This window comes from Nyctereutes procyonoides, unplaced genomic scaffold, assembly GCF_905146905.1.
Source record: "Nyctereutes procyonoides isolate TBG_1078 unplaced genomic scaffold, NYPRO_anot_genome, whole genome shotgun sequence".
NCBI classification, from domain to species: domain Eukaryota; kingdom Metazoa; phylum Chordata; class Mammalia; order Carnivora; family Canidae; genus Nyctereutes; species Nyctereutes procyonoides.
The window spans coordinates 6776578-6847732 of record NW_026575040.1 but is presented as its reverse complement, the minus strand read 5'-3'; the positions used below and the strand labels follow the sequence as shown (position 1 = coordinate 6847732).

The window sequence follows — 71155 nt, the reverse complement described above, 5'->3', positions numbered from 1 at the left end:
CACAGATGATGATTTCATGCATGGGCTGCTGGATTCATTCCTGGGCAGTGCCCTTCTCCAGGGGCAGGGATTCTGACTTTGAGTTCCCCGAGGACTGCCTGGCCCACATGTGACACTCTGGGCTCCCCAGATGCTCACCGGATGAGTCAGTCTTGGGGGAGATTTCACTTAGCTCGTGAGCCCCCTCTTTTACACACAGGTCAGGTCCCCTCTCAAGAACATGTCTTGGAGGCAGCTTCTGGGTGAGGTGGGGTGAGGGGGATTATGCAGAACCTTTGGGCCCCTGCGGCTCTGAAGATCTCAGAAGAGGGCGTTGGTGGTGTGATTCTCTGGAGCGGCCGCCCCCAGTGTGCCGTGACTCCAAATCGCCACCAACCTCTGTGACTCTCCTTTGGCCTCAGGTTCACAGAAGAGAGAATGTGATCAGCCCAGCTTAGGACAGGTGTCCATCCCTGGTCCAATGTGCTTTAGTCAGGGCTGCAGGACGCCCCACTGGGGGAATCTTGGGAGGATGGCAGAGAAAGAGAAGCCCCAGTACCATGGCAGCATTATGAATGTCTAGGACATCTCACCTCCCCCATTATTTGGTCCATTCTTGGGAGTTAAAAGCCTTGGCTGATATCTTCTACATTTAAATGCCTCTCCCAGAGCAGAGCAAACTGTTCAGACCCCAAAACACAGAGACGGGGCTTTAGAGATGTGGTTAGGGGATATGAGAACATTTCTTCCTCTGTTTCCACAGCTGCAAAAGCCTACAACCTAAAGTATGATTCGGGCAAAGCAATTTCATCCATTCTACAGATAGACCAGTCAAAATAGACATCTCACTGGTCCTGGGAGTGAGCGCAAAAGATCTGAGGGTGCCCCTGAGGAGGCAAGGTGTCCACAGAACCCACAAACACACCGAGCAGGCCCCAACAAAGGGACTTACACTTACTATTTGGAAGAATGCCGCTTTAGGGCCTCCCGGGTGGCTCAGTTGGTTAAGCATCTGCCTTCGGCTCAGGCCATGATCCCAGGTCCAGGCATGGAGCCCCACATCGGGCTCCCTGCTCAGTGGGGAGCCCGCTTCTCCCTCTCCCTCTTGCCCCTCCACCTACTTGTGCTCTCTCCCTCTCTGTCAAATAAATAAATAAATAAAATCTTTTTTAAAAAGTATGCCACTTTAAATGTTTATTATTAATAGTAATAAATAAATGGTTCAGAGAGTTCTAATTTTCTCTTGCTATCAAAAATTAGCATATTTTTTTTCAGTTTCCCTAAATTGCTACCTTTTTGATAATGTGTATATAATTACCAAATGCTCCCTAATTCCACCCAAACTCACTCTTTGTTAGGCTGGCTGACTTTGCCTGCCTGCTGTCAGATGCCAGTGAGATTTTTTTTCGAAAACTGCTATGATTGATGTAATTAAGCCGAGACAAAGCTTACATTTTGCCTTTTCTCCTGTTTGCCTTTCTTCCTCCTTCCCCATCACAGCAGACTTGAGAGAGAGAGAGAGGGTATTAGTTGTCTTTGATTTGTTAGAACTGCTTTACCAGAATGCACAGTGTCTGCATTTTGCTCAAAGAACTTAATAAAACACCCAGAGCAAACTTCAGGCTGAATTGTTCTCCTCAATTACTGGTGTGGCCTCGGGTTTCTCCTCGTTAATTGCTGGGAGCGGGGAAGCTTTACTCAGTGCGCAGTGTACCCAAGCATGTATGGAGTTTAATGAATCATACTAACTCTGCACTCCAAGCAATTAGGTAAATCTAGCTGTTAGTTAGTGAGGCATAAAATAAATTTAATCTCTCTTCTAAAAAATCAATTATAGTGCTGTAATGTATAATTCAATTTGGGTCATGCTACATAAATTTTCTGTTTTTAGTATGTTTTTAAACTGGTTGTTATTAGATTTTGCAAGCTGTGTGTGTGTGTGCACGTGTGTGTGTGTGTGTGTGTGTGTGCATGTGCGCGTGGACTGAAGGATTAGAGAAAGGGACACTCAGTGAGAGACTGGACTTCTTAAGGTCATGGTGTGTCGCAGGGGCCCTGTCCGCCTGATTCCGTGCCTCACCTGAGCACCTGCTATGGGGCACGTCTGATGGAAGACAGAGAGAGGGTGTAATAGATGTTGCCCTCAAGGAGCATGGAGTCTCATTGACAGTGCAAGACCAAACCAAATAGAAACTTATATGAAGCAAAATCATAGATAGACACACATAAGGGGTATTGGGAAAGGAGCCGGGGATTTCTAACCAGGAAAATCTGGATATTTTATTCCCATTTTTATTGATCTTTAAGATTTTGTTTATTTATTCATGAGAGATGCAGAGAGAGGCAGAGACCCAGGCAGAGGGAGAAGCAGGCTCCACGCAGGGACCCCAATCAGGACTCGATTCCAGGACCCCCAGGATCACGAGCTGAGCCAAAGGCAGATGCTCAACTGCTGAGGCACCCAAGTGGCCCTTATTTCCACTGTTACCTCTACTGCTAACTAGCTGTGTGGCCTAAGGTAAGTGACAGTCCATCTAAGGCTCACTTTGCTCCTCTGCAGAATGGGCACGGTGGCCCCTTTCTCCCAAGGTTTTGGAGGTGGATCCGTGTGATACTGGCCCCCCAGGTTTGTAGTACCCTGAGGCTACTGCCGGGCTGGAGAGCAGCAGATGCAAGTGTCTGGCCTCCTCAACTGCCTGGAAAGCACTGGACGGCAGGGACCAGGTCTTGCCCACCTCTGGCACTGCCCTGGGTGCCCAGCCCTGGCCCAGCATGCGACGAACAGTCCAGACATAGACCTGGAGCATGAGAGGTGACAGTACAGACCCGGGTGAGTCAGACAGTGGACACGCCAGGCATTCGTCCAGGGTGCTTTGCCTCCGCTGCCCTGCTCATCACCTCTGCCCCTCACACTAACACCGCCTGGCTGGCCCTCATCACAGACCGGGACGCTGAGGCTCAGAAAGGTTAAGACACCAACCTAAAGCCGCGCAGGGAGAAAGTAGCAGGACAGATTTGAATGCAGTGTCCCCATTCTCCGTGTGGGTGACAAGCAGAAGTAGGAAAGATGGGAGAAGACCCAAGGGAAACTGGAACTCACAGCCCCGAGCTTTTGCCCAGTTGCTGAGCCTAGAAACCCCCTCCCCAGGACCCCCCAGAAAGCTCTCCAACACCACCCGCAGCTGACTCCCACCTCCGTCTGCCCATTTGATTTTGTTAATGGAATTCTTAGGAAAAATTACTCACCGTTACATTTCCCTGCTAATCTCCCGGCAGCAGCCATGCTACCAAACATTATTAAAATAGTTAAGGCTCTATCCCAGCTGTCTCTTTCCAATTTTCTTGCTTCCAGGGGGTGCTCAGCAAAGCGGTGAGCAGGCCGCCTCCCAAGCCCCCCTCCATCGGGTGGCAAGCCCCGCAATCGACTCCAGGGCTCCCAAGGCAGCCAGGCCAGGTGGGCACGTGCAATGGGGTGGCAGGGGTGGGGGTACAAAGGGAGAGCGGATGTAGCTTTGGGGCCTGGCAAGAAATGGGGTTCCCAAACCCGGCTCTGTCAGTCTGCTGGGGTGCCCGGGGTGGGTCCCTGGCTCTCTTGGCCTCAGTTACCTCAAAGGCCTGCTGCGTACCCTTCATTCTCTGGGGCGCCGCGCATGTTCCTCGGGCTCTGAGAGCACACTGGGCGCTGGCTGCATTTGCAAACGGGGGCTCTGGGTGCACGCGGTGTTGCCGTCTAATAAGCCGTGAGCTGCTCAGCGCCATCGGTTGACTCACTTTGCAGAGCCTATGGGTCATTAAAAAAAAAAAATCTAAACTGGTGCGTGTGAAGTAGCTTCCACAAAATGATTCCCATCACAAAATAAGCCTTTAATTAGCAGAACATCTCAGCCAGCTGAAGCACAACCCTCACAGACGTATACCCAGTGATGTTAATTATGAAATGAATTTGCACATGCATGATTTATGGGTCTTTGACTTTAAAGAGAAAAAAAGAATCGGCTGCCTCCTTTATTTATGCTTTCTGCCCTCTGAGAGAATTCACCAGAGAGAGATTCCATGGAAGGTTCCAGTGTTTCTTGGAAGCTTAACGTCCCTTTCGGTGACTTTTATGCTTTGCTTACATCAATCAGCTAAATATGTATTGAATTCTCAATTGCCCAGCACAGAGTCAGAGGCTTGCAGGGGTGAAGAGGGACAGGGATTCAGGATGTCACGGTTCTGGTGCTATGTTTAGATGAATTATGTACTCTGGAGGGAACTTGCAGACAGAGGGTCTACCTTCCTAATTTTGCAGACTAGGAAACTGGCCAGAAAGGGGACTAAGTCCCCCAGAATTGCACAGTGAGTCAGGGTTGGCGCCCCGGGCCTGGCCTGATCTGTCTGGGTGCATCCATTAGAGTCCAATCAACACTGGCGGCAATCTGCTGGCACTGAAGCAGTTAGAAGGTATTGCACCCGCAGTTCTGTGGGATAAAGAAGATGTGTGCATGCATGCACAGGCACAGACACACACGCGCTTCAGACCCCTTGGTGCACTAACCAGATAACTGGACCACAGAGTGGCACCTGTTGGGGGCACCAGGATTCTAGGAACTTTGAAGAGGGGTCCTCAGAGCCGTCAGGAGTACCTGGGGGAGGTAGCCCTTGGTCTGGCCATCGGGGAGAGGAGCGGGGCACTCCTGCAGGGCCCCAGCAGGGATCAGGAGCATTGTGCAGGCTGCGGGAAGGTCCATCTATGTGTTTCCTGCTCCTCCTTCTGCCCGTGCGCCCCGTCTTCCTCTGGGCAGCTGGACCTTTGCTGTGGGCTCATGGCTTCAGAGCCAGTGAGTGGCAGGCACAGGCTCTTGGTTTTTGAGCTTCAAAAACTGTAAACAGTAGGTTTGGAGGGGATGCTTGCTGAGCTATTTGGATCTCTCTACCTGAGAGCAACAGGGGACTCCAGTTATGGGGCTGGGTGGGGAGTCAGGAGTGTGGAGCAGAAGACAATGAGAGAGGCAGTTGAGTGTTGGTTCTCAGAGGAGGAGGAGCCCTGTGGCCTACGTCTCTAAGGGACCCTGCACCAAGGGGGGCTGGTGGCGGTGGACTTGACCGCTCAGATAGGTGTGGGTGACTGCACCTTCTCCCCTCTACGGCCACCCTGCATTCACAGAGGCACTGGGCAGTGGGCAGAGGAGTAGGTGGTTGGGTACAGCATGTAGACAGGGACGACCGGGCCCTCTATGTCATTTCCCAGCAGAAGGGACATTACCCACGCCTCACAGACTGCAGCCCGGTGGTGAGGAGAGGGCCCAGCAGAGAGCAGCTGCACTTGGGTTATAACCCACCAGCACAGCCTCCACCTTCATCCATCTTAAATCAACCCCTGGGAGAGGCGGTGTGGGGAGGGCTGGGTGAACCCCCACATGGCTGACAAAACACCAGGATGATTGAGAAGACTCCAAAAGGACCAGCTAATATTTCTGCCAAAGTAGATTCCAAATTGATTTAAGGGTATTGATTTAAGGGAAATCAGGTTGAGATACAAGCACCTAAGTCTGTGGCCTAAAAGCTCCATCCCCAGGTTTTGCCTGGTGGGGAGTGAGCTAGAAAAACGACAGGGAGAAACACTGCAGATGACCGCCATGCTGCAGGGTCCCCAGATGGAAGGACACAGAGCCCTGGACACTCCAGGGGACGAAGCCCCTGGCTTGTTGCACTGGCCGTGTGACCGGGGGCAAGTGGCTCAGCCTCCCTGTGCCTCAGTGTTCCTATTTTAAAATTAAGAGGATGAGCTTTATAATCTCTAGGCCATTTTTTTTCTCTCAAGCTTCAGAGTGCCTGACATTCCTATGGGAATTTGGTTAAAATGTAGGTTCCGGGGCCGGCCCCTCAGAGATTTGGACGTGAGGGCCTGGAGTTCCCAGGAGAATTGCTATGGCCAGGACCTGTCACGATGGTCGTTGTATCGAAGGGTCAGGTGGTCTCTAAAATCCTCAGCCTAGCCTGCACCCTGCTCCCCCTACCCCTGCCAGATTCCCACCGTGCCCTTCCTGGGTCTTCCCTTTTCTGTTCCAGGCCTCTGTGCTGGGAATGTCTTCTGCATTGTAAAACTCTGAGCTTTGGGACATCCCTCCTGGTCCTGATTCTTCCTCCATGTGGGGACCATCTCCCTTCCCCCTTCCCCTTCTACCTCCTGCTGTGAAGCCAGCTCCACCTCCCCCTGCACCCACCTCCGTGAGCACCTTGGAGAGAAGTGCCAAGGAGCCCGAGGGAGGCAGCTTCTTCAAGGTATTGTTCTGGGGGACCCGAGACCCCAGACTTGTCTCTCCTTACACCCCCAGCCTTTACCATGCTCTTCCTCCTCTTACAATCCTTTCTCCCGCTGTTTACACAGAGCCTACCCTTCTTTTAAAATTCATGATTTATTTATTAACCGTATTTTTCTTCTGCTTACAAATACAAAAGAAGGGGCTGCTTCCCCAGCCCTCTTGCTGGGGAAGACCTTGGGCAAAGTATGGTAAAAATTTTCAAACATAGCAGCATGGAAAGAAGAAAAGCCCTTATGCCAATGACCCTCCCTCAAAATAACAAAAGGTAATAATACCCTGATGCGCTTAAGTTTGGGTTTTTGAAATCGGTCTATAAATAAATTTTAAAAATATATATTTTGAAACAAAAATATAGTTAGTTGATCCATATATTTTTTGTCACGTCCCCACCACCCCTACCCCTCTACTCCTCACCCTCCCACCCCCGTGAACAGTTCTGTGCCTGAACCTACGTGGGCCCTGTCGTACGCCGTGATTTGGAGACATACCATAGTCTTTGTCATTATGGTATTTTGCTGCATTGAATTCATTTAATGGATTCCTCACAGGTCAGTGTTCAGGGATTGTCTAATTTTTCAGTTGCCAACATCACTGCAGTTACCATCTTTGCACAGACATCCCAGTGCATTTGAATGGCTATAGGATATGTCCTAAAAGCAGGGATGCTGGACACAGTATGAGCACTTTCCGTTTTGCCCATATTGCCAATGTGACCCTCAAAATGGGTTACAAATGAACTCTGCCACCAATATCTTGTGAGTGGCTGTCTCTCCATACTCACTGCCACCCCTCTCCTGCAGCCTCGCCACCTCTGGGCTTTACCTTTTAACGCTTTGCCAAACAGATCGGTAAAAGCATCTTTGTAGCATTTCTGTCTCCTTAATGATCAGCGAGGTTAATCAGTTTAGGACCGTTCTTCCAAGGGCCACATCATGACCTTTGACCATTTTTCCTTTTTTTCTCCTACTAAGTACTTAAAAACAACAACAACAACAAAAACCCTATAAGTAAGGCATCAGCATGACTTGAAAATGCAGCAGTGTGGAAGGGTGTGAAATAGCAGTATCCCAGGATGGGCACGGCGCTCCCGAGGCTCTAACTGTGGCCTGAGCTGGGAGCGCACCTGTCCCTGCGGGGAGTGCACAGCCAGGCCCCATGGGCAGCGCTCTAAGTCAGCTGTGATGAGTCCCAACGTCACAGCTAACTCTTGGTGACACTCTGTGTAAGTAGCTGCGGCTCTTGGTTTTACGTAGTTGAAAGAGGAGAGAATGGTGCCAACCTCAGGGGTCCCTTGTGTGGCCCAAACGAGACTGTGTACAAATAAAACGAGGCTTCTATAAACTGTGAGTCCTGAACATTGATGCCCCAAATCCCACCCATGGGTGATAGCCCTCCTGGCCTGCAGACACTAAATGCAGGACCCCACCCCCCATACACAGGGGGGCACGCTTTTGTGAATTGTTCCGTGTGCAATACAGCGGTTGAGAGCAGGGTCCCTGGAACTGGAAAGAAGAGCCGGGTTCAGAGTGCTCAGTGGCTGTGTGACTCTAGGCAGATGCTTTAACCCCTCTGAGCCACAGTGTCCTTCTAGAGGACCATCACTGCAAGTCGCGTCACTGCTTCTCAGTTAATTGTGAGGAGTTAGTGAGCTGTGTGAAAGGCTGCTGCAGGGTTGGCCCATCGGTGTTGGTTACGTTATCATCCTGATAAATTATTAGCAACACTGGCTTTTTTTTTTTTTATGATAGGCACATAGTGAGAGAGAGAGAGAGAGGCAGAGACACAGGCAGAGGGTGAAGCAGGCTCCATGCACCGGGAGTCCGACGTGGGATTCGATCCCGGGTCTCCAGGATCGCGCCCTGGGCCAAAGGCAGGCGCCAAACCGCTGCGCCACCCGGGGATCCTAGCAACACTGGCTTTAACCGCGATGGCATCCTCTCTGTGCCCCCCATCCAGAGCTTGTTGAGAGCCGGCTTACAGAGAACTGGTCCCCGGCAGCCCCCTCCCCACCTTCCCTTCCCTCTCCCTCTGTCTGTGTCGAACGGAGTCAGTGTCTCCTGTTCCACCAACCCCATAGTCCTTCGGGTGTTCATCCTGCTTCCTTGTTCTGACCCCAAACACCTGTGGGCTGTGAAGGAGGCATGATTTGGAGAGTTCTGTTGTCTTTTCATGGGTGTCTGCAGCGATGGCAGGAATCCCACCTTCAAAAAATAAATAAATAAATAAATAAATAAAAGGAATCCCACCTTCGTGGAAAGCCTTCCATTGGGGTTGACGTTTGGTTTTCGTGTGATGAACGGCTCTGGGCACTCAGCTATGAGATACGGCACGTGGTGCCCCCTCTGCCCTCTTGCTGGGGAAGACCTTGGGCAAAGTATTCAGTGGCTCTGTGTCTCATCTGGGAAATGGGGCATAATGGTACTGACCACATAGGGGTCGGGTCAGTGAGATAGAGGAGCCAGCCCAGCCCGGCAACAGCGAGGGTGCACTATGCACCAGCAATAAGGAGTCTTGCCTCGCAGGGGAGCAGTCTCCACCTCCCTAGTAGATGCTCCTTCCATAGCAGTTCCTTCCTTTGCCTTCTGATGCCTCAGAGCCACCCTCCACCCTTGACCTCTTGGGTGGATCAGATGATCTTATCAGTGCAGGAATAGGCGGAGAGGAGGGTGGGGGGCGGTGCTCACGTTGGACCCCCGGGATCCCCCTTGGAGGATCCATCTGGCAGCAGCTCTTCAGCAGGCAGGGCAGCTCCGGAGGCAGAGGAGCCAAAGGCACTCAGGCCTTCAGAGAAGAATATTGGAGTTGGTGCAGGGTGGGGGACGGTGGTGAGGTGTTCTGGAAGGAAATGAAGGAAAGGGAAGGGGAGGGGAGACGGCTGGAGAAGTGTGGCCACGGAATCACAGAATGGTTTGTCACCTGGCTTTCCTGATAGGCCTTTGGGCTCATCATCTTCTGGACTCTGGTGTCCCAGTGTGTAGAATGGGAGTGCAAACATTAGGGGGCAAGGAGATCCGAAAGAGGGTGCTGGGGCCATCGTGCAGGATTGCTGCTGAGGAGGGAGCTGCTCCTACAGGCAAGCTGGCCGCTCCTCAGACGATGGACTCAGGGCCTTTGCACTGGCTGTTCCCTCTCCTCCCAACTCCCCTCTTCCAGATAGGAGCATTTTTTTTTTTTGCTTCCTTGGGTCTTCGCTCATGCGTCATGCTCACAGTGAGTGCTTCCCCGGGGTACACTAATGCTGTGGACACACGTCCCTCATGCCCCTCCTCTACTTTATTTTCCTCTCTAGCCTGTGCCCCACCGTGTACACTCATTACTTGCTTGTGTGTTGTGCTGTCTCCCCCACCATCATATTGTTATCTATTGCCATATGACACATTTCCTAGAAACTTAGTTTAAAACGACACACCTTTAACTATACCTCACAGTTGTGTGAGTGAGGGGTGCTCAGGCTTGGCTCAGCAGCTAGCTTTTTTGGTTTCATTTACTGACGATGGAGGTCGCTCTGTGGTCCTCAGCTTGGGGGCTGGGAGGGGACATCCTGATGGCTTTGCTCACCTGTCTGCTGCCCTATCGCGGAGAGAGGAAGGCCAGGCTCTGCGGGCCTGGAGCTCCGACCCCGGGCTCTCCAGCATGGCTGGGGTCAGACTTTTTCCAGGAAGGCCCAGGGCTCCTGGACTGAGGGCTGTACGAAGCACAAGTGGAAGCTGCACGACTTCTTTTGATGTAGACTCAGAATATCACCTCTGCCTCCTTCTACTAATCAAACAAGTCGTGTGGCCAGCCTGGACTCATGGGAAGGGGATAGATGGCCCCCTCTCCGTGGCAGGACTGTCCAGGAACTTGTAGCCTTCTTAACGGGCCTCTATAAGGGTAGGGTCTTTGGAGTGGTTTGTTCACTGCCATAGTCCAAGTGCATGGCACATACTAGGTGCTCAATAAATGCACACTGACTGCGTGAGTAATCTTTAAATGTAATCTTTATAGTCTATGCCAAGCCCACCTCTGCCAGAAAGCCCTCCAAGTCCTCCCCAGGCTATGGGATCCTCTCCTACCTCAGCCTCCACCTGCCACCTGCCACCTGCCCTTCCTTCTCTCTGGGCCTCGGGCTCCCTCCTCCTCAGTAGACGACTCTGGAAACCAGGCCTTGAGCTCTCTGAGCATAAGCCTAGGCTCTTTCATGCAGGGAGGATTCAGTTAGGAGTTGCCAACTGTATGCAGGGTATGGTCACACTTTATATATGTATTGGGTCGTGAATCAGAACCGCTGCCGAGGTAAGGGTTGCTACCCCATTTTACAGATGAGGATGCTGAGGCCCAGGGAAGCTGAATCACTTGCCTCAGGGCACACAGCCAGTCCTGCCTGAGTCTAGCCTGGAGTCTCCACAGAAGTGGGCGCTCAGTGTCTCGCTACGTATATGGAAAATGAGGCGCCCGCGGCTTCCCCTTGCACAGTTCGGGGGACCACGCAAGGTGGGGACTGGGGCTCTCGCTTCTCTCTCCCCTGGAGGCCACGGTTACCACCGCTGAGATGCTCTGACAAGGGAGCTGGGTTTAATATTCATGAACCAGCCAGGCATGAGTGATTAGCCCACTGTGTGTAGGAGGAGGAGGAGGAATAATTGAATAAGGTATTTACATAACAAGTTAATGCTGTGTCTGCGGGGCTCCTTCGCAGGACCTCCCCACCCCCAGCCCTGTTCTCACCCACCCTGGGCTTTTTCTTGCCTTGGCCGTCTGAGGGGGCTATGCCCTGTCTCCGCACCCCTTGGTAACCGGTAACCGGGGGTGACATCAAAATCATCAGTAATGTTATTAAAGAAAGAAAATTAGAGGTTCTGGAAGAGGCCAGTACTAGACTGGTTGGCAGCCTGCGTAGGGGGCTGGACCCCCAAACAAGCAAGCAAGCAAGCAAGCAAGCCTCTCTGCAGGTTCTGAGAGCTGATAAGGTGAGGCCGAGAGGCCCACAGGTGGATGATAGGGTTTGGCACCTGCGCTGCCCGCCGCGAGCCCCTAGGAGCCCTTGGGTGCACCCCACCCCATTTCAGGGCGTGTCTCCTTCTCTGTAGCATGCAGGGCGCCCACATGACCCTCTGGGGTCCAGAACTCTGTTCCAGCCGCCCCGCGATGACAGCAGGCAGAAAGAGGAGTCAGGGCACTATGCCACTGGAAAGAGAATTCCTCTTTTGTGGCTGGAAGGGTGAGGTAAGTCACGGCTCCCACGCCTACCTGGGAGCGGCCTTCGGGATGACCCCCGGTCCGCGCTCACTTGGGGTTCTGGAAGCGAGGTTATTAGCTCATAATCACCTTGTTCGCGGCTGGCTGGGAGGTGTGCAGCGCGTCTGACCCCGGGCAAGGGGAACCCGGCCAAGTGCTCTGGCTGCAGTTAAAAGGGTTCACCACCCTCTCCCTGCAGGTGAACTGCAAAGACTGGCTGGGGATTTTCAAAGGGAGTAGGAGGCCTTAACCCCCGGAGCGCCAGCCCTGCTGCCCACTGAAAAGGCAATTCAGGGACCTGCAGTTTCCAGGTCCCTGGGACGGTGGACAGCGCCCCGCGAGGGACAGAGGGTGTGGCTCTCCTTGCCCTGGGGGGGGGGGCAGAGGGCCGACGTGGGCAGGCTGCCCATTCGGTGGCTCATGGGAACACGGGCGGTTTGCATGACTTGCCTGAGCCTCAGGTCCCTTGTCTGTATCTGTAGAACGGGGAGGATCATGGTGCTCCCCTCACAGGGCTCAGGTAAGGGCTGAGCTGCTGCATGGACCGTTCCTGGGCTGCTTCTAGAAAGATCGTGGGGTATAACAGGAAGACTGAGTTCTAGGCCCTCCTCAATGACTAAGTTACTGAGAGAGCTTGAGGAGTCTCACGGCTCTGAGCTTTAGTTTGCTCAGCCCAAGTGGGGTACTGAGCCCCGTGTGAGGAGCTGGCTGGGAGGATGAAGGACATGCGTGCCATATAGGAGATGAGCAGATTCAGTGCCTGGCACTCAGTAGGCGCTCAGGAGCACCTGCTCCCTACCCATCACAGGAGAGATCGCACAGCCAGGAAGTGGCTGCCCACGTCTCCAAACCTCTCAGAGCCCCTCACATTCCTTTATGTTCCTCATCTATAAAACATGGAGACGACAACACCTTGCTGCAAAGTAGACGTGTGTGCTCCCAAGCTCCAGGCGTGGGATGAAAATGTGATGGGTTCATCCTACCCCCTTCAGGTCATTCAGTGCCTACTTGCTCCTTCCCAGCCATGAACCCCCATTTATGACTGCTGTCACTTGTCATGGTGCCATGTATCCCTCTGCATCTTGACCCCTCTCGTCCTGGGCTGGTCCGAGGCTCAGCCCGACCCCAACTTAGGACTCGGCTGGACTGCCCCGGGCCACCCAGTCCCTGCCCATCAGCACTTCAGGCTGCCTGGAGAACTGCCAGGGACAAAGGAAAGAAGAGAAAATGAGGAAGGATGTGGCTTCCATGGACCCCGAGTTGGGGAGGCCCTGAGGGAGAGAAGCCGGAGCGTGGACCGCACTGCGCTGGGGCTGAACGCGGTCTCTGCTCCTGGCCGGATGCCTGTGAGCCTCAGCGTGCTCCTCTGGACAGTGGGGCTCACCCTTCATTTTTAGGGTTGCTATGGAGATAAAGTGAGGTGGAGTTTGCAGGTGTCTGCCGTTCAGCAGATGGTCCACCTCTGCAACTGGGCATCCTTGTTACTGAATGTGCATTTTGCTGCTCCTGACAACTGACTGAGGGGACCTGGGGCTTTGGTTTGCTTTGGCCATTTCCCAGGAGGGGTTGTTTATTTATTTATGTATTTAAATGAAGAGACCTTTGGAACCCTTGGGGAGCCCGCCCCCCAGCCCTGCCTTCAGGCACACCTGCCCCCTCTCACCCCGGGAGGCCTCTCCGTGGCAACCCTAAGGCCTGCACATGCCCCAGCGCCCATCCCTTGGGCAGTGTCCTCTTGGGGCTTCAGACCAAAGGGGGTCAGCCCCGCCCCTGGCTGCCTCAGAGGGAGAGGGGGTGCAGGCAGGGGCAGGGCCAGCAGAGCCCTGGAGGGAGGTGGGTGAGAGCAAAGGGAAGGGGGCCCTGGGAGGGAGACGGCTCATCTAAAATGGGGAAACTAATGAAGAAATCTCCATCTAATTAGACAGGCTGCAGTTTTAATCAGAGTTTCCTTGGCGAAACCTGTTTGCATGTTTTCTGTCATTCAGCCAATGTGTTAATTAGGCAAATAGTATTAATAACGATATTCACATCGGGAAAGTTAAGAGGCGAGGGACAGGTGGAGGTGACATTTTGGGAGCCGTGGAGGGGCTTGGCTTTGCAGGTGGCGGGAGAGGGTGGAAAGAAGGTGGCCGGTGGCCCCCAGGGAGGGTGCCCCAGGGGAGGCTTAACCCAGGTGACCAGAAGGCTGTGTGCACGGGGCGGGCGGGGCAGGTACTGCTTCCCGGTCCAACCGCCTGCACTGCCCACCCACGCAGGACCCGGGGTCCTCGAGGCTCCTCCCATCACAGCCTGTGCCCCCCCTCCCCCGCCCTGGCACAGTCTCAGCAGTCCGGCATCAGGACAAGGGGAGGCTCCTGCAGGTCCACCTTGCCTCCCCTCGGAAGGAAGCCTGTCCACAGCCAACATGACACCTGGCCGCCCCCGCCCCCCCCCAGCATCCCAGACCCCACTGCACACCCTCGGGACTGGGTTCCTAGGAGGGAGCGCTCTCCTACCTCGAAATCGTGTATAGAGAAGGAACCTTAGAAATCAGCCAGCAAGCCTCCTTCCCCCGGTACGGGGAGCCCTTCCGTGACATCCCCACCGGTGTCCGCTTAGATGCACCCTGTGATGGGGCGCTCACACCTGCTGACGCCACCTGAGCAGCCGGCCATCTGGGCTCCTCTTTGTTTGGGGTAAAATACTCCCGGTTGCAATGTTTAGTCCATGGACCCAGCTCGGCCCCCTGAAATGCACAAAAGCCCAGGCTCTCTCCTGCAGGATCTTCTCTCCGGGATCTGCAGCCGCAGCCTCCGGGCAGGTCCGGGCACACCTGGTGCTGCCTCTTTGGACGCTCCTGAGCACCTACTGAGTGCCAGACACTGAATCTGCTCATCTCCTATATGGCGTGCATGCCCTTCATCCTCCCAGCCAGCTCCTCACACGGGGCTCAGTACCCCACTTCCAGAGTCCCTGACTCTGAGGGCACAGGGATTCCGAGGGTGGTGGCTGGAAGGGTGGGATTCAGCTCAGGACAAGAAGAGAGCTTCTAACCCCAGTAGATGGGCTGCCCCAGGAGGGGGTGAGCTCTTCGTCATCGGAGGGCTGCAAGCAGAGGTGGATATGAACGTGGTTGCGTGGGAGCTGGCGTCTGAGGGCTGCTTTCTCGGACATGCCATTCATCCTACCAGTATTTACTGAGCACTCCCTGTGTGCCAGCTGGTATGCCAGGCTCTGGGGTCCCCCGTGATTGGCAGGCATGGTCCCTCGTGGAGCTGGCTGGCTAAGTTGGTGAGGCGTCCATCTCCCTGTCTGCTCTGGGCGGGGGGGGTCTTTCCTCTCCTCTCTCAAGGGTACCCATCTGCCCAGCTGCCCCATATTCATTGCATAGGACTTTCTGTCCAGTCCCTTGGGACCCAGGACTCCTGACCCTGCCTGCCCGGGCCTGACCAAAGTGCACCCTAACTCATGATTCGTGTCCTGAGGCAGGAGAGGGGAGGCGTACTTGAGATCAGCTGCCCCTTCTTACCTCCTTCTCACACCCCCTCAGCCCTCAAATGATTATCTGGAGCAATTAACCCCCTCGGAAACTCTGGGAAGCTACTTCCTGGCCATGTGCAGTGGGAGAGCAGGTGGCCTGGTGGCCCTGGGGAGAGACACGTGGGCACAGCTGGTTCATTAGTAAAGAAGCCTGACTTGGTGACCCAGGTCTTGTGAACCTCGTTTAGGACTGGGGGTTGGAGCCCTGCGTCTGAGAACGAGTGAGGAAGACCCAGCCCTGCCATTAGGGAGCCTCTGGTCCAGATGCCTTCGGCCCCTGCCTCCCGTCTCCTGGGAGGAGGACCCTGGGCTTGCGTTTGAATCCTCGCTCCGCCACTGGTGAGCTCAAGGACCTCGGACACACTTCTTTACGTCTGTGAACGTCTGCTTCTTTGTCAGTGCAATGTGGAAGCAGCAACACTCCACAAGCTGGTTGCAAAAGATTAAAGAGCTTGATGCCATCAAAGCGCCTGGTGGGCTGCCCTGGCACGTGGGCAGCTCCTCTCTAATACTCTGCAGTGGGCAGGCTCGCGTTCACAGACACGGTGGTGACGCTCTGGGCTCGGGGCGAGGTCTTCCTCTCCGTGGGCGAGAGGGCGCTGGCTTTGACCTTCAAGGGCTGAGTGCCTTCCCGGAGTCCCAGCTGCCAGCCAGCTCTAGCGCCTGCTGCTTCCCCCGCCCGTGGGCCTTCAGAGGCTGCCAGAGTCAGACCATCCTAGGGGCCCCACTACCCCCGATGGCTCCCCTGTGCCTCACTCTGCTCTTCCCACCAATGGGCACAGGCCCAGCTCTTCCCGGGGAGGGTTGAGGCCCGGGGGCCAGTTGTCCCAGGAAGCCCGAGCCCCTCGGGGAGCAGGATCAGAGGCGGGGAGGACACGCCTCATTAGACAGCGCCAGAGCCCCGTCCTGTCACCATGGCAGCCAGCCCTCCGAGGACCAGGTGGTTTTTATTACTGAACTTGGAAAACTTTACAGCGGCGCCAACAATGAATCTTTATTCTGTTGTTAATAGCGTGTCTCTTATTAGCATGTATCTTTTCCCCTTCTTAATAACCTTTGCATTTCCAAGCCGCATTTATAATTAAGTCATTAATCCCTTACTGGAATTTCTTGTTTTTCAGAAGCTGCAAACCAGAGGCCCCGTCTGGCTGGCGTGAATGGAAGGCCAAACGCTCCACCAAATTGCTCTGGGAATGTCATTCTAATTATTGGATCCTGACCCAGCGGCTTGCTGATAAGCTCCGGGTTGGAGACGCCCCATCTCGGAAGAGCTCAAAGCCCGCTTCTCCCCGCCACCCCCACCCCTGTGGCATCCCTGCCAAGCAATTAGCCCCGAGGCTGCCTGAGAGCTGATGGCTGGGAGGAGGGCCGAAGGGTCGGGATGTCTTCCCACTCCGCTCCCGCAAGAGGCAGCTCTAGCTCCTCGGGGTTTCCCTTCTCTGCCCCCCCCCTTCAGTGCAAGCCCTGTGTTCTACTCTGCGTAATGGGGAGCTTAGAGGACTCTACACCCTGGTTCTGGGCTCCTGTGATAGGCTGACTTATGTCCTCCCAAATTCCTATGTTCAAGTCCTAACCCCCAGGACCTCAGAGTGTGATCATATTTGAAAATGGGGTCTTGGGGATCCCTGGGTGGCGCAGCGGTTTGGCGCCTGCCTTTGGCCCAGGGCGCGATCCTGGAGACCCAGGATCGAATCCCACGTCGGGCTCCCAGTGCATGGAGCCTGCTTCTCCCTCTGCCTGTGTCTCTGCCTCTCTCTCTCTCTCTCTGTGTGACTATCATAAATAAATAAAAAAAGAAAAGAAAAGAAAATGGGGTCTTTAAAAAGACACCTAAGGAGTGCCTGGGTGACTCAGTCGGTTCAGCGCCTGCCTTCGGCTCAGGTCATGATCCCAGGGTCCTGGGATCGAGTCCCGCACCAGGCTCCTTGCTCAGCGGGGAGCCTGCTTCTCCCTCTGCCTCTGCCCCTCCCCCTGCTCATGTTCTCTCTCCCTCTCCCTCTCAAGTAAATAATGTCTTTAAAAAATAGGTAACTAGGGGGCACTTGATGGGATGAGCACTGGGTGATATGCTCTATGTTGGCAAATTGAGCTCCAATAAAAAAATAAATTTAAAAAAATAGGTAACTAAGCTAAAAATAAGTTTCCCAGGGTGCGGATCCAGTGCAACTGGTGTCCTTATAAGAGGAGGACACGAGGACACGGACACACACGGAAGGAAGGCCGTGCAAAGGCACAGGGAGAAGACGGCCATCTACAAGCAAGAAGAGAGCCTCAAAGCAACCAACCTGCGGACACTGGTGTGAGAAACAAAGGCAGAAGGGAATACAGATAAAATTAAATGTCCATATAACCTGCAGCCCGACAAACCATTGAGGCAGACAGAGCCTAATGTTCCTCCAGGAAGCTCCTGTCTTAATGTGAATGCCTTGCTAGAGGGCAAAACGACCTTGGTCTGCCAATAGCGAGGCCTCTGGTGTCCTGTGTCTTCTTTAGCATATGAGGTTCCTTTGGGAACTTCCCTTGTCTTTACTTCCCCCAACCCCAAATGATATAATATTTGCTCCCAAGAATCCTGGGGCGGCGGCACCTCCTTCTGCCCACAAGACCTGCCCCCACCCTTGCTTAAATAAAACCCCCATTTTTGCACTGAAGACGTCTCAAGAATTCTTTCCTGGCCATTGGCTCCGGACCCTACCAACCTCACTTATATTCAAAAAACGACATCAACACCTTGGTCTCCGCCTCCTAGTCTCTGGAGCTCTGAAGAAACACGCGTCTGCTAGTTCACCACCTGGTCTGTGGCTGGTTGGCGGCCCTGGCACCCTCCTCCGCGACCTGCCAGCTGTAACATGCTCTGGCCCTCCCCCTGACGGTCCTTCGGCCGCTCCCAGGGTCCAGGTGCGCGAAGACCAGGCTTCTCGGCGCCTCGCTCCAGCCTGTGCTAAGGAGGTAGGGCTCTGACACGAGTGTGAGGAGCAGAGAGGTTGCTCTTCTACAGTTTCCGGTAGCTCCTGGCCTCCAGGAAGGTTGGATTCTAGAAGTAGGGACTTGACTAGGGCGTCCACCTTAGACCTTGAAAGGGAGTCTAGGTCAGGGCCCTGTAGCAGAGTTGGGAACCATATGGCAGCTTCCCAGGGCCATTGGTACAGGTATGGGTTAGGGGCAGGAAGGGCCCAGCATTAGTCCCAGGGAGCCTGGCCAGTTTGAAGGGCAAGAGGATGGACAGACAGACCCTCAGAGACTCCTGGCCTAGGTCTCCTTTCTGCTGTCTCCTGGCTATCGCCTCCTCTCTGCCCTAATCCTAAATCAGTCCTCTTCACTTCTTCCTTATGACCCTTTGGTGACTGCGCATTGCTCTCTGTGTGATGACCAGCCATTGTCCAGTCTGACTCCTACCTACCCCCCCAGGGTCATTTCATGTACTCTTCCTTCCTGTCATGCTAACCTTCTCACTGTTCTTGTTATAACATGTTCTTACCCATCTCATTTATCTGTCCATCCATCCATCCATCCATCCATCCATCCATCCAACAAATACTCCGTGCCTGCCAGGTGAGTACCCTGCCCATGTTGGCAGCCTCACCCCTCAAGAGCTTGCAGTCCAGCAGGGGAGGGACCCGGGTCTGAGTCCCATCAGATGACACACATCTAAGATCACAAGCCGAGAAGTGCCATGAAGGGAAAAATCAGGGAGTGATGAGCAAGTAGGATGAGGAGACTCAGGGGTTGGTGTTGGGATGAGCCCATGAGGAGGGGGTATGTGGGCTGAGCCCTGGGTTGTGAGTAGGAGTTAGCTTGGAGGAGGAAAGGGAACAGTGTTTTCATCAAAAGGAATAGGGCCTGCAAAGCCCCTGAGGAGGAGGGGAGCTAGCAGGAGGTGAGGGAAGCATAGAGCCGTGGGGAGAGGGACAGGGTTGAGCCCAGAGAGACAGGCAGGAGTTTGGTGCTGGCCTGGGAGCTCCTGGAAGGTCAGGACGAGACATTTGCATTCCTAGGACAGTGTCCGCTCTGAACTACGGGCTAAGGGTCTGAGGAATACCTGAGGCTGTCGCTAGTCATCCTTTGCGTGGGAATGGCAGTTAGCACAGGGACTTCTGTCACACCTGACCAGTCCCACCAAACTGTCTCTACGGGGTGCTGTGAAGGTCACCTGTCTACTCCAGGCTTTTTTCCCCCTCTTTCCTTGCTAGTGTTTTGATAGATTTTCCTCCAGACACATAGGTATGTATGGGTCACTTAGATTTCTGTAAGCCACCACAGCCCAAGTAGTCTTTTTTTTTAAATCCCTAAATTTCTTTTTTTTTTATTTTAAAGATTTTATTTATTTATTCGTGAGACAGAGAGAGAGAGAGAGGCAGAGATATACAGACAGAGGAGAAGCAGGCTCCATGCAGGGAGCCTGATGTGGGATTCGATCCCAGGACTCCAGGATCACGCCCTGGGCCAAAGGCAGGCGCCAAACTGCTGAACCACCCAGGAATCCCTGGCCCAAGTAGCCCTATTGCTTCTTCTCTGTTTCTGCCCTGCCTGTCAATTCACATACACACACACACACACACACACACACACACACTTCTTAAGAGTCACATGGATGTGCCCCTATGTGCTCACAAACCAGGCCAACCTAAAACCAGAGCACAGCTGTTGTGTTCTCAAGCTGCCCTTTGTGATTCCCACATCTGAGACCACCATGGAGTGACAGGGTCTCACCACCCCACCTCTACCCTTCAGGGTGCCAAAGGGAGGCTGCAGCCAGTCAGCAACGGGGCTGCCACATGGCTTCCTGCCATTAAGACATTCAACATGACAGTTGGTCACCTGTGCATCTCATCAAAACAGCACGCAGCATCCCCCTGCCGCCCTCTTTCCTTTAGGCTTATCCGTGGAAGTGAGTCGGGGAGCCATATACTGAGGGCACACAATGATGGTTGCCCAGGGCCCACCCCTCTGGGTACCTCCCTCAAACCTTCATGCCAACCAGCACATGCAAATGTGCCCCTGGGAGCCCAATCCACAGGAGGACCAAGCATGCTTAGAAAGATCTGGATCGGGATCCCTGGGTGGCACAGCGGTTAGGCGCCTGCCTTAGGCCCAGGGCGTGATCCTGGAGACTCGGGATTGAATCCCACGTCGGGCTCCCAGTGCATGGAGCCTTCTTCTCCCTCTGCCTGTGTCTCTGCCTCTCTCTCTCTCTGTGACTATCATAAATAAATAAAAATAAAAAAAAGAAAGAAAGATCTGGATCCTCACACAGACATGACTCAGGTCCTGGCTTTACTCTAGCATACAGGTTGATTATTTCTTTATAGATTATAATCAGTGTGCATTCAATTTTGAGCACTGCCTTTGCACTCTACACTGTAAGCATGTCCATTTATCACGGTCTTCACAAGCATAATTCCTGACAGCCCCCGGATAGTCTCTTAGGTGAACACGCCACTTCACCTAAGCACTTCTTACAGTTGGACATTTCGCTCATTTTCAGATTGCCATTGTTACACGTGACATGGACGGAGCATCGCCAGATCCTGGGTGATTAGCATACATTTTCAGAAGAATGACCACCGTAAGAAGTATGAAAGACTTCGATCCATGGAGTCCAATTGCCATCCAGGTGGTTTGTAGCAGCTCCCCTGTCCTCAGCAGTTTATGTGGGTAAGCACCAGATCAGTAACTGTAAATGCTCTAGGGTCTGCCTGACTGGGTTACTTCTTAATAACACTGGGAATGATTCTTGAAGGTCAAGGTTTTATAAAAAGCAAGGGGCACTGGCTAAGTCCTGAATGCAGACCATAGGATCAACTGTGTAGAGTCTCTAACCAAACACTGAAGCATAAATATGTATCTAACAGGACGTTATATGTAGCCATTGCTACTGGGGGGTCTTGTGTTGATGGCAATCTCACCTCCTGGGTTAAGATAGGGTCTTGTGTTGATGGCAGTCTCACCTCCCCAGTTGAGATGGGGTCTTGTGTTGATGGCAATCTCACCTCCCGGCTTGCATGGGTGAGGAGCTAGGTAAGTAAGGACCCTCCAACTGCCCTGGATTGCCTGACATCCCAGGATCAGGGATCATCCCCTGCTTCTCCATGCCATATGGGGTGCTCATTCATGTGCATCGGGGCTGGAGAGTTCATGCTCTAGAAGCACACAAGACCCCCAGGGCAAGGGCAGGGTCTCTGTTCAGCTGCTCCTCCAAAGCTTTGCCTAGTTTTCACTGTTTGCTGCTGTGCAAACCCACTGCAGAAGCGGGAGGCATGGCCTTCTTCTGGTTTGGCGATTACGTCTCCTACAGGTGCCTGGGACCACATGGCCACCTTTTTCTCTTTGCATTTCAGTCATAGGAGGCTCTTAAAGACCTTCTCAGCTTTCAGTAGGAAGAGAAAATCTACCCCATGTATGTGATCCCCCTGAATTTACAACCTAAGCCACTTCCCCAGGTCATGTAAGCGAGCGCACCGCCCGCCCCCACCCTCCCCCTGCCCCATGCGGAAGCTACAGTTGAAATTGCACTTGAGCAGGTGCATGTGTAAGGAGAGAAGTTTCACCCTTTCATGCAACGCCTTTACCATGGATTAACTCAGGTTATTATGCACACACAGAGTTAACAAGAGGACCCTCACCGAGGGCCATTTGTCTTTTTGAACAGGACAATCTTTACGATTAATCACCTTTAACAACAAGAAGCAAAGCCACGATGGAAGAATGATAGGCAGAGATGAGTCTAGATCACTCAGCAGAGGCACATCTTATTTTGGGCCATTTTTTGGTTGTCCTTGAAGGTGATGGAAAAGTACAATTTCCTGTTTGGTTGATTGTATCAGAGACCACCGCTACGTGTCAGAGACTCAGAAACAAGCCGACAGTTTATTATAGTGATCAAGTCAGACCGGACTCAATCCTGGCTCTTCCGAGTGTAGCTGTGCAGCTTTGCCAGAATCACTCAACCTTTCTGGGCTTCTGTTGCCTCCTGCAGATCTGAGGTCACAGCAGTATTTATTTACCAACACTGTGAGAGTTAAATGAGAAAATTCATGTGAAGTGCTTAATGCAGTGCCTGGCATATAGTAGGAGCTTAATAATTGCTTGCTGTTACTCTAATTATGAACCCATCATTTTGAAAATCCCCTTCCTGGGGCTCCCACGGTAATTGGGTAATTGCATACCGTGTCCTGTGTCTGAGAGCTCACGGGGGACTTTCATCCCATTAACCCCTTGAATTATCACAATAATGGGGGAGGAAGTGGGGAAGGAGGGATCATCTTATGCTTCTACTCTCAGTACAGCCTTGTCATCCCTACAATGTGAACAGTTCCACCTCCCACCCTCCTTACAGGGCTGCAGCAAGAACCCCGAAAGGAGGAGGTCCATGTCCCAGGACACTACACACCACGGAACCATGCAAACAGAAGCTGTGTTACCATTTGAGTGGTCATTTGAGCCTGCGCCCTTGCAAAGCTAAATCCAGCCACAGAAGTGTCCCAGACACAGGCTGCCACCCTGTCTTCAACCTCGGACTTTCACTTACAGGCTGCGGGACAGGCCGGAACAAGAAGCACCGCAACCAGACCGCGTTTTGGGTTTACTCCTCTGTGACTTGACCTCTCTGAGACGCAGCTTCCTCCTCTGCTTTAAAATTGGTTGGTCCTATCTATCTCACAGAGTTGTTATAAAAATTCGGTGAAATAGTTTGGGTAAAATCCCCATTGACTCAACAAACATGGAGCATCCAGTCTGTGACAGGCATGACTAAAGGCAGCGGGAATAAGATGATGAACAGAGACGAGATTCCACTCTCCCAGAGCAGAGAAAATAGACCGGAACTGTGTATAATCAGGTGCTTTCTGCTGCCAGTAGCACAACATCTGACAAAATGTGACTCCAAACGGCGTCGACAAACCGGGTATCTAACATCTTACATATAATTATCCAAAGACAGCATCCCAGGGTTGGCTAACTCCCAGCTTCTCTGTGCAATCGAGGTTAATTTTTTCCATCTTTCTGCTCTGCTACCCTCAGCATACCGATGTTTGTCTCCAGGCTGGTGCCCTCATGGGCACAAGGTGGCTGCTGAAGCTCTGGGCTGACATCCTCTGACATCCTCAGGCAGCATTAGGAGAAGGCCAGCAAAGCATAGGACGCATCTTCATGTCTGCTTTTCTGTTTTTCTTTGAAGTGAAATTTGCATAACATAAAATCAGACATTTTAAAGTGTACAAGTCACAATGTTAGTACACTCACAATGTTGCCCTATATCAAGTTCCAAAACAGGGACGCCTGAGTGGCTCAGCAGTTGAGCATCTGCCTTCGGCTCAGGGGTCCCGGGATCGAGTCCAGCATTGGGTTCCCTGCATGGAGCCTGCTTCTCCCTCTGCCTGTGTCTCTGCCTCTCTCTGTGTGTCTCTCATGAATAAATAAATAAGATCCTTAAAAACAAAAATACCAAAACTGAAGCAAAACGAAAAGTTCCAAAACATGTTTACCGCCCTTAAAGAAAACCCTCGTGTTTGTTTTGAAGAAACCTTTTCCAGAAGCTCAAAAGATGTGCCCTCAAGTCTTATCAACTCTAATTGAGTCACTTGATCATGATTAAACCATCAACAGGAAGACTGAAATTCTTCCGCTTGGCTGATCAAAAGCCCCTCGAGTTCAGTTCAGCAACCCCTGAGGCACAGGACCAAGACCATGACCATAAGATTCCTGAAGGAAGGAAGGAATGCAATTGTCGGCATGGGGTGGAGCTCATAATAGATGCCCAATGTATGCTCTTCTTCTATCGGAATGAAAGTTGGATGAATGAGCAGATACACTCCAGCCTTTCCAATTTGCCAAAATGAAAAAATAAATAAATAAATAAATAAATAAATAAATAAATAAATAAATAAATAAAACCAAAACAGCCCCTCCAAGGGAATGTCCAATTAATTCTCAGTGCCCGGGAAAGGCATCTTTGGAATCAAAGAACAGCACACACTGTTTCAGAGGCGGCGAAGGAATCGGCATCTGGAGCCTGGATGCTTTGCCAGCCGCTCGTGAATTGCCCAATTATACTGCTTTTCTGATCTTTCTCACTACCCCAAACCGACTGCTCTTCTATTCTTTTTTAAAAATGTTACTCAGTAACAGTAGACCATATTATGCATTTTTGAGACACCTGTTTGCAATCACATTGCCTTTTATGGAACTATTTTGAAGCTTGTTTTCAGGAGCTACCTAGAAAGCCAAAACGGGGCCGCTAAACACCTGCACAAAATGTTCTTCCTGCTTCATGCTGGAGGACGTGCTTCCCCCTTTTCCTTGCATTATGGGGGCCTGGGAGAGTGGCGTGTCGCTCTTACCTATACAGTAGCACCTTCGATGCAGAGAACCTTCCAGATCATCCCTGCAGCTCCCACCAGGAGTGATGGCTAATGAAACTGGCACCTTCCCCGCAGTCTCTCCCAGAACCCCCCCGTTCAGGTGACATGGTAGGCCAGAGACTCCCATCACAGGCAGATGAAGGCAATACGTTGGTGAACTGGGGGCTGATGACTCATCCCCTGTCTCAGAGATCCTGGGTGTCATTTATTTAACAAATTCTGATGGGGCTCACGTATGGCCCAACATTGTGCTAGGCTCCAGACCTACCCAGGGCTGCGTGGACCCTGCCTCCTTGGAAAATAAAGCTCACGTTAATCAAAACACCTTCCAAAGACACAATTAAACCCTGTGGGAACTCTGTTTGCAGCACTGAGACTGGCCCCGTCCATTACCAGGAAAAAAAAAACAACAGCAGTGATCAGAATCTTATAGTCAGAAAACTCTAAATGCACATGGAGCCCAGACAAAGGAGCAAACCAGTCCTTTTTGCTCTTCTCTGGAGCTTTTCACGCTTTTCACATCCCTTCCAGCCTCCCTCCAGGGAAGTCAGGACCTCTCCTTCTCAAGGTATTTTGGATATTAATCTTTTGCTAGCATCTGGTTTGCAAATATCTCTATTTTCATAGCTGGATGGATATGGGATAAAGCACGTGCAGTAAAATATAAGTCAGAGGTCAACAAATTTTTTTTTTAAGGGACCAGGTAACAAATACTTTCTGCATTGCAAGCTCCATGTGCTCCACTATAGCTTCTCAGCTCTGGGTGTAACACTAAGGCAACCATAGATGATTCGTCAGTGGATGGGCCTATTTCCAATAAAATGTTGTTTATGGATGCTACAATCTGAATTTCATATAATTTTCACATGTCACAAAGTATCCTCCTTCAGATTTTTTTTTTCTTCAACCACTTAACAACATAAAAATCGTCCTCAGCTCGTGGGCCACACAAAAGTAAGAGACAGGCTGGACCTGGCCTGTGGGCCACAGTTTGCCCATCCCTAATTTACGGGGTGGGAACATGGGTATTCTTTAACTTTTGGAGATATTTGAAGTTTTCCACGTAGAATGGTGAGAAATGACCTTTCCTGAGTCAATGGTTTGTCTTTTCACTTTGTTTTGGGTATTGTTGTGGCTTTTAAATCAGTATAAACAGGGACATCTGGGTGGCTCAGTCGTTGAGCATCTGCCTTCGACTCAGGGTGTGATCCCGGGATACTGGAATCAAGTCCTGCATCAGGCTCCCCACACGGAGCCTGCTTCTCCCTCTTCCTGTGTCTCTGCCTCTCTCTGTGTCTCTCATGAATAAATAAATGAAATCTTTAAAAATAAATAAATAAATCAGTACAAGCAAAGTACTGAAGTATTTGTGACGAGTTCAATTTATTGACCTTTGAATGTTGGTGAGGTATCTTCCCCTGCCTGACATCACAAGATATTCCCCAGGGTTCTCTGTGTTGGGTTGGGTGGTGGGGGAGGCTTTCCCATATGTGTGTGGTGACAGGTCAGGACAGAACTATACCATTGCCATGAGCCCTTGGCTGTTGGTGCATCCTTCCCGCTGATTGGGAGTCCTTCTCAATCACCTTTGGAGCTTCCTTCATGGCAGGTGTGTTTGCAGCCGGGCCCACTGTCTCCTTTCCTTCCTGGGGAAACTTCTCTTTCTTCTTGCTCCTCTCCCCCGCCCCCTCCCCCTCCCCCCAGCCCCTCCACTTGGTCCCTGAGGGGCTACGATGGCTTCCTGGCTCTGGAGTGGTCCTCACCATCTACCTGGAGAGAGGCTCAGGTCTCTACTTCTCACATGTATTTCGGGGAAGGTTCTGGCTACACACACCTGTGGTAACATCCCCCGGATGCTTTAGGAAGCTGATATAGAGTCTGACTCCAGTTGGTCTTACCCCAGACCCCCTCCCCACCAGGGGCCAGGAGGAAAAATCAGAAGGGGGCTGAGGTTCTGACAAAAGGAAGTTCCCATCACCCCTTAGAAGGAAGCCAGTAGGGAGGCCCCACACTTCCCCATCATCCCCAGAAAGCTGTGGAGAAGACCCAGCTTCCAGCCCCAGGCTCCTCATCTGTGAAGGGGAGAGATGGGCCTGGGCTTCTCAGTTTTTAGACCCCACCACTGTTTATCTTTGACTGATTAATGCCTCCCTCCCCGTCTTCCAGCCGCTGACCTTGCTCCATGGCCCCCCAGTGGTTTCCAGCTTTCCTCTGGAGGTGCAAAGCCAAGCATGACGGGCCTCTCCCATGGTGATGGGGCTCCTCTCTGTTTCCCCGCCTCCCTCCCATGCATCTGTCCCCCCGAGTTCAGAGCCCCCTCTCCGCATCCATGCCCTGCTCCTTCATTTCTCCAACAGCTTCAGCTGACCTCCACTGATTAGAGACCCTCGGGGGGCACAGGCAGGGCCCTGTCATTGAAGCACCCTGTGGCCCCGAGAAGACCCTTTCCCGTTGGGGCCCCCTGTTTCTCTGCCCCTCTTCTGGTTCAGGGCCTGTCGGGTTCCAGGCCTCAAAGGGCCTTTGTCGTTACCCGGAGCTTGTAGCAGCCTCACTTGCATGGGACTCTTTGCTTCTAGACAAGCCGACTTCCTAAGGTCATCAGATATTGGGGGGGGGTGCGGGGGTTTCCTAGGGGAGTCTCACCCAGCCTCCTTCTGACGCTGCCACATTCCTTTTTGGCTTTCTCTCTAAATTAAAACAGGTGTCTTGGCCCCTGCGAACACTTTGGCAGAGTGTAGCAGCAGCACAATGAAGGAAGGCATCCACCTCCAAGGCCAGGGGGACACAGCTCATTATCCTGCTCCCTTGGCTCTTCCGTTTAATTAGGGGGCGGAGCTGCTGCTGCCAGCAGAGCCCTTCAGAGCTACGGGCTCCAGGGAACTCTACTCTTCACCTGCAGAAAGACTCCAGAAGGGGGAATCCATCACTGCTTCCTGACACCCCCCCCAGCTTACGGCTCCCACCCCCTTACGGTTCCTTTGGGGGCACCTGCCTGTGCCCACACTATCTCCCGGGGCATCCCTCATGTGGGAAGGCTGGCTTCTCCCCTGGAAGCCAGTGGAGGCGGAGGATTCGAGAGGATTTGAGCCTTAACACCCCCTCTTTCTCAGAGGCAGGAGTGAGGCTGGATGACACAGGAAATGGCTCAGTCAGACCCAGTATGGACCCAGAGAGGCAGCCCCCGTGGACGGCCTGGCCCAGAGCGGGGACAGGGAAGCCTGCTCCCAGGGTTTGTTTGTTTTTTTTTTTTTTCTTTAGGATTTTATTTGTTTACTCATGTGAGACACAGAGAAGCAGAGACCCAGGCAAAGGGAGAAGCAGGCTCCTGGCAGGGAGCCCGACGTGGGACTTGATCCCAGGACCCCGGGATCAGGCCCTGAGCCGAAGGCAGATGCTCAACCGCTGAGCCACCCAGGTGCCCCGGATTCAATATTTTCTAAAAGGCAGAACCTGGAGGAGCCCTTGAGGTATGATGAAGACCAGGGTTCAACTCCCTGCTTGGCAAATATCAGGAGGAAGGATGCTGGGTAAGTTGTCCAGGCCTCTGTTTTCCCATCTGTGAAATGGGCATCAGAAGAGTACCCACCAGAGAGGGCTTCTGCGAGGATTAAAAATGAGATGACGCACATGTAACAACATTATTTATCGTGATGTTAGCTCTGGTCTGTTCTGTCATAGTTTGTTGTTTCAATCGTATGTAAGTCCTGTATGAGGGACAATGAAAAAGGAACTTTTTAAAAAAGACCTTATCCATGTATTTACTTTGGAGAGAGAGAAAGAGAGAGAGCACAGGTAAGGGGAGGAGCAGAGGGAGAGGGACAAGCAGACTCCACGCTGAGCAGGGAGCCCTATGCGGGGCTCCATCCCACGACCCTGAGATCATGACCTGAGCCAAAGTCAAGAGTCTGACGCTTAACGGACTGAGCCACCCAGGTGTCCCTGAAAAGGAATACTTTTGAGATCAACGAGAGGGAAAAGAGTGGCGTGGCCTGGTGCAGGGACGGGAAGGCAGTGGATGGGCCCCAGGGGGTGAGCGTTCTCCCCCAGGCAAGACCCCAGACAGGGTGGCCCTGAGCAGACCCAGGAGGCCGGGCCCCCAGTCTGGACTGCCTGGCTGGCAGGGGCCCGCACCCTCCATGAGGCCCAGGAGCGGGGAGCGGGGGGCAGCCAGGGGGCTGCAGGTGCTGACCCAGCCCAGAATGTGGGGCTCCCCATGGCGGCCTGGCCTCCAGGGGCCCTGCTCCACTCTGGGCAGCCCGCAGACTCCAGCATCCCGGAGCTCCCGGGGGCGGGGGGTGGGGTAGGAACGCCCCACTGCCCGGGACCACAGGCTCTCGGCCGAGGACTTCAGACGGCGGAGATGCCAGTGCCAGGTAGTCGGCACCTAGCGGCGGTCTCGGCCTCAGACCACAGTGCCGAGGAGCAGGAGGTCAGCCGCCAGTCATGGGAGCTGTCCTCAGTTTCCCCTCTGTAAATTGGGGCTCGCCGCAGGGCCGTTGGGGGGTAAGGATGACACGGCACAGCGGGCGGTTGCGGCCGTCCTCTGGTTTTCTCCGGGTTTCATCCCGGTTTGCTCCCTCCGGCACAGGACGGTCCGAAGATGCAGGCTCTGCTGCCCTGACTCAGCGTTGCCGAGAGCCCTGCTGCCCCCCGGGGGCACCTCTTCCAGGCTATTCTACGGGGTGGCCCCAGTGAAGGTCAGCACACATCTTTGGGCCGCTGCCCACCTGCCCAAGGGGCAGAACGAGCGAGATGCAGGCTCAGGTTGTCTTCTAAGGTGGCCTTGGTTGGCCCTCTCGTTGGGCACAGGGGAAGGGGTTCGGAGGTGTTGCTCGCCTTCCTGGGGGGCTTCCTGTGCCTTTCCATATGGTCCTATCCTCGGTGCACAGAGGATGCGTGGGTCCTGGCCCGCAGGGTGCCAGGAGTCAGCCTCAGTGGGGGAGACACCTGGGGTGGCCGGGAGCCCCAGATGAGCAGCAGACAGCCTTGCAGGTGTGCACAGATGCTGAGCAGCCCAGAGGGCCCTTGGGTGATGCAGAGACACCAAACCCTTGGAACGTGTGTGCCACAAAGAGCTGGGAGTGTGGACGGGAGTGAGCATGGCAGTGGGGCAGGGCTGCGGGGGAGACACCAGGCAGGGGTCCTGAGGGTGGGAGCACAGAGGGAGGCAGGGCCAGCCCTGGGAAGCAGTCCTTGCTCTCTCCCGGCGCTATGTTCTGGGCCTCTCCCTGGCCCGGCTGGCACCGCTCAGTCTGCACCTTTTCTTAGAGCCAAGTCTTTGGCAGCGTCTTCTGTCCAAGGGCACTTCTCCAGGACTCACTCCCGGGCGGTCCTGCTCAGCCAGTGCCCAGCCTGGACTTGAGATTTCACAGACCGATGGCATCCAAAATGTAAACACAATAGCAAGTCAGCCTAAGAAGCCAGCAGCTTCCTTTGCCAAGTAAGGCCATTTTTTAAAACCCAGTTATTCCCATTATTCTATAAAATAGAGGGAGTTTTTTTTGTTTTTGTTTTACTAGCTTAACATTGGAAAAGACATAACCTTGGAGTCTTCCTTGACCACTTTTCTCACGTACCCACATCCAACGTGCCAGCAGGTCCCGGCTGCTCTGCGTAGAATAGACCCTGGTTTGGTCAGGTGTTCATTAAGAGAAAGAATGCTGAAAGAAAGAACGAAAATTAGGTATGAGAGGGATTATATCATTTAGGATAAGAAATCACAACAAATCACATATTTAAAAAGCTCACAAATACCACAATCATGACAAAATCCAGGGAAAAATAAAGAACACAATATTTAGCAGTTAACCGCCCGACGCGACTTTAAGATAGCTTTTTTCTCTATTTTGGACTATCTACTCTTTGATCGTTTCTTTACTGAGTCAACAACTCTGTGTTAGTATTTTCTGCAAGGAGAAGCAGGACAATTCTATCTTCCCTTTGGTATTGTTGACTTTTTTTAAAAAAAAATCAAAATCTGTACAATTTGTACCAATTCTACAATTTGTACAAAAAATGTATTTATTTATCTATGAGAGACACGGAGAGAGGCAAAGACACAGGCAGAGGGAGAAGCAGGCTCCACGCGGGGAGCCTGACGTGGGACTCGATCCCAGGGCCCAGGGATCACGCCCTGAGCCGAAGGCAGGCGCCAAACCTCTGCGCCACCCTGATGTCCTGGTATTATTGATTGAATTTTGCTTTTATTGAAGACTTAGAGGCCTTTCCTTCAGCTTCGTACACCATTGCTATTAGGTCATTTAGATTCTAAGGCTGTGGCCACAACTGGGAAAACCTCTATCAAATTTCCTCCACGGATGAGCCGTCAACGTGTTGCATGTTCATAAATCGTATATGCAAGGTTGTCAGGTATGATCCAGAAAGCACCCCTGTTTTGGCCAGAGAGGATGAGAGCCATTCTCCACCAGGAAGTGTGCAAGCTGATGACTGTCCCTTAGACCACCTTCTGGCTCAGTAGAGTCACACCTCTCTCCCCCGCAATCCACGGACAGAATTTGGTTTCGCGAGAACTTTAGACCTCCTCTCACCTGGCTGCGGGCTGCAGTGGGAGCGTCTTCCTTGACCAGGTGGGGAATCCGGGTACCAGGTGGCTTCCCTGAGAGCCTGTGGGCTGACCTGTGCACATGGCACTGTCTTTCTGAGACGATTGCCTTTCAACAAGAGGGAGGAAAAAATCTTCCCTGTGGAATTCTGAGCACAGGAAAGAGTGGTCTAGGGGAAGAGTTGTCGGCCGGAGGGATCTTGCCAGGGCGTGCCCACTGGCTCCGCCAGGAGTAGCTGGACGTGCTCCTGCTGAAAACGGTCACCAGAACCGAGATCCCTAATGAGGTGGCACAGACCTATAGCCTGATGCACCCTGCCCCTCTCCCTCCGCACCAAATTTTGGAGATTGATTTCTGGGCCTGTTCTTTTCCCTGCAAAAGTAATAATAAGGCATTCTGGCTTGGGGAAAAGATGATTAAATTTCAAATTACCCTGCCTGCCAGATAAGATTGAAATCTCTGGATCCAGGCAGGCCGGAGACCCGCTCTGCACACAGGAAGCTCTAACAGCAGCTTACTTGCCACGTTGCGGGGGACTGAAACGGAGCAGTGTGTTTAAAACGACATTAAGGGGCGGCAAACACGGTAATTAGGGCATTTGTTATACTGTAAGGAGCTTTCCAGAACATGGAAATTAGGAACATTGCGATTATGATTGTGAACTCGGTGAGGGAAATCAAATCCATCCACTCCTCGCCCCCCCCTCCCTTCTCCTCCCATTAAAAGGCAGAGGGTGAATGAAGGAGGAACAAGAGGCCTTTCAGGGTCTTTGGGAGGGAGGAGCCGTGGACAGTTATTAAACACTTCAATAATGCAGAGAGTTGCAGCTTCAGCTTGGGTTTGGGGAGGCTTTGATCAAACCCAGCTTCGTGGCGGGGCCTGCTTCCCCAGGGGAGGCCTCCAAGAAAACCACAGACGGGGACGGGCTGGGAAGGGCTGGGAACCCAGCCTCAGATTTCAAAGCTGCACTGAAGATGCCCTGTAACAGGCTGGCGGGGCTCCTTTTCTTCCCAAAGCCTTGAAGGCAGGACCGGGCATCTCTTTGCCATTGAGGCTTGTCACTGAACCCAGCCTGGAAGCAGGTGTGTGTGTGCACGTGTGCACGAGCGTGGGCTAGGTGGAAATCTGATGATGGTTGTGAGTCGTGAGTTACGTAGAGGCAGGCTGCTGCGTGGGGCCCTTGCACACTTGATAATGAAATCCAGGCTACAGAGGGCGGCCGCAGGGCCCACCAAGCTCAGAGTTGCGAAAGTTGGTATCTGATCATGACAGCCACTCTGAGCTTAACATACTTAGCATCTCTGGGCCTCAGTCTACCCATCCATAACCTTACCTCCTATCCTCAGGGAAGCCTTCTGGCTGCCCCCACGGGTTGGACATCCATGGAGAAGCCTTTAAATAGCGTTTACCACTCATGCCCTTACCTGCTTACTGCCACCTTCTCCAGGCCTGGAGAACATAGCAACTTTTGTCCCAAGAACATCAGTCGAAAACCACAGATTAGCTCTGGACCACCAGGAAAGGCGGGACCCTTGCTGGCTGGATGGCAGGAAGCTCACAGAAGAGGAACCAGTCTGGGAGCCAAACCAGTGTGCCCTCAGCCTCCAAGCTGTGGGATCTATGGCCAGCGAAGTTCTTAGACCTTCCCTCACCTTCTCACTCTTCTCCAGCAGCAGAGTCCCAGGAGGGGTGGTAACTTGGCTCAGTTTAGGGCCCGGGCCTGCTCTCAGCTGGATGAGCTACACCTCTCTTGAGAGTCCCTCCAGGGCTGCACCCAGATGGAGAGCCTACGGTTCATCAGACAAGCAGAGTGCTTGCTGGGCAGCTATAAAATCCGTGTGGGCAGCACTCGGGAAGGGACTCCCACTGGGGGTTTGGGGCTTCTCCACGGGCTGTAAACTGAATAAAAATCATAGACACCTCCCCTGTTTGGTGGGATGGGCAAATGATGTGCCATTTTGCCAACTGTCATTTTGGAGACAGTTCAGAGGCTGCTTTGCAGGTAACTCAGCGTTAGCCAGGGGCTTCGGAATCAGTAAAATCCTCATGACTTCACGCCCTCCTGTCATTCTCTCCTCCTTCTCGTTTCCTGGAAAAAATGGGAGGGAATCAGACGGGTAGGTCATGGATTTTGCCCACCTAAGTGGGCCAAAGTCAAAAACCATAAAGAGCAGCTAGCCCCCAAGCTCTAGGCCACGTCCTTTACTACAGACCAACTCACTGGCTCTGCTCGGAGCCACCTGTTCGAGCAGGAAAGAGTGGTATTTTAGAATGATTTCCATATGAGATGACATTAACTTCTTTTTAACTTACTATTTATTTAATTAATTTTTAAAAATGTGATGCTTACGTTGAGAGCCTTCAACTCACTGGACATTGACTTTTCAGAACCCCTCCTTGATCTCCAGGCCAACGGGCAATCACGTTTACTTGTGCCAAATGAGACCCCCAAGTGGGGCTTGGCAAAGAAGACATGGGCCCTGCTTTGGTCTTTTCCATCAGGCCAAGAGCTATCAGCAAAAGAGCACTGGACAGGGAGCCGAGCGGGTCTGGACATCCGCGTCAGCCCTGTCACTAAGAACCGTGGGACCTTGGGCGAGTCCCTTCAACTGTCTGAGCCTTCTGTTGCTACACCTGCAGATGGGGTCAAGCAACCCCTGGCCGGCCTGAGCATGGGGTGGGTGGCCGTACTTGCAGTGGGTTCTGGGTGGCTACTTAGAGAATTAAATGAGATACGGTGTGCAAAGCACCTCCCAGAAGGCCTGCTGTGGTGAAGGGAGCGGAGAGGTTAATTGGACAGAAAGGTGGGGGGAAGGACGGGTAGGACTTCCTAGTGGCAGGCCCTGCTGCAGCGTCCCAGATCCCCCCGGACTTGCCAGCTGCTGCCTGGAATTCCACGTTACAGCATTCTCCTTTTAGCCTGAAGCATTGATCCCAATTAAAATGCTAATTATCTCCAACGGTTCTACTTTTTAATTTTTTTTTTCCGCTAGTCTGTCTGTGACCCCAGAGTGTGGATGAAGGATCTGAGGGCTGCATTTCACGGGCAGAGGGTGGAGAAGATGGCCTCTTCCCGCAATGCACCCATCTCTCCCACCTTTGCTCCATCACTTCCCCATGTGAGGCGAGCATTAGTCCCATGCTCTCTCACTGCCACCTGCATCCACTGTGCTCATTCCAGCTGCCCTGCCTTTGGTCTTGGCCTCTTCCAGCCTGGAGTGCACCCCCTGGCTCCTCTCTGCTTCACCCTCCAGGGCCCAGTTCAAATCCTACCTCCTCCAGCTCTTCCTACCACCTTCTCTTTCCCCTCCTCCTCCAGCATATCCTCAGTCCCACATTCTGCACCCTTCATGGGTGCAAGGACAAAGCATGATGAGGAATCTGGGAAAGGCTTACATGTGGATAGCACTCCCCAGTTCCACGGGCGGTACATATAATCAAGACAGTGTCGTGTCGAGGAGAGAACATGGTCCTCCGTGGTGGGCAGACTTGGGCTCATATTCAGTTCACGTGGGAACCCGAACACTCATCAGCATTGCTGAGCCTGCTGTCTCCTCCATAGGACGGAGGACTCAGCATGAACAATGTTGAAGTGATGTATGTAAAGGGCCTGGCGTACGATAGGGTTCCAGAAATATTAGCTGTGTCCTCTGGCTCAGTCTTCCGCTCCTCCATCAATTTTCTAATAACTCCCTGAGGTAGCCTGAGCATTACATTCCCACTGGACAGATGGATAAACTGAGGCCCAGAGAGGTAAGGAGGCTTGTCCAAGGTCACGTGGCAGGGAGGGCCATCCTGGTCCCTGGATGGCCTGATTCTCAGGTGGCTGCCGCCTTGGGGCTCCTGCTCTCACTCAGGAGAAGTTGTCTGGGGCAAATGAGCCAGCTTGGGGGCATTGTGGTGGCCAGAGAAGCAGCTAGAAGGGTAGAAATCAATAGCCCCAAAGAGGAGGCTCTTCTCTGGGGAAGTCATTAAACTCTGACTTTGTCTTCTCCGTCGGAGGCATTTGCTAACCAGGTTGTCTGTCTCCTGCTCCTTTCCTGGAGCTCAGCTCCGTTTCTTTCTGTACTTCACCTGTTGAGGCCGAGGCGGATTAGGAAGTGGGCAGCTATCATCTCGGAGGGGTGCGAGCTCGGAGCAGAATGAGGTCGGCACTGTAAGGGTCTGTGCTCCTTCTTTTACACAGGGAGAAACTGAGTCTGCAAGGGACCGATTGGAGGCTCCTTTGCATGGAGTTGCATGTGCCCACCAGCCGAGAACTCACCCAACCAGGGAGAGAAGGGGCAGGACGGAAATGGGGCAATCCCGCATGCCCGTAGTCACTGCTAGGGTCCTTCCTCAGAGCCCCTCTGCGGGGCTGGGAACCCGGCCAGGGCTTCTAGCACAGCTGGGAGGAGCCAAGGGAGCTTTCTTGGGCAAGCGCCACTCCTTGCTGAGTTTGAGGGCAAGTCACTGTCACTTAGAGCTCCTCGACCTGGGCACTCTCGACATTTGGTCTGGATACGTCGGTGCCGCGAGGCTGTGCTGTGGCTTGTCAGGTATTCAGCGACACCCCTGGTCTCTTCTGTCTTCACACCCGTAGCTCACCCCCTCTCAGGGGGGTGCAAGCAAACAGATATTGCCAAGTGTCTCCAGGGAGCAAAACTGCCTCTCGTTGAGAGCCATGCACGGAAGAAAGGAGGGTATCCAGGTAAACAGAGTCTCTGGACACAGCTTTGACACGTTTGGGGCGCCCCGACACCGGTGAGGCACTCCTCCGAGGCCTCCGACAGCGGTAGACAGGGATACACACACACTCAGGGCTTTGGGTCCTCAGCTCAGCTCTTGAAGATTGTTCTGGAAGTTACTATTCTGCTCCTCTGAGCCCTTCCACTGAAGGCAGGTTTCTGCCAGAAGCCTCAGCAAATGCCCCGGGGGTAGAGCTCTCGTGGGAACTCTGTGACCGAGCTTCTCTGTGAGGCGGGCAGGCCCACCTTTGCCTTTACAGCCATACAGCTGCCCCCGGATCCCACGGTGTCCCTTTCCTGGCTCGGTTGGTGTGACCGAAAAGCTGATTTACTCAAGGGAGGAAGCAAGATGGGGCATGGGCGAGAAAAGGGAATGGTGCAAAGAGGTTTGTTTTATAACCGTCCCGGTGCAGGGAAGCTGGCTGGCTCCTGCTGGATGGATCTAGTAGGTCTCCTCTCCAGTCCAAGCATCCATTTGACAGTCACCTGCACCAAATGGATAAAGGAGACAGATGTTCCTAAACCTCAACAAAAGATTAGCCAAACGGAGCCCTTTAATTGACACCTGCCTGAACGCATGTGAAATAGCATTCCCTTTATGAGGGACCAGTTTGCCCCTGTGCTTCCAGACAGTCGTTGCATAGAGCGAGCTACCTCATGTTTGTCTGTACCTAATTCCCAGCCCAAATACACTTGACTATTTTGGTCTAGACCACACTTGATCATTGCAAACAGCCACCAAATCCCTCTCCTCTCCTATTTACGGATGGAAGCAGCTGCTGTATTTGCATGCCTTGCTCCTTAGGATAAACACGACTCTGATTTCCTAACTTTCTTTGGGGAATTCCTCCTCGGCGCCCATGTTTATTTATGAAGCTGGTTTGGAAATACAGCAGGCACCACTGTAATTTCTGGGGCTTTAGCTGAGGTCAGCTGGGGAGAGTGGGCATTACCTGGGCAGAGGAGGAGCAAACCCTATCCGGGGCATCGAGTCAGGCCCCACCTCCAGGAAAGGGGCAGGTTTCCCGAGAATTCCCAGGTTACCCATCACCTTTCTTTGGCTACTTCATTTTGCTTTGGCTGCCAGGAGGCTCAGAGGTAAATCAGATCTCATTATTCCAGGCTCCTGAAACATTCTTCCTCTCTGTCCTCTAATAAGGCTCAGGAAATCTCTTTTTTAGTCTTATTTTTGGTTGCTCTTGATATGTTTTAATATCGTAAACTGCCTCGAATACTCTCAGGAAGTAGGTGGCGTGTTAGTCACAAGCAAATAAACATCAAATGCACCAAACATTTTCTCCCACCTTCATTAAAATGCAGCCTCCTTGTGTTTCTTCTGCTGAAGGAGGTCCCTGTGTATCAGGGAGGTGATAAAATAACCCCGGCAATGCTGAGACTGAGGTCTTAGAGCTGGAGCGGACCTCAGGTCTCAGAGAAAGGAAGGAAATAACATGAACTACCCCCAGTCCTTTGCTGATATTTATAACCCAGGGATGAAAACATCAGCACCCAGGAAAAAGGAAAAGGCTTTTTTTGGGCCAAGATGAGCACCTGCATGTCCCCACCCCTCCCAGGCTGGTGCTCCTTACAGGACTGCCCGGCTGTGTCCTCGAGGCTGACCGGGCCAGGCCAGCCCATTTACAGAGAGGAGGTTCTCCTAGTGGAGAGGTCTTCGGGAAATCTAAGGTCTGAATGCCCAGTCTTTGTGTAGCCTCTGAGCTCGGGCCGAGGAGGGCTTCCACGGTGGCATCCAGACAGCTCATAGCCGCGTTACACTAACCTCGGGTTGTGATGGGCAGGGCAGGGCGGGCTGGGAGAGATGAAGCCCAGGCGTTTCTCCAGCAGGAGAGGACAGCAGCTTCTGAAGGTCTAGTGAGGTCAAGCGGTAAGCCTCTAGGACAATCATGGCTCATCAGGTTGAGACATTTGGCCTCACCTTCTATATGGTGCTTGGGTTGGACCCAGCAGCAACCTGGCCTTGTGTCTGTCCAGCCTCAGCTTCAGCATCCTCGGGGATAGAGGATTCATTACCTACCAAGGGTCCTGAGCCAGGTGGGACAGGCAGGTAGGTGCTGAAGGTCCTGACGCATGGGCTCCTAGGTTCCCGGAGGTCAAAGAGATGTGGTGAGGGAGTCCTGGAGTGGAATATAATTCTAGAATGGAAGGACCTCCCTTGCTGTCTTCTGGGACCTTGCTGATGCCACAGGAGCTGGCAGGAGCTGGAGGGCTGCTCAGGGGCAGATGGATGGTCCCTCTGAGGAAGGCAGCTGTGGGCACTTGGGCCACCTCTCAGGAGTCCGCTGTGTGGTGCCTGGCCTGCCTCAAGAGATGCCTCAAGTGGGATGCTGGGGCTGTAGCCAGGATGATCCAGAAAGGCTGCAAAATAGAGCTACTCTCCATCCTTGACATCTCTGTGAGAGATGAAGCTGTTTGGGGGTGAGAGGGCGGTGCAACATACTGATTCGTAGTTTGCTGGTTCCCACGGTGCCACGCTTCCATCATGGTCAGTCTCAAGCTCCAATGTCCCGGTCACAAATCACGCGTGGGGAAAGATGCTCACAGTCCTCCGGCAAGCTGGTCTCACGTCAGCTCACGGTGAGGGCATGGCCTGGCCTGATTATCGCCCTGATTCTCACTCGCCCTATAACTCCAGGCCCTGGCTTCCTCATCTATAAAATGGGGTGAATAACAACTGTGTCCACATGCCCCCCCAGGGGTCATCAGGAGGAAACCGAAAGGGCTTTGCTATTTTTGGAACTCTTTGAAAAGAAAATTCAAGAGCCTTAAGCAAGCTTTCACATATCACCAATTTTGAAGTGAGGCAACACAGGAAAATGCACAATGCAGGGGACTACATGACAAAGCAGGGAGGCCTGGGGTTTCAATCCTAAAACCCCAAACCCGAGTCCAAACCTGCAACCCATGTAAGCCACAGATCTTGGTTTCCCCACCTGTGAAATGTGGGTCCCGCTGCACGCCCGGTGATGTCCTGGGGTGTGGTGAAACCCGGGGTGGGGAGGGTAAAAAAAATACCTATTTTCAAGAGCCCCACACATGGGAGAAGAAGACAGCAGATTGCTCTGACAGGAAGGAGAGAAAAGAGGGCCAGCCCAACCATCAAAGGGACAATTTACGCTCCAGAAAACTAATCCCTAATTATTCCTTTCTGTTCTAAAGAGACAGGGGCCCAGAAGAGAAGCCAGCAGCTCATCCTTCATGTGACTACTTAAGCCTGAACCAGGAAGAGAAACAACTGTACATACACAGGCTAGAATTTGAATACCTAATTTGATGAGGCATATAAATTGGCAGTTATTCAAATGAGAGCATTTGCATATATAGGGTTTAAGGCTACATGATAATTCCTTGATATTTTTTTCCATAGTGCAGAGTAAGGACTTTAGATTTTTCTCCTTCTTTTTGACGGTTTTAGGAAGGGGTTGCAAAGGCAGGCAAATGGAGCCCAGGCTCTGGGTGTGCCGGGATTTTGGGGTGCAGGGCAAGCTCCCGGAGGGGGCGGCGGTGCTGAGCAGCCGTCGTCTTCGGTGGAGGGGGTGGTGTCGCTTTCCTAGGCATCGGACTGTGGCCTCCCAGCTTGGCACTGCCCGCCAGGGGCCCCTCCTCTGCCCCTGTGCCTCCCTTCCTCACCAGCAGGGTCAGTCGAGCCTGGTGGAAACAGCCCCAGGTCATGGCATAGGCACCTAGAAATTACTGGAATTTCTCAGCCCTCTTTGCTGGATCTCAACCGATGGTGGGCACAGGACAGGGCCTGGTCAGGGTGGTCTCCTCTCCCGGAATGTGTCTGGCAGGGGAGGCATCTGGGAGGGAGGACGTTCAGCCAGGAGCTGAGGCCTGTGGCAGGGGACAGACAAGGGGTCTTGAGACCAAGCAGCAGGGAAATCCACCTGGCCCAGAGGTCAAGGAAGGCTTCCTGAGGATGGATGAGGAGAAGTGCTGTCAGGGGTGCACAGAGCTTCACAATGACCTGGGAGATGAGACCCAAGAATAAAGTGAGCTTTCAGATGCAACTGGGAGGCTTGGAAAGGTGCTCTCTGGAGGTGATAGATGACCAGATTTATGTTCTGCAAAGCAATACTGGCTGCAGACAGGAGCCTGGCTTGGTGGCTAGGGTTTGGATCCAGGTTGGGGCCCCAGATATATGTCCCAGGACCGAGGTCCTGCCTTTACAGACTTACTAACAGGATTTGTGATTGTGGGCCTGGCTCTCAACGCAGGCCACTGGGTGGCATCACCCCCAACGTTGGGTGGAAGTGCCAAGCAGGAAGGATGGGCTGCCATGAAGACCAGGGATGGGGACCTGAGTCACTCAGGAAGCGAAGTAGCAGCCAGGAGAGCTAATTCAAATGGATGAAAAGGGAAGCTTTTGGGGATCATGTGGGTGGATCTCAGAGAGGAAAGGTGGCACCTGGATTCAGTTCCAAGGGGCTGCCACTGAGGTTCCCCAGGCTACTCCTGAGGTTGGGTTGTAGGCCCAGATAGGCCATAGTCACCCACTGTGTAGGGTGGCCCGTGATTTCATCAGGGACCCAGGCTCCTCCCAGCTGTCTGCTCTGCCATCCTCAGAATGCAACTGGATCTTCTTATTCACAAGACAGCTGCTGGAGCTCCGAGCATCACGCCCATGTTCCAGATGGATGGATCCTAGGAGGAAGGAAGGAAGGAAGGAAGGAAGGAAGGAAGGAAGGAAGGTCATGCGCTGGTTGAATCTGCCTCCTTTAAAAGGCTTTTCTGGAGGCTCCACCCAATGCCTTCTACTTTCAGCCCCTTTAGCCACTGATAGCTACAGGATAGCTAGGGTTATATAGCTTTCTTTTTGCTCCTTTTTCTTTTTTTTCCTTTCCTTTTTTTTTTTTTTTTGAGTCAGAGCTCTTTTTTTTTTTTTTTTTTTGAGTCAGCTCTGCACCCAGCATGGAGCCTAACATGGGACTTGAACTCAGGACCCTGAGACCAAGACGTGTTGAGATCAAGAGTTGCATGCTCAACTGACTGAGCGGCCCAGGCACCCTGGAATATGTAGTTTTTTAGTTGGGCACATTGTTACCCCTTCCTCCAATATAGGGAATCTGCGGTAAAAATCAGAGAATGGACACTAGGTAGGCAACTAGAAATCTCTATTGCTGAAAGAATAAATAGGAGAAATTAGCATCTTTTTTCCATTAGAGCTTTCTTTTTTAAAATTTTAAAAAAAATTATACACATTAGTAAATGAGGTCAAGTTATTAACAAAACCATGAGTGTCTTAGGCAGAAATCATTTCGTTACAAGGAGCAGAAAGCTACTTGACTGCCTTAAGTAAAATGCAAAATTTATTGTAAAGATCCATGAGAATATCTCCAGGTGCAAGGGCAGGAGACTGGTGGCCCATGAGGGAGACTGGCCCATGGTAATCCTTTTCCTTTCCCTTCTCGGGTCCTAAGGGGCTCCTGGCTCTAATTACCTCTGCCTTCCTCATCTGCTTCAATTCTCTCTTTCTCTCCCCCTCCCTCCCTCTCTCCCTCTTCCCCTCCCTCTTCTCTTTTCCTGACACCTGGCTTTCTCTCCCTACATGCACAGCAGAAAATGGTCACCTTGCCCTACCAGGTCAAGTGCCAACAGTGACTACCCAAAGTCTCCACAGCCCAGTTCCAAAATCCCTAGGATGTCATGAGCTAGCCCGAGCATGGGTCAGATGCCCGCCCACCCTGGTACAGGCAGGTACAACCAGGCCGGACCACTGGGGGCAGATCGTCTGGAAGCTCAGGTGGGCAGGCAGGCATTTGGGCCAAATGTCCCTGCAAATACTCAGGACAGCACTACTCTCTTCCCACTGTCCTTAATGCAGTTCTAGCTCCCCCCACCCCAGACATGTGGACAAGACTTCTCTTGAGCTCCCTTTAGTCTCTGTATGAGCTGGCCCCTTTCCAGAAAGGCTCTGAGGTTCTACGCTGCATATGAACTGCTCTTGACACTTGTTCCTATGTGTATTTTCCTCTCCGAAGTCAAAGACAAGTAAGACTGACCTCGGCCCTGTTGGGCCAGCGTCTGGGAGAGGAGGATGGATCCATGACTCCCCCTTAAATCAGACCGTGGGTTTGCACGCTGCGTTGCTCACCCAGGTCGGCTGTGAGTGTGTAAAAACACCTGGGGAAGTAACTGGAATCACCCTGACAGGTTCCAGATGCACAAAATTGCAGCAAGAGTAGAAGTGAGAGATGCTGACTCTATCCAGAGAGAGACAACCAGAGCTGATAAATTTAAGAAAACTGATGGAGACGCGGACAATTCTAGCAAATGGCAAGAGAGAATTAATGTAAAAAAAAAAAAAAGAAAATAGCACTTGGGCTTTCACTTCCCAATACCTGGGAGTAAATGAGACATGAGAGCATGAAAACCAAGAGGCCCGAGGCCCCTGTGGATGGCCAGGGAAACCAAGTCAAGCTTAGAAAGTGAACTCTATGTCTGTGAATTCTATATGCTCTTTGCTTTTAGAAGAATTCCTTACCAAAAAAGAAGAAGAAGAAGAATTCCTTACCATTGAATTTGCATAAGATGTAATATTATGTGTAAATCTTGCCAGAGGAATGGCAGCCCGCTCGTATACATTTAAATAGTAACACACAGTGCTGGCGAAGTTATGGTAAAACACACATCCTGATCCAATTCGCTAGCCCCAGCATTAAATCCTCCGGGGAGACATTTAACTGTGCCCTCCAGGGACTGCAAGAATGCTTCTTCCCTTCCCCCCTGGGAATTTATCCTAAGGAAATGATACCCCACCACCACCAAAAGAAAATAAGCCAAAAAGGATCTATTATAAATAACCGTATTCATTAAAGTGGAAGATTATAAGCATGTGTTTTTTCTGCTCTTAGTTCCAGCTAAGCAGGAGGCATTATTTCCCCTTTACTGAGTTAAACAGTTGGGATCTGGGGTGTACCATGGCAGAGAACGGGAGCTAACTGAATTCCAGCCGTGCGCCCGGCGCTTCACCTTCCTGAGCTCCACGCACACCTGTTCGGTGAAGGGCGTCATCCCCTTATGGACAAAGGCTCAACTATCCAAGTTACCGGGAATGACAGGATTGATTTCTAGCCCAGCGTTTTTCAAAGAACTGTAACGGGCTCCATTATTCTTGAAAATTCTGCCCTTGGCATTGAGGCATCCCATCTGGGGTTCCACTCGGTTTTGAAAGGAGAGAATATAATATCATTTGATACCTTACAAAAGTGTACTTTACAAAGGAAAAATCTCAAGTTCAAACACATGGAGGTTTTTTTTTCCCCCTTTCTTTCCTCCTCCTTTCATTACACACTTTACATTCTCTAAGAAGTTTGGACTCATTAATTACAGTGGTGGTAATTATAACCCACTTGTACTTCTGCAGAGCTCTTCTGAGGAACTGAGAGCCCTTTATAAATACGAGATCATTAATTGTCCCAGCACCAATGCAGGTAGAGGGCGGCTACTGTCCTCAGAGTTGGAGCTTGGGGGCTGCAGGTGGTGCCAGGGGCCTGGGCTGCGGGAACAGCCATTCACCTGAGGGACCTGCCTGGTCACCAGCTTCAAGGGCATCCAACTAGCCTGGAGGTCCAAAATCAAAGTCCTTGGCCCAGGGCCCCTTCAGGTCACACTCAAGAAGGCCGGACACCTGAGCCAGCACACCACGGCCTGGCTCCGGGGCCATCTGATGCTCTGCAACCTCTTCCCCTTGCCCCTTCACCTTGTTTGTCCAGCCTGCTTCCTGTTTTCCAAGTCAGCCCTACTCTTCAGCTGAGGACCTGCTGGTTCTGCAATAGCTCCCCCTCCCTGCCCTCAACCAAAATACGCAGCCGGAACCGCTCACTTTGCGGGTAACTTTGAGCAGCATGGCCTCTCCTTGGTTGCTGTCTTGTGCCATGAGCGATGGTCTGAATCATTATTTGGCATTCCTTCAAAGTGTAGTCTGGTCTGCCTCCCAGCCGAGAGCCTCTTGTGGTTGGGAAACATCTTCCCCACGCTCCTGGGAACTCCAGCAACTAGCATAGGGTTTGGGATACAGCAGGGGGTCAAGGAACACTGACTGGTGGGTGGATGGGGTCCTAAGTAGCTGGCTTCTGGGGGGCACCCACAGGAGATGGATATTGCAGCTACCTCTCCTGCTTCCGTCCCACCGGCTGGGCCAGCACCTGAGCCAGGGAGGAGTACTCAGTACCATCCAAGTGCCCCATCTCCCATCTCCATGCCTTACCTGGGTGGCTCCTTCCCTCTCCTGCCAGGCCTGTCTAGGATACCAAACCCTGCACATCCTTCTCACCTATATTCAGATGCCACATTTTCCTGAAATCTCCCTGAACCAGTCCTCCCTCCTCGAAAAGTCATTGCCCTCTGCTCTGAGCCCCCACAACATACCGCATATGAAATGGTCCAGGTTGTGGCTTTGCCCCTTTCCAGCTACATGGCCTCGGATATGTCCCCACATCTCCAAGCCTCTGTCCTCATCATTCCATGGTACTGACATGCCAACTGGGTAATGTCACAAGCGTGAAAAGGGAGAGCTCAGTGCCAGGTGCTGAATACGCCCTCACTGCTCGAGATTTCTGTTCTGCTGCACGGAGGGTGGGGGTAGGGCCTAATACAGGGTGATTCTCGAATCTCTTGTTTTTGAAAAGCTTATCAAGTGACCCCTAATGTACAGTTACATTTGGGGACCATGAGCCTAAACTGGACTCTTTTGTGAGAGGGGAAACCAGGTTCCAGAAAGTGGGGCCAGGGTGGGGGAGGATGTATCCAAGATCAATAACTTAAGTGAAAGTTGGAGCAAAAGTGAGACCCACAGAACCCAGCTGTGGAAGGGACCTTTCCTGTCACCCAACCAACAACATATCTGATCCTCAAATACCACCTAAAATACCAAATATTTGATGACCTTGACCACTCTTCTTATTCTTATTTTTCTTTCTTTAATTCTATTTACGCATATAAGCTATGGTTACATTCTCATTATAAAGCAACCGTCACAGAGAAAGCAGGATTCCTTTCGATGCCCGTCCCTTGCCTCTCCCTGCCGGCACTGGGTTTTCTATCTATCCTTATAGAACTTTTTCTGTATGCTCCATTATTTTTTATTTTATTTTGAGGGCACATGGAGGACTTTGTGAAGATTATGCTACACAGTTGGTATTATTCTCAAGGTGATATTAAACCTGGTCTTTCTGTCTATATGTATATGACAGGTAAAGCGCTTAACGAGGGTGGGATCCTCTTCAGTCACAGGCACAGCTGTTGCCTGCACCGATGCTCCGTTTGGGAAATGTTACTGAGCACCTACTAAAGGCCTGGCATTGGGCATTAATCAAAGTCCTCTGAGTTACACTGAACTCAGTTTCCTTAGCTTCCTGCCTGCATTTCTCCATCTCATCCATTAGGAGGTCCTGGGAGTCTATGCTGATTACTTTACAGAAATTTAAGTCTGTTACATTTATTGTGTTTTTCTGATCACCCTCCCAGTAATCTTGTCAAAGGGTGCTTGTTTTAACATAGGCTTATTTCGATTCAGCTAGTCTTTGTAAAGCCTTCTTGAGCCTTGGTGGTCACCATGTCACTTCCCAGTTGCTGATACATCATTGCTTTAATCACTTATATCGCACTCCCCCCCCCCACCCCAGATCAATATCAGGCTCATGAGAACACAATATTTCTACTATTATTCAGCTTTTCTCATCTCCACAGTCCTCTCAAGATCACTACCAGCTATGTGGTGATCTTTATTGCAGGAAGCTTTCAAGACCCTGGGGTGTAGCTCATTGGCCTTAGGAGAATAGGTTCAAAGCTCTCTAACCTCCTTCTTCCCTGATAGGTGTGCCTTCAGCCCATAGTACTCTTTCCTTCTGGCCTGAAGCTCACTTTCCTTGCCTGAGAAGAAACCAGCAGGAGAAAATATCCATATCCTCTTCACCCCTTGCCATCACTGGGGGTCACAGTGGGAGACCATGAGCCTCAGGACCCAGACAGGCCCTTGTTCAAATCCCAGCTCTGTCACTGGCCAGTTCTATGACCTGGGGAAAGTTATTGAATCTTGCTAATCCCTGCTTTTCATTTCTATAAAATGGGCAGAATTGGTTTAAAATTGGGAATAATGTACCTGATCAAAAATTGGTATTTATAATTATCATTTTTCTCCCAAGTGGCTTGACCAACCATCTCTTGGAGACAAGAAGGACAACTTTTTCCCAAGTTAAGGCACTCAGCAAAGCAATCAGCCATTGTCTGCCTAGGTCCTTGCACACTATGGGTCCTCTGCTGATGTGACTGATGGAGAATAGATAAGGAGTTCTGAGCTTCTATAATAATAACCACGAGGAAAATAAAGTAATTTAGGGTGCTTTGGGGTGGAGGGCAATTCTCCTACATCTTGTTTGGCAGCTGCTCTCCTGGTCCCTGGATAGGGAGATGCTATGATTGGCCGAGTGTGCCTTGCTTAACCCCATTCTCTTTCTGTCCATCATGGAGAAGATCCTGGCCACAGCCCACTCCAAATACTGATCTTATTCATGGACTTGATAAGGTCTTTGCTATTACTACTCAGTCAAATTCCTTTATAATTGAAAAAAAACTGAGGCTTGGAGAGGCTCAAGAATCAATCTTGGATCAAGGTTCTCTAAAAATTTGGCTGTGAACCTGAGGCTAGTGCCAGGAATTCTGGGGCATCATCCCTTCCCCGGGCTCACTCCCTTCTGATCCAGTTTCTTGTAGCTGGGAGGGAGCTTTCCTTAAACCCAAAGGCTCAGTGCAAATCGATTTCCATCACTCACCCCTTCAAAGTCCTCCTTCTTCATGCCCCAACGATATGCTGGGAGGCTGGTCTATGCATCAAGAATCATATCTCTGCTGTGTGACCTTGAGCAAGTCACTGTCCCTCTCTGGGTCTCTGTCCAATGAGGACGTAGGAATATCTGATTTCCGAACTCACTTCCACTCTGATAGTCTCAGGTTCTGTGTGGGTGAGACCCACATCTACATCACTGCCACCCTCAGGGTTTCATGACCCCAGGCTCACTCCAGCCCATAATGACAAGCGAGCATTGTCTTCCAGTCTTGCATGTAGGCTTCACATCTCAGTGGCTGAGCTCGAGGGATGTGGGGCAGACATGGTGGTCCCTTAATGCAATGATGTGTGCGCCATGAGCTTATACAGCAGTCAACTAATCACAACCTCTCCAATGCAGTTTAGTTGGAAAGACTCCAATCTTGCTGGAGGCCCCTGAATGCACCCCCCTCTGCGTACCCCCCCCACCAAAACCACCTGGACTCCTGCTGAGGATTCTCAGGAAAGCCTCTCTAGAACTGGGGCTCCCTGGGCATGGCCGGCATCAGATCAACAGCATCAACTCTGGAGGCAGCCCCAAGCCACATGCACAGACACACCTCCTTGGGCGTCTTTCACACACACACACACACACACACACACACCACCCACCTCACCGGAATCAGCGATTGGAAAGGAACTAAAGCAGCTCCTAGTGGGGCCCGAGAGGCTCCCTGCGCACGCAGCCACATCCTGCCAGCACCTCCCACACTCTCCCAGGGCCACACCTGCAGAAGGATGATAAGGGAATCGGATTCTCCAGCGACACCAGAGGCGCAGTCCAAAGATCCAGAATATTTAGCTGTGTTTACCCGCAATAATCAGCTTCTCAAAGACATGTCGCCGGGCAGCTCTTGCTACATTGATTATGCCGCCTCATATTTTTGGCCCCCAGGGGCAAACAGCTCTGATTAATATTTCACAACACGGTCCTCCCCACCACCCCATATTTCTTTCTTCATGTTGTTGCTTTTCTCTTTTTTATTTTTTTCCTCCTCCCGAGCCCCTGAGAGCCTGATAGAGAGACACGGAATATTTTACTGTCTCTTGTGCCTGTCTGCTCCAGTAATCAGCGGACTCAATCACGCTTGCAGTGTTTTTATGAATTAATAACAGGCACTTTGGAGGGCTAGCGGGGGAGGCAGGAAATGCAATCTATGGAAGCTTAATGAGCGCCGTGGGGAACAGCTACCTCACCGCCTCCAACCCTGCCACACTGCGCTCCAAATCATCGTTTCTGAGATTACCCACTCACAGACCAGCCCTGACAGCTTGCGTGGGGCCCCTGAGTGCCCCTCTGGCCCTGCCAGGTCCGCCCAGGAAGAGGGATCCGGGGGAGGCGGCCTCAGCACATCTCCGCTTTAATTTGAAGAAAAGGGGGGGGGGCTCTGGGTTGGCCGGGGAAATTGTCCTGCTCCTGCATGCTCCTTGCATCTGGCGCTCTGTGATAGAATGAGTGAGGAGGGGTGAGGGTAGGGCAGAGAAGATGGGCAGGTGACCCAGGCAGGTCCTCCAGAGGGAGATCCACAATCCGGAGAAGAGTCCCCACACGGGGGTCTCACTCTTGCAGAGATGCTTATTCTCGCTCGAACCCTCTGTGACCGGATTCTAAAGGATGGATTGATATCCCTGGGAGTATATGCTGTGAAATACCACCTAAATGGGATATCCAGTCCATCATGGTCTGATGCACGGCCCCACTGTGCTTGGCCAACCCAGTTCACGCCATATTCACACTCACCACTTGAGGACAAGTCCCGAGTGCCACTTGAGGGGACCCACTCACTGACCGTGTGCTTGGATATTAGGGATGTTCCACGTGGCCACAAAAGTTTCTTAATATTGTGGCCGGGATCAGAGCTGTTCTTACATCAGGACAGCAGGCAGATTCTTCTTTTAATTATTATTTATTTTTTATTTATTTTTTATTTTGAAGGCAGATTCTAATCAGAAAGTTATATTAGAAGTAAGACATGTACTGATTCTTTTCTTTCTTTCCTTCTTTCTCTTTCTTTCTTCTTTCTTTCTTTCTTTCTTTCTTTCTTTCTTTCTTTCTTTCTTCTTTCCTTTCTTTTTTTAAGTTTTTATTTATTTATTCGTGAGAGATACAGAGAGAGAGGCAGAGACACAGGCCGAGGGAGAAGCAGGCTCCATGCAGGGAGCCTGACGTGGGACTCGATCCCAGGTCTCCAGGATCACCCCTGAGCTGAAGGCAGGCGCCAAACTGCTGAGCCACCCAGGCTGCCCTCTTTCTTTCTTTCTTTCTTTCTTTCTTTCTTTCTTTCTTTCTTTCTTTCTTTCTTTCTTTCTTTCTTTCTTTCTCTTTCTTCCTTCCACTTTTTATTTTGGTAAATGTCATATCTACCAAGAAGTAGAATAGTATCATAAGCCCTCTTGCACATCACTAAGCTTTAGTCATTAAGCTGAATATTTATGCTTCATCTTCCCTGCAAGGACAGGTGCCACCACCAGGGGCCACGTGCCCAGGATACCGGGGGACCAATGTGCTCATCCTCTTTGGGGGTGCCATGCAGCTCACCCCCTTCCGGTGGCCCGGGTTGCTCCCTAGCATGATCCCCTCCCCAGTTCCTCTCCCTAGGGATGCCCCGCTCGCTAGCCAGGAGGGATATGATCCTTCAGCTACACGTTCAGGTGTGCTTGGGTGGGTTCCATGGGGTAGATGAACGGTCTCATTCTTTACATTTTGAGTCTTTCTTATTCCTTCTCATGTGGTAACTTCCCGGACCTGGGAAAACAAGAAAGCAAGAGCTTGGGGAGCACTGTATGCTTTACCTGGGCCTTGGGGGCTCCTGCTCTGAAACCTTCTAACCCGTCTCCACATGCAGCTATTACAAAAGGTGGGAAAACTGGCAAATGTCTCTGTCCAAGCCTGGTGCCGGGCGCTGTGCTGGGCAGTGGAGTGCCAAACAGAAGAGCACCTGTATCTCCCTCGGGGGGCTCATCATCCCTTGTTAAAGTGCCCGGGATAGTGGGACAGTAAACATTGATCGTCTGGTGAGATGGTAAGCCACCTATGACCCTGTCAACCAGCTGTTGGAGAAGGAACCGGGACACAAAGCCAACAACAAAGATGGTAGAGAGGGGGAAGGGGAGGGGGAGGAAGACAGGGGGAGAGACAGAAATCGAGAGAGAGAGAAACAACACACACACACTCCACTAGAACACACAGAGGCGGATTAGAGGGCCAGAGGCCCTGGGAAAACCTGAGCTGGGGTAGGTGGTGGGGCAAGGGAAGGGGAAGTGGGAGGCGGGGTGGGGGGCAGACGTTGGCCCCAGTGGGCTCTGTCCAGGGGGCCCAGCGAGGTCTCAAGCCCCATCATGCTCCCCTGTCTTCCACTTCCTAAGGGCCCAGCTCACTAACCAGGCTCACACGAAACGAAGATCCAGATCAGCAAACAGAATTCCTGTGCGTTAGTCACCGTCCTCTCTCAAGGGAGTCCTGCTTTTTTGCCCGAATTCCTCCCAGACCATCAAATCCCACCATCCTTAGGCCTTTGACCAAAGCCATGTTTTCTTGGGATGGTCGGGCCTGCTGATCTTTATCACTTTGTCCTCCAAGCGTGGACCCCAGGCCCGCAGCCTCAGCCTCTCTTGGGACCTTGTGAGAAACGCAGGTTCTCAGGCCCCTCCCGGGCCCCCAAATCAGAATCTGCATTTTAAAACCATCTCCAGGTCATTCACGGGCACGTTCAAGGATGAGGAGCTCTGGTCTATCACACATTTGGGAATCCCTTCCTGGAACACTAGCTTCTCTTTATTGCTTCCCTACCCCCCTTGGCCCCTGCCCCAGCCAGCTTGCCGGTTTACTGCCCGCACAGAGCTGTCCATCTCCTCGGCCAGCCTCTCGGGGCCCCGAGATAATGGCTTCATATTGATGTCTCCCAAATGCATCTTAGCAAAAATGTCTTAAAGATCTAAAAGCCTTTAACATCCCAGGGAATGCATTTCTAATGATATGACTTCAGGCCCTTGACAGGCCTTGACAAAAAAATATCTCTAGATAGAAGAGGTCTTCCTGACATTGCGTAAGCTCTGTCATGTAATAATAACTAGTATTCAGACAGCATGTTAATTTTACAACACGCGTTTATTCCTTCTCTCCTTTAGCACTCCCATCACCTGAGAGCCACACAAGATGGCTTTTAGGATCCCTATTTTATGATAAGGAAACTGATGCTCAGAGAGGTTAGGAGACTTGCCCATGGTCACCCAGCCGCAGAGGAGCAGAGGCAGGCACAGGGCCCCCCTCACGACCCACCCCGGGCTCCTTCTGCCACGACTTACCCTGCCAGAGAGAGCTGTGAGCACACTGAGATTTATTTATTTCCTTATTTTTTCAGTAATAGCCCATCTTAAAGGCACAAGAGCCAAATGTCTGGTTCAGTACAATGAATATTTCCCTTTGGCATCCAGCCCTAAACTGAAGAGGGGAAACAGGGATGAATGAGATCTAGCCCTCACTTGGGAGTTTGCATATTAGGGCTTTTTCTTCTTCTTCTTCTTCTTCTTCTTCTTCTTCTTCTTCTTCTTCTTCTTCTTCTTCTTCTTCAGGGAGGCTCCCTGCCCAGCACAGAGCCCAACACGGGGCTGGAACTCATGACCCTGAGCTGAGATCAAAAGTCAGATGCTTAATGGACTGAGCCACTGAGGTGCCCGGGAGCTTCATCTTTTAAAACCCTTTGCTGGAGCAGAAATGTGTTCTCACAATCGAGCACCACCAAAAAAAAAAAAAAAAAAAAAAAGAAAATAAAAGAAAAAAAAAGCATGGATTTGTTTTTCCTATAAGAAAGCAGAAATTTCTCTTGTGTTAAAAACAAAGTAAAAAAAAAAAATCTCAGCAGCCAGATCCCACCCCACACCCCAGGCAACAGGTGTTTCCCATAATGCCTCTGGGTGCCTATCTCTCCAACTGGAAGTGGGCTCCCCAAGCTATGGGTTAGCACCTCTCAAAATGCAGCCTAAGAGTTCCTGGTGCAACATCTAACTTCTACAAAACATGAAACCTCCTTCGTTTTTTTTCAGCAACACATTTAAATAAGCTTTTCTCAAATTGAATTTAAGGCGGTTTCACTTCCCTCTGTGCTTCTGTCAAAACTTACCTTTTCTGTGTCCCATTTCCTCAGAGCCCCTCAGGTGATTTAAAGCTAATCTGTTAAGCCACTTTGCATTTAGGAGGATTTAACCAATATTAGTCTAATATTTTATTCTGCACTCCCCACCCCCAAAGTATGCTTTTCGCAACTCGTCACTGCCCTAATCCAGCATTTCAGAAAATGTGCGTCTGCAGAGCACTAGCGAGGGCTTGGTGAAAATATTTCCATGTTCCATGGGGTTGGGAAATCTTGGATGCCACAACCCCACTTTGGTCATCAACATATTCAAGATTCTGAGAAGTCCTGCAGAGTCAAAAACTACATTTAATTCAGCATTTCTCAAACTTGTTTTGGGCACAGAGCCCTTTAGCACCTTTACAGGTTCCCAGTAGACCTTGTGCTCCTCTCAATGCCCTGGGGAAATTTTGTCAAAACCCAATGGTTGACGACCCCACGGGGATTTTAGGTCTGCAAAGGGGTGAAGCAGGACTTCCTCTGTCCCTGGAGTCACCCTGCACCCCTTCCATTCCCCTTGGCCTCTCCTCAGGGACGGTTGCAAAAGCAGCAAAAGTCTCCAGAGCTCTTTTCTGCCCTTTGGTTGTGTGACCACAATCCAAGCACTCAACCTCTCTGCTACTCACCTACGAAGTGGGAGGACAGTTGTGTCTCATGGGGGTGGCAGCAAGGCCCAGAAGCAAGCCGCATCTCTAGAGCACCCCACACGGGTTACCCTGGATTCTGCAGGGACACAAGAACAGCTGGTTGCTTAACCATTGGATGGTGGAGGGTAAATCCAGTTTTGCCCCGGAGTGGCTGCTCCAGCTCCCCCATTTGGGCTGACATTTATGTCCTACAGAAGCTGGTGTTGGAGCAGTAACATTGCCTGGGAGCTAACATTTTGGCTATAGTGCCAGGGATCATGCCTCATCCTTGGTCTAGGAGGTTGTGGGAGAGAAAGGTGGCACGCCTCCCCAGCCATCTTTACAGCAGCTCTCTCCCAGTCATCCTGCCTGTCTTCTGCTCTGTCCTCCCCCTGAGCCACACCTGTTGGCAATATGCACTGACATGTGTCGTGCCTGCGTGCACAAAAGCCTGGCGGTAGAAATCCCAGGGGATTTATTTTCGTCACATACATACATACCTTGCGTGCAGTCAGACGGGGGTGGTGTTTATGTCTCAGTTCTCTGTTGCAAAGGGGAAAAAAATACAGTGGAGCTATAAATGTGTACATTTTGAACAGTTGCCCTCCTGTACTGTGTATATAACTCAGCTGCAAGAAATTTAAACATAAACGAGTTTTTTTCTGAGATTGGATGGAGGAAAATTTGGCCATTGGCATCTCAATTATTTTTCTGCACCAAGTGCCAAAGTCAGGCATTAAAATGCAACACCTCCACCCCCAGAAAAAAAAGAAAAAGGGAAAGAAAAAAAAAACCACATACACATACATACAGCCTAATTTTCTCTGGGGAAAAGGTTGCTGTTGTTGATATGACATGTTTTTGTAGCACAAATGTTGGCTCTTCAGCCCATTTTGCTCTTTTATATACACTCAAATGTGAAACATTTGAGAGAACACACATCAAAAGTTCAGAGCACTTTCCCCCCTTCCTGGCTGTGAGATTTCCTCGCAGGGAAATCTGCTCCAGACTCCAGGGCAGACTCTCCAGGAGTCAAGGCTGCACAGTGAGGTTTTATTAATTGACACAGAAGGAGAAGGATCTCCAGACCCTATCAGGGTCTAAGAGTGGCCGATTGGGAATAATCACAAAAGAAGCAGATGTGGGGCAGCCGGGATGGCTCAGCGGTTTAGCTCCGCCTTCGGCCCAGGGCGTGATCCTGGAGACCCCGGATCGAGTCCCACGTCGGGCTCCCTGAGAGGAGCCTGCTTCTCCCTCTGCCTGTGTCTCTGCCTCTCTCTTTCTCTCATGAATAAATAAATAAAATTTAAAAAAAAGAAGCAGATATGGATGAAGCAGAGAAAGGGGAGGTGTGGGGGGCGGCAGTGAGGGGGATGCATCTGGAATGTGGCTGCTGGAGAAACGAACAAAGCACAGGTGAAGCCCGTGGCGGTCAGGAACTAGCCTGTGTGAGCTGGAAGGGGACAGAGGATGGATGAAACATGGAGGCTTTGCACACAGATGGCCTTGAGTTTGAATCCTGACCTGGCAGGGTCTTCTCTTTCTCCTTCACTCTGTGCAGCAGCTTCCCATCCCCTAATGCTGGTCCCCGTGGTTTGTCCTCGATGCCCTCAGCTGCCCTTTTGGATTCTTCCCTCCCTCACAGATGGCTCCCAGGCCGGGCACTCCTTGGTCCCCATTCCTCCTTTCACACTTGGCCTTTGGAAAGGCTCCGTCTTCTTCCCCACCTGCCTGCTACACCTAGAATGAACCCTGCTACGGCCAGACCGCAAACAAGGCACAATGGGGAGACAGGACAGGGTGAGCCACGTCGCCAACCCCAAAGAGGAGCTCTCCTCCAGGAGAGGAGGCAGATGTGCAAACAGCCCACTAAGATGTAGTCCAGGGCTCTGTGTACCCCTCGGGGAGGTCTGTGATGCCAAGTATTCCCAATATTTCCACGCAGTTGCAATCCAGCCGGGCAGGTGCCATGTGCATGTGAAGGGACCGCTCCTTCTGGGCTCCAAGGCACCCTCCAAGTAGTGCTGCCTTTGTCTTCAGGGGTCAGTTCCCACCCAGGTTGGCCATCTCGGTGGGTCCCCTGCTGTCCTACCACCTCTGTCCAGCACTGGGGCTGAGACCCGGGGACCTCAGAATGCCCAGGCTTTTGTGTAGTGGGCAGGAGAGGGTGCTGTTTCAATTTTGTCTGGTGGAGGAACCCAAAGCCCAGCTGCTTGGGGCCAGCATCTCACACAGCTTAGCAAAACAGCTTCACCTGCAACCTCAGTTGGCTGGGCCTGGTGACCAGTCCTGGCCTCAACCCCAAGTAGAGGGTGGAGAACTTTTCTTCTAACTGGGGAGCCCCTGAGCTCACAGACCAACAGCATCACCCACCAATCACAAGGCTAGGCCGCTGTGTAGCCCTCCTGGGGGCCCAGTGCTCAGAGGGTTCTCAAGAATTTTGCGTTACGTGGGCCCCAGAGCATTGCCATCAGATCTTAAGAGGGAGGCTAAACATGTTGCGAATGGGGATTTTCCTAAAGTCTATCGACTTTTGTAATATACATTTTTTTAAAGTTCTGCAGGGCCAACAGGGGTGACACTCTGAGCCACACAAATGCACAAGAGGGAGATGAGGAGGAAAAGCCTGAACTCAAGAACCCAACAGCCTTTGGAATGGGTAGAAAGAAGGGGCTGAGTCTAGGATGCCCCTCCTATAGTCCTCAAAGACAAATTAAGGATGGCAGGGGAGCTTTCTGGAGAAAGGTCCAGAGTGGGAGACAGGATGCTTCTCAGGGTATCAGCTCAAGAGACTGGGATTCAGGCTGTGGAAGAGCAGGGGTGCGGTGGGGCGGGGGGTGGGGGCACGGAGGTGAGACAGGACCTTCACGTGCCTGCCTGGTGCGAGCCGGGACAGCTGGCCCACGGTCTGAAACCGGACGGCAGATGAGTCCTGCTAAGTACTTGCTCACCCCTTTTCTTTCTCATGCCCACCCTCGTGGCACCTTGCTCCTTCCCCAGCTCACTCTGTCTGAGCGGAACCACTTCTTCCGACAGGCCTCCTGAGGCTTTCCATGTCCCCTCCGTGATCGTCCCGAGTGGCATTATCCCACCGGGGGATTGTCAGACCAGCTCCCTGACCGTTTTGCAATCCCAAAGAAGAAACTCACCAAAGCTTGGCCAGCATGGCTTGATTTGAGGAATATCAGGGGTCCCCTGCCCCTGCCCGAGGCCATAATGTCTTGAGCACCATCATCCCAGTGCTTTAAGGGACAAGTGTCAGGGTCTGAGTGCTGAGACATGAGTCCGGACACCTGGGTCGTAGCCCAGGGGATCTGTTTCAGACCCTCTGAATTAGGATTCAGAGAAGTCATTTCACACTTGGAATTTCTATTGTTCATTTGGTTAAAAGAAGGAGATGATCGATATAAGGCAAGCCAGAAAAGCAGCATCAAAAGTGTAGTCCAGTCAAAGGCAAGATGATTCTGTAAGATCCTAAGAGGCCACGACCCCTTTGGGATAAGCGCTGACCCCCCCCCCCTCCCTTTCTGGATTGGTGGAGCCTTGGAGGCAGCTGCTTCCAGACCTGCACGGGGATGAGTGTACCAGACCCTGCCTCAGACCCAAGGAGCCTGGAGGGAGGAAGAAAGGCTCTCAGAGCAAGGAGGAATGCAGAAATGGAAAAAGGAGCCAGGGAAAGCCGGGTGGTGGGGATGGTGGCGGTGCCTCAGCCCCTCACCCAGGCCCAGGGCTTTGCATCGGACAGACTGCCTCAAGGCTCCATTTGATCCTCAAAACAACCCTGTAGGGATCCCTGGGTGGCGCAGTGGTTTGGCGCCTGCCTTTGGCCCAGGGCGCGATCCTGGAGACCCGGGATCGAATCCCACATCGGGCTCCTGGTGCATGGAGCCTGCTTCTCCCTCTGCCTGTGTCTCTGCCTCTCTCTCTCTCTGTGACTATCCTAAGTAAATAAAAAAATTAAAAAAAAAAAACAACCCTGCAAAGTATTATTATCACCGTTTTACCCATGAAGCCCTTCTAAGGCTCAGAAAGGGGAAGTGACTTACCCAAGGTCACACAGCCGGAGGAGCCAGAGTCTTCCAGTCGATGCTACCTAACTCCAAATCTCAGGTTCTTCTACCTCTCCGCAGTGTGGGAGCCCTGGGTGAAGGCTGGGGCTCCTGGGCCTGTGCACAGCCCCCACCCTCTCCTGTCCTCTCTTACGTCAGTAGCATGGCCACTACAAGGGCCTCACCAGGAGCTAACATTGATCTGCAATTGCCATCCATGGAAGGGCTTTGAAGAAATCTCTGGAATCTTATGCAAGGGCAAGGGGAGGAATTAAGGGCCGCCTGCCATGGGGCAAAAGCCCAGACTGCTGGTTGCTGACCCCCGGAGGCAGGGGCCCTGGGAAGTGGGGAGGGTGGCCTGGACCACTGTCGGAGGGGAAGGCCGAGCCCAGGACTCCTTGCCCAGACTTGGCGCTTCTCACCCAGTCCTTCCCACCCACCTCCCCCGTGGCCCCCGCAACATTCTTCAACACCCCTTTAAAAATTAAGGGTGCGGCAAAGGCGGGGGGGCAGCTCCTGAAACAGATAAGAGGTAATTGCCTGCCTTTGACTCCTCTTGATGTGAAAATGGGATTGGAATGACTCACTCTGGTTGAAAGGTTAGTTGAAGGTTATTACAGGAAAATTGTTATTCATACATTTTTTCTGTGCGGCCGGATAGTCTAAAAGATTAAATTCACAGAGTGCATAATGACCCATCAGGGCGGACAATGGTAGGGGCGTCCCCGGGGAGGGGAGATAAGGAACAGAGACTTCTCTGAATAATTCATGCTCCAGAAGCCGCGGCTCTAACAGATTACATGAGGGTTTTCATTAGAAAGGAGAGGACAGAAAGGCGCTCCGAAAGCAGCCGGCTGTGTTTCTCAGCATCGCGGGCAGCGCCAGCCCCGGTTCCCTAGGACTTCAGTCGGTGTCCCCACACCTCGGCGGCCCCCGGGGGGTGGGGGGCACGTGGGATGAGGAGCATCACTGGATGTCACCAGGCGTGCAGGGGACAGATACCCTGCTCCTGCCCGGGCCAGGGCTTCCCGGGGCCTCATCCTGAGTCTTGGGCTCCCAAGCAGTGAAAGCCAGGTCCTTCTGCGGGGTTCTGGATTTTTCCGAAGAAGATATGGTTACAGCAGACAGCGGTTTCCTGGGAGCGCCGGGACAGGTGTGCATCCGCAGGTCTGTGCATGACCTCACCTGAGATGGAGCAGACGGGGACCTGAAGGCTGTTTGGGAATAAGGGGACGGCAGGGCCGGAACGTTGGACCCCTGGCAGCGCCCCAAATTCTGTCTGTGACCCTAGCTGCAGGTGTGACCTGGGGCAGGTCCGGGCCTGGCTTTCATCTGGGGCGGGGACAGATGGAAGGGGACTCACTCTGCCCAGGGCAGGGTGCAGGGCGTCTGAGGCTTGTCTGCGCGGGGCAGCAGCCACCCCAGGGTGACACATGCTCTCTGCGCCTGGCAAATCACCCTTCTTCCTGTCGGGTCCCTGCATTCTGTCCCCGGGGGAGGGCTGAGGAGCCGGGAGCCCTGTCGCACACTCCGCCGAGCTGCTTTGGACACCCAGCGGCTCTCTCCGGCCATCCTCTGCTCTGACCTGCGGGGCCCATTCCAGGTCGGCATCCCCTCCGAGGAGGCTGGGGACTTGGGGCCCAGCATTTTGAGGCTTGTCTCCCCCAAGCCTCCCCTCTCCCACCCCGCAGTGGCAGGGCAGAAAGGATCTAGCCACTGCCTCCTGGGATCCGAGCAGACGTGGTGTCTGATGGCTCACCCCAGGTTGCACACCGCTTTGCTTCCAGGTGTCCAGCTTCCTTGCTGTCACCGTGCAGGGCGACCCACAGTCACACACACCGACTTTAGCAGACCCCTTAAGGATGGTGCCCGGGGCCCAGGCAGTGATGTGCCTCCAGAAGGGCCTCCGGACCAGGGTACTCATCTCCCCGCAGGCCAAGAGCAGAAGTAGAGAGACGCTTGCGCCACATGATGCAGTGGAAACGCAGACGGCCAAAGACAGAGGGAGACCTTCCCTGACGGTGGCTCGGCATCTGGGTTGGAGCATCAGCTCTACCCCTTGGAAACTGTGATGTTGAGCTGTCATTTCCCCCTCTTTTTGCCTTCATTTCCCCATCTGTAAAAGAGTGTCCATGACCAGTGCCATGCTTACCTCACTGGGACGAATAGAAAAGCAAACTATCCCAAGCCCCGTGACCTGCTGCTTTATTTATCACAGTTGTATGGCAAGCCTACTTCCATGGCTGCCCTCTTTCCCCCACAGCAGCCCCAAGAGGGAGACAGCATTGTCCCCATTTTACATAGGAAGAAATAGACTCAGAGGAGTTAAGTGACTTGGCCAAAGTCACACAGCCAGTAAGTGGAGGAGCTAGATTAGAGACCCAGCGGTATCTCATCCAAAGCAGGTGGCTTCCCCTCTTCTCTGAGGGGGCTGGGGTAGCTTCCCAACCATTTCTGCCCAGTGGCTGTCAGTAGGGAAAGGCATTCTCGGTGGTACGTGGGCAGAGAGCTGGTGATGCAAACATGAGGCTCATGGTGGTGAAAGCACAGCACCATCTCTGCAGTGAAGATGCTGGCGTGGGCCTCGGGTAGGTGGGCACTTGAACCCGGTTGTGGGACCCCCACATACTTGGCCCCTCCTCTGTGAAGTGGGAGAGAATACCTACCTATGTCTGCTCCCAAGAGCTGTTGGGATGATTATGGGAGGTGGAATCCTTATGATCACTCATTTGCTCCTTTGTTTATTCATTCATCCATCCACCCTACTCCCCCCTTTCTTGAGAAAACTACTTCCTGCCTGCCCTCAGGTGGGCACCATCACCAAGGACTCAACCCCATGTGGGTCTGTGGTCATGAAGCTCTTGGCACGAGGCAGACAGAGACACTCGAGCCAGCTTGGGCCTCTCCCTCCTGGACCCATAAACTCCAGAGTGTCAGAAGAGAGACCAGGAAGGGTAGAGAGAACCCGCCAAAGATCACTTTGTGTAGCTCCTGTGGCTTCACACAAAAGGAATTCTGATGGCAAAACACTTGCCAGCTGGAAGACATCTAGATCACCATTTCTTGGATGAGCCAGTGGAGACTATGGTAAGGGGGGTTTGCTCAAGGTCGCATGGTTAATAAACCACCCAGACTCAATCCCAGGTCTCCTGACTGTCAGTCTTAGAGAGTTTGTGGCTACCGTGTCAGCCAGCGCCAGCCTCGTCCACGGGAGTGAGATATGAGCAATCTCTTCCTTAAGGATTTGTGTAGATCTCTCCTGCCACTTAAATACAGTTCATTGTTCACCTTCCATTTATGGAAGCTTATCTTAAATGGGTAAGAGTCTCAGGTAGGTAACTGTGGATCACGGGCTGTCATATACAGTTGGTACTCAAGATAAAACAGCTGTTGTTTTAAATCCTAATTAAATCCTAACTCAAGCAATTAATTTAGCCCCCTAATGCTCATGATTTGAGTTATACGGATTCAGACTACCTGTTTCTCCTCCTCCCCTCCCTTCCTTCCACCGCTATGTAATGAGCAGCTTCTTTATGTCAGCCACCGAGCGTGCACGTCTAGAGATCCAAAGGCAATCCCAGTTCTTCTCTGGGAGAAACTATGCCTACTCGGTAGGGAAAATAAGCAGGGCAGGAGCTTCTTCCCACTATCATGGGAGCAGATTTTGGAGATGTGAAGATCTGGGCAGCATCCTACCACCAGTTGTGTGTCCTTGCCCCTGCAAGGGGCAGCTTCTCTGAGCCCCTGCCTATTGTGTACCTTAGTAGGTGAAAGGGGACTTGGAGGATCATAGGATGCCTCACCTGATTTTATGCAGGACTCCCTGAAAATCTCCCCAGAGAGTGGGAGAGACATAACATTTAGAAAAAATTCTAAAGTGGAAATGAAAACTTTGGCAGGTTGTTTCTTTCCAACCCACCCCTACCTTCTGCCAGTTTCGCCAAGCCCAGGGATAAGAACATCCATGCTTTCAAGAGACAATTCTACTCAGATGTTCTATCTGTTTCTCCAAATGGGAGAATCAAAAATAAAGTTCATCTACATGCAATATAGGATCCTGGAGTGTGTCCTGAAGCAAATAAAGGTCATCAGTGGATATGTGACACACACACACACACACACACACACCACGACCAAGTGCAAAGGCCTGCCTGTTCTCGAATTATTTTGTGTCACCTGGTGTGTCCTCGTCTTGATGTCCACAACTTTGCCTCTCAGTCCTTTGCTATAGCCGATCTCAACTATCACTTTAGTTTTCTAAATGCCTCCCCTTCCTCCAGCCTCCCTTCCAAGCCACCCTACACCGAGCTGGCTGCAAAGTGCAGAGCGCTGGCCACATATTTCCAGTGACTTTTGGGTACATCCCAAGTTCCTCAGTTGGGAATCCAAAACTTTTTGTAATTTACAGAAATAAACAGCCTATTTATATTCAGTCATAAAGATTGTCTCCACTCTCCCTGTGAGCTGTGATCATATTGGGTCCGAGTGTTACAGGAAGGCATCTGGAAACACAAACTTAGAAAACTTTATTGCCCTCGTAAGGAGACCACTATCGAGCTCAGCTTAAAGGAATAACTTCTGGGAAACTTTTATACAGATTAAAACCCAGTCTTCAATGCATACATGCAAGCCTGGTGGACTCAGAATAAGATCCACAGGTTGTATCTGTGCCTTTCCTGGTGTTGAGATCGTACTGTGGTCACACAGGATATTACCTTTGGGGAAACGGTGAAGGGTATAAAGATCTCCTCATATTATTTCTTTTTTTCAAGTTTTTAGTTAAATTCCAGTTAGTTAACATACAGTGTAATAATAGTTTCAGGGCAGCCCCGGTGGTTTAGCGGTTTAGTACCGCCTTCGGCCCATGGCGTGATGCTGGAGACCCGGGATCGAGTCCCACATTGGGCTCCCTGCATGGAGCCTGCTTCTCCCTCAGCCTGTATCCCTGCTTCTCTCTCTGTGTGTATCTCTCATGAATAAATAAATAAAATCTTAAAAAAATAGTTTCAGTTGTACATTATAGTGGTTCATCACTTCCATACAACACCTGGTGCTTATCACAAGTGCACTCCTTAATCCCCATCACCTATTTCACCCGTCCCCCCACTCATTCCATATTATTTCTTACAATGACGTGTGAATCTGCAATTATCTTAAAATAAAAAGTTAAGGAAAGAACTAAGAACAAGCAAATACAAAAATCTTCCCCACTGAAACATTTCCCCCACAGTTCCCTACTGCTCCCTCCTTCCCATTTTTCCATCATCATAACAAACCAGATCCCACCACAGAAGGTGAGAATATTTTCAGGAGAGAGCCGAGGAAAGAGCCTATAAAGTTAGCATTAACCCTAACCTTGGAAGTTTATTATCAGAAGATCCATTTAGTGAACCCCCACACTTCTGAGCTCTTAGCATCTTGTGGCAGGTTGCCAAGAGCCCATGAGCGCTGGAAGCATTGCCAGATGGATCCTTGGAGATCCAACTTCTTGGCACTAAAGCTATTTCTCAGCCTGCATGTGCCTCTTCAATGTCCCACATAATATATAGGATGAATACTCATGGTGGTTGGATATTGTTTTGTGCACACAGCCCTTCCTCTGGGGGAACCATCCCTTTGACACACCGTGTGGTCCAGGAGGTGTCACAATGTGGTGCCTGGACCCTCCCATGCCATTGGAGCAAGCCCTGACCGGGGCAAGCCCAGGTTATAGTGATCGGTTCGGAGATGTGCATGTGACCCAAGCTAGGCCAATCAGAATCTTTTAAGAACTTGCCTGCTGGAGCTGTTCTGGCCTGGGGTCTCAGTGCCAGGGAGATGTGAAATTAGAGCTGCCAGCAGTCACCTTTCTGGACCCCACAGAAAAAGAGTTCAGTGTGAGTGAATGGAGCCAACCCACGCAGGGAATTGGCTGAGAGAGGAAGGAAAGTTAAAAGAGAGCCCTTATTAAGACCCCTGATTTCTTCTGGCTGCAGCCATGGCCTTCCAAAGCCTTCCCCATTACAAGGTGCCATGACATGTCCCCTTTTGTTTTCAAAACCCGGTGTGAGTTGGTTTCCATCACGTGAAACTCAGAGAGTTATGACTTCTGCAATACCCTAATAATTTCTTAACAGGCAGTAAAGGAAAAGCGAAGGAATCCAGCTCTCCTAAACTTTTTATGCTAAGTTTATGTAGATGTCCAGAAAAGGACATGCAGGATGCCAGGGAACCATAAACGCCTCTCCTGGAGAATGAAGAAGAGGGTGATACTTTCTAGGGCAGGTTGCAAATAACCACTACATCCTGACTTCTGCTCTTTATACTTTTTCTAAGTAATTCAGCACAAATAGGATGAAATCTTCCCCAGGATTTTCATTAGAAAATGACTTACTCATTTTGTGGTACGACTTTTGGGACGTCTTCCCGACTCATGTTGAACCCCTTGCCACCGCCAACATATATGTCAACTGTTTTGTTCAAAGAGACTTACCCTCTAGAATAAGACACAACCTTCTACTTTATTTTATTTTATTCTTATGTTACGGCTCGAATAACTTCTCTGCAGCAAAGTAGGTGGTGCTGTATCATCTTACGCATGCATTTCCAGACCGTCTTCTGATAGGATTTTTAGAGATGTGGTTGCTTAGACGAGGTGTGGGCCCCTAACCTCAGCTAGACTGATCAAGACCGTTGTCCAGGACCTGGGGATGTTATCCAGTGAGACACTCTTCATGTGCTCATACCTTCCCTGTGTGGCCCCGTTCCTGGGACTTGGGGTTGTCCATCACCGTGTGGGCCAGAGTGGAAGAGGGTGCAGTTGACAGCAAGACAGGGGATGGAGAGAGAGAGCACACGGCTTCTTGTTTTGATCTGTTCCGAAGGTCGGGAAGCCTGCTTTTCCTTTGGATTCTGCTAGACGTCATGTGTCCCACAAATAAATCCCCCCTTTCCCCTTTTAAGTCAAATCCAGATGGTTGCCGCCCCTTGCAGTGTAAGAATGCTCTGTAACACATTCGGGTTCTTGCTCGACTGTAAAATGCTTTCTCCAGCCTTCTCTTCCTTGTCCTCCTTTCCCCCTTCTCAATCAAATGTGTGATCACTGACACATGTATATTATGCGGAATATCAAATATAGGTCAATGGATGTCACCATGGTAAAACAAGCAAAAGAAAAGCTCACACTTCTCAATGCTTGTTAGTAAAAGGCTGCAACAATGCGGGCTGCCCCCCTGCTGGTGGGGGGGTCAGGAGGGTCAGCCCAGGCTTTGGCGTGTGAACTTCTTGTTCCCACCAAATCAGTCGGCTGAAGTGAGAATGTTTTATTTAAGCAGACATGTGTCAGCCTCGGTTTGAAACAAAGACACTCTGCCAGCGTGTCCCATCACAAAGGCAGGGTTGTGTGAGACATCTTTGCTAAGGCACTGATTTCTCTCTATTGCCAGGCACCATTTTGGAAAGTTGCTATGGGAGGTTGGTGTGCACTTTAATGACGCCTGAGACACATTCAAGGCTAATGCTTTTGAAAAACAGGGCGCCTGAAAGGTTGCAGGACGGGGAGGTGGTGAAATCAAATGACCCATTGAGGCTAAATCACCAGCCTCACAGAGTGTTCTTTTTAGAAATACCATTCCGCCTCGGCCTGGGGCCACCACTCATCCGCTTGCTCTTCCAATTAATTATTGTGTTTTAACACTATCTGCAAAGATAATTGCCTGTCAGTGTATCAGTATGTAACACCTCGGGGTGAACGATGCTCTTGCACTCCGTCTGTCAGCGCTAATAAACACAGGGTGGGGGGACCCCACCTGCTTTCCTGTGATCAGCCGGGACCTGGAGCATCCCATCCTCGGAGCAAGGCCACTGCCTGCCCTGCTCACCCCCCGCACGGCGCTGGGGACAGCTGAGCCCAGAGAGACACACACCTGCTGCACGGCCACCGCCCCATCCTGAGGATGGCTTTTTTCCAACAGATCCTCACTCGTGAATTTAATTCTGAGGGCTACAGACTAGATGGCAAAGGAGGGAGGTGGTTGGTTGGTTGTTTCAAACCACCTATCCCATCACCTACCCCCAAAAAAGGTAAAGCTCAATCAATAGGCTTTGTAATCACAGCGTTGGTTAAAAAAAAAAAAAAAAAAAGACAAAACAAAAACTTTCCAAATAAATCCTGGTTGGAGGAGTCTTTTGTATTCTTTAGAGCAAAACAGAAGAGTGATAGGAGGCTAGCGTTGAAGCTGTTGCCCACTGCATTAAATATTTCAATAGGGGAAAGACAAAATTCCCCGTTTCAAATTAAACTGAACCCACTTGGTGAACGTATGAGCATCATATGGAGTAAGTGTCAATTAAGGTGATAAGTAGTGGGTCTGGCACCGAGTTCTGGACTGTTCTGAGGTCTGCTTCCCCGGCGTGGCCGTTCAGTGCTTTGGGGTAAATTGAAACTGATCCACCAAGTGTGACCTGCGATTCTTCTGAGATGCGGCCTCTCGTCCAATACCTCTGAGTTAATTGGCATTTTATTCTCATTTAAATCTCTGTCACAACCTTTTATTTTATTTTATTTTTGTATTTCAGAGGAGACTACAATTCCAATGTCTTCCCCGCAGCTCTCAGGAAACTCAGAACAAATTAGGTGGTGTCATACAATCTCACCCACGGATCACGCAGCCCTCCAGCTTCTGTCAGGATTTGGGGGGGGGGGGTGAGGTCGCCTGCCAATTGTGCTCTTGGTTGCAGAATGGAGAGGAAATGGAATAATTAACAGCACTGGGATTTTTTTTCCCAAAGCCCACTTGCTTCCCATCTCCTGAGTGAACAGCTACCCTGGCACCAGGGACCCTCCCTGCAAGGACGAGAGTAATCATTGAGGCAGGAGAGGGAGAGTCTAGAATAAATGGTAACGGGAACGCTGCCTAGGGTGTGCGCCCCTCCTGTCTCCTCCCAGAGGGAGTACCCGGGATGCCCAGCAGGAGCCCCCTGTTGTTGGCAAAGGAAAGCCATAGCGCTGTTGGTCCCAGCTTCTTAGGAAGCCCTCTTCAGGGAAGTGGCTGGGTTCTTGGCTCTCATTTCCCTGGCTCCAGCTCCATATGGCATCAGCTGCGGTTGACTTCCCAGGAGGGTCCAGCCTCTTGCAGAGTCTTGGACAAACAGTATGATTAGGGCCAGCAGTTTCCACATGCACTCCGCCCACTCTGGCCTTTACCAAGTACCTCCTTCTTCATATGGACTTTTAGACCTACAAAGAACCAAAGAATGTTTCTCTAGAAATCACTGGGTTGAGGTTTTTACTTCCACCATCCTTGGCAACTCACCCTCTCACAAACACAAGCCCACACAGACATCTTTACTCACTCTTAACCCCATCTCTCATCCGCCAAAATGTTCTAGTCCCTTTATGGCACACGGTTTTCCCAGCTTCATCAGTTTGTTGGTACACAAAAGACCTCAGTACTTAATGGTGTTAACTCAAATTATTCTGGTGCATCACGTTGATGCAGGGACCCCACCCCCACCCCCAAGATGCCTGCTCTCAGTGAGTATATTTCTGGGAGAATCCATAAGGAAGGTCTCATGAGGATTCCTGATGCCACTTGAAAAAATCAGCCAGGACCACCACTCCCACTATTTCCACTGGGAATTACATCCACAGCCTGGCATCCAGATTCCCTGGCTCTCGCCCACTGCTCATGGACAGGGGTTCTCAGGGGACTCAGGCAGGGGAGAAAAGCATTCCTCCTCCACTCTGCAGGCCACATTGTCGCCTGGGCTGCTGAAGAGCCCTGCTTGAGCCCCCGTGAAGACAACTGCACCAGCTCCTCCGGCCACCCTCACTTGGTGTGACATGGGCCAGGGGCTGGGCCAGGGCCAGGGATCGTGCTGTCTTCCTCCACCGTCATTCCTATCTGCTCCTGACACCACGCACAGACCCCCTCCCGATGCCCTCTCCCCCTGGCGACGCCTTCTCCCCAGAGTGTTGCCAGCCCCCCAAAGCAGCAGATGCAGCGCGACACTGACTTCCCTGGGCCCAGCTGGAATCTTTGCTCGGAGTCCGTGCCACATTTTGCGATCCTCTCGGCCTGTGGATGACAGAGACTGGCACAGCCCTCCTATGAGCTCATCGGCCCTCTGGAGCGCCGCATTCATGGCTTCTCAGCAGCATCGCCTAGTGAGAGCCATAATTTCATTGCTTTGCATTCACTCATGAAGTTTTCATTTGTCTTCTTCTTTCCATGTCTTTGAGGCATTTGAGGGCAGAGCCCATGTCTTCAGTAGTTTTGTACCCTCGCACAGGATGTGGTCATTCCCTGGCTCGGAGGAGATGCTCCACGGCCACCAAGGACGGACTAAACCGGGGTCAACATGGCACGCTCGGGGTGAGACGGAACCTAGCCTGGCAGCCCGCAGAGGCCCTTACCAAACCTTACTTTCCTAGATTCCAATTCCGGAGGTCTGGAAGAGGTGCCTGGAAAGGAATATGTAATACGTGTCAGTGTTCTAATAAACACCATCATTTGGAACCCTAGACTGCTTCTGGTTCACTAGATGCAGGGAGTGTAGGCTGTTTGGTTGGGGTGGGGCAGGCACGGACTGGCTTTCCCACTGTGTCCTGCTAGAAATCCCTGACACCTGCTCCTCCACGTTTCCTGCCCCAGCTTCCCATATATAGTTCACATTATGTACCACATCTGATGAAGAGCTTTCTGGCTCTACCACCTTCTGGTGTGAGGCCTCCTTGGTTAGCTCAATGCTTCCCCGACCTTCCTGGCCTTGAGAAATGCCAACTTTGCCTTATGGGACACTGGGCCTGCGGGAGGAGAAGCAGTGGTACCTGGTCAAGCCAGATGCCCTTGGACATGACAATGGAACAAGCAGTGTGACAGGGGTGGGGGTGGATTTTATTTGTGAGCCTCACGAGGCATCACCTCTGAACTTCCATGAGTATCAGAGGGGAGTGGGACATTTTCAGGGGCTGACAGTCCTGCATCAGGAGATGGGGGCAATGAACCAGGGGAGGTCTGGGGTGTGACTATCAATGTGATCTTGTTTGTCCCCTAGAAAGGTTTGGTTTATGGACGTAGCAGAAGCACTGTGGGAAGAAAGGCTCATGGCAATCTAGTCTTATAGTTTTAAATACCAACTATATCCTGATGACTCCCACATTTATATTTGCAGCTCAGACCTCTTTTCTGGACTTCAGTCTTATATATCCAAACACCCACTCAACATCTTGATTTAGATGTTGAACAGGCATCTCATACTCAACATACCCCAAATTCCTAATCTCCCCCTACCCAAAATTGTCTCCACCCACAGCTTTCCCCAGCTGAGCTGATGGTCCCTCCATCCTTCTCTTGTTCAACCAAAACCCCTGGGGGACATCTTCTGACTTCTGTCTTTCTCTCATACCCTGCATTCCATGGTTCAGTATATCTGAAGATAGATCCAGATTCTGAATGCTTCTCCCACTTTCCCTGGTACCATGCTGCTCTGAGCCACCACCATGACTCTTCTACATCACAAAGGTTTCCTAGAGGGTCTTTCTGCTCCTGCTCTGCTTCCCTACCATCTCTTCTTAACATAGAACCAGAAGGGATGCCTGGGTGGCTCAGTGGTTGAACGTCGCCCTTCAGTGCAGGGCGTGATCCTGGAGTCCCGGTATCGAGTCCCACATGGGGCTCCCTGGGTGGAGCCTGCTTCTCCCTTTGCCTCTCTGCCTGTGTCTCTCATGAATAAATAAATAAAATCTTTAAACAACAGCAACAGCATAGAACCAGAAGACAAAGTAAGACAAAACAAGTCAGATCATGTCTCTCTGCTCAAAACCCTGTTTGTGCCCCACCCCCACTCTGTGGAGAGTCAAACCTCACAACCTGATAGTGGCCAACCCAGCCCCATATGCTGTGCTCTTTCTCTGCTCCAACCTCATGACTTTTTTTCACACCTTCTCCCCACCTCGTGCCAACCACAGTGGGCCCCTTCCTGTCCTTGAAAACTCCAGCATGACTTCAGAGCTCTGTTCAACTCTTCCGTCTGCTGAGAAAGCTCTGCTCCGTATATCTGCTGGGCCACCTCCCTCATTTTCATCATGTCTGTGCTAAAATGTCACCAGTCCATGAGGCCACCTTCTGCAGCCCCACCTCCTACGTACTCTCGGTTCCCTCTCTCGGCTCTATTTTTCATTTCCTTTTAGTACCTACTGCTTTTTAACAAATTGTATAATTTATGTAGGCACTTTAGTCATCATCTTTCTCCTTCCATTAGAATGTAAGTTCCACCAGACCATAAATCTTTGTTTTGTTCATGAGTCGGCCTAGCATACAGAAAAGGTACGAATAGGCACTCAGAAATGTTGAATATAAAAAAAAAAAGAAATGTTGAATATCGCATGTTGAACGGAGAGTTTGGGAGTGCGTGTCAGTTAGCAAAAGAAGGTGTGGGCCAAAGATGGTAGAAATAATGGTGAAAGCCAGCAATCTTGGACTAAAATGTACTAGGTGTTCAGAGGTTCAGTATGAAGGTGAAAAGAAGGTTCTTTGAGAAAACCAAAATGGGTAGAGTCCACTGGAGATTTCAATGTCTTAATGTTGAATGAAGACATTAAAAAATGGTGGTGAAAATTCCACTCTTCCTTTTTTTTTTTTTAAAGATTTATTTATTTAAGGTGGGGAGAGCAGAGAGGGGGAGAAAGAATCCCAAGCAGACTCCCCACTGAGTGTGGAGCCCGACCAGGGGCTCCATCTCATGACCCTGAGATCATGATCTTACCCAAAATCAAGAGTCAGATGCTCAACTGATTGCGACCTGGGCACCCCAGAAAACTCTACTCTTCTTAATATGACCTCTTTCACATACCATCATTTCATCCTCCATTGATTCTACAAAATAGATTTAGTAATCCCATTTTATAGTAAAGGAAACTGAGGCTCAGAGAGATGAACAAACTTGCCTAACTCTACATAACTGGGACGTGATGAGTCAGCGGGGCCTGGCTAATCCCAGTGCTCAGCTCCTTCACCTCCCTACTCATTGCGATGCCAGGCAGAGGAGAAGAGAAAATACTTCATCATTGGTTGAACAGACCAATCTGGGGTTATCACTCTTCAAAAATGTCCAGCTTGGAAGGGTTCCTTCAAAGACTGAGGTCATTCCAAGAGATGCCAACACACATTCCTCTGTGCCGCCTGGCTCCCCACTCGAGCATGAAGACCTCTTTCCCCGGATTTATGCAGGATAGAATCTTCTAGCAACACCACCCCAGACTGTCTTCCTCCTCTACCTTCCCACCCTGAAACGCTATTCATTCTCACACCTGGGCTAACTGGTCTGCTCAACTTCCACTTTTCCTTCTTCTAAAAGGATATAAATCCAGACCTAGCTGGCTCACCCAACTTCCATTTTTCTCTTCTCTTTTAAGAGGATATAAAATCAATAGTGATCTGGAGACCAATTCTAGCATTTTAATCGAAACAATAGACTTGGAGGCCAAAGGGCTCTGTGTTGACAAGACAAAGACCACACTGAGGGCTGCAGGCAGCCAGCAGAGAGGAGTTATGACTGTGTCCAACTTAATGGCAGCCAGACACAAAAGAGGTTATTCACCCGAACTAAGTTTTAAAAATTCTATAGTGTGCAATTTGGACTTTGTTGGAGTTGTTTTGTCTATTTCTGTGGATGCTGGCCTACCCCCTCCTTTGGCAGAGTCAAGAGTGCCTCCATAACTCACTTGCAGATGTCCTCCAGTGCCGTTCCACTTCTGGACTCTATGTTCATTAGCAGACACAACTGGAAATTCTTGAGCTGTTGCAAAATGGGTCATTTGGAACCAAATTCCAGTCTCTGAGTATGTTCATATGGCGGATTGTTGGAACTCTCTTGGCTGAAGGAGATGTGGATGCTGTCATTATGCCTCCAGCATTGAAAAGGCTCAGCTAGAGACAGGTGGCATGTTCTTAGGGTCGCTGCAGCTGGAGCAGGTCTTGGGCAGTGTCTAGTTCATTCTCACAGGAAAAGCCATGGCCCTGAGATGGGGGTCACAAAGCCATGCTGGCAGCCCTCACAAGCACATTCACAAAGCCCATCACGGAAGACTTCTTTTGCTGTCCCTGCACAGACTGTGATGGCTTTGGCCGTGACACTGGGCTATTTTGTAGGCAGCAGAGGCCACTACAGACCTCGACATTCAGCTTTTGTTTGGTTCTGTTTGACATTTTCTCATTTTGTGGACTCGGCAACCCCAGTCATTCACTCAACAAATGCATAGTGAGCACCTACCACTCTTCCGTGCACTGACCCTCTGTCTCGACAGCAGTAACGACTGACACTTGTAGAGGGCCTGAGGTGCAGCAGGCATTGCTCTCTTTGCTTTATCCACAAAAGCTAGTGAATCTTCACCACAACCCCAGGAGTAGATGAGCTAGTGATAACATGTAAGAAAAGAAGTCTGAAAATCAATGAAAGCCAGATGCTAAATTCCCTGGTTTCCCAAGGGTTGCTTCACCAACATCCATAAAAAGTTAACTCTGAAGTTTCCATTTAGGAACTCAACCCGGCCACCCCAGAGACACGCCAGGCTCTTCCCCTTTGCAAGCCTAACCCACTTCCTCCTCGGCTTCTGGAACCAAGCATCCTTCCAAGGGGAAGAAACATTCTCTTGTTCACAAGATTGCCAAATGTCACAAGCACTGAACTGCCGAAAAGGGTGGTACTGCTTTTCTAAATACAGAGCCACCTCCCAAAGAGAGCCAACTGCACATCCTGGGCAGCCCCTCTGGTCCCCGGAGATCTGGAAGCACTTTCCTTAGCTACCATTTGTTCTCTCTCAGTGCTGCATGCATGGTGGCTGCTCAGCAGATGCCAC

The 71155-nt window shown here is 51.4% G+C and overlaps 1 long non-coding RNA gene across 2 annotated transcripts; it reads left to right on the top strand.

Moving 5' to 3' along the window:
• Positions 1-11276: 11276 nt before the first annotated feature.
• On the top strand, positions 11277-25686 carry LOC129506194 (uncharacterized). Of its 2 annotated transcripts, none has more exons than XR_008663719.1 (4): positions 11277-11489; positions 16142-17969; positions 20506-20675; positions 22357-25686. It is a non-coding gene; the product is annotated as an uncharacterized LOC129506194 (long non-coding RNA). The 2 variants fall into 2 exon arrangements; XR_008663720.1 differs by lacking the exon at positions 22357-25686 and adding an exon at positions 21670-21838.
• Positions 25687-71155: the final 45469 nt, after the last annotated feature.